This window comes from Budorcas taxicolor, chromosome X, assembly GCF_023091745.1.
Source record: "Budorcas taxicolor isolate Tak-1 chromosome X, Takin1.1, whole genome shotgun sequence".
Classification (NCBI taxonomy): domain Eukaryota; kingdom Metazoa; phylum Chordata; class Mammalia; order Artiodactyla; family Bovidae; genus Budorcas; species Budorcas taxicolor.
Genome location: NC_068935.1, coordinates 75,898,063 through 75,970,151, shown reverse-complemented (window position 1 = coordinate 75,970,151; position 72,089 = coordinate 75,898,063). Strand labels below are relative to the sequence as shown.

At 40.1% G+C, this 72,089-nt stretch overlaps 1 non-coding gene and 1 pseudogene across 1 annotated transcript; one reads left to right on the top strand and one right to left on the bottom strand.

Moving 5' to 3' along the window:
• Positions 1 to 6,258: 6,258 nt before the first annotated feature.
• Positions 6,259 to 6,772, top strand: LOC128070562 (EP300-interacting inhibitor of differentiation 1-like; annotated as a pseudogene).
• Positions 6,773 to 50,614: 43,842 nt separating this feature from the next.
• Positions 50,615 to 50,686, bottom strand: TRNAC-GCA (transfer RNA cysteine (anticodon GCA)). Its single transcript has one exon. It is a non-coding gene; the product is annotated as a tRNA-Cys (tRNA).
• Positions 50,687 to 72,089: the final 21,403 nt, after the last annotated feature.

Sequence of the window (72,089 nt, the reverse complement as noted above, 5' to 3'; positions counted from 1 at the left end):
GTTCTTTAGTTCCTCTATGTCTTTTGGCAAACGTTTCTTGCATCTTCTCAACGTTTGCCTCCATTCTTTTTCTGAGACCTTGGATCATCTTCACTATCATTATTATGAATTCTTTTTCTGGAAGGTTGCCTATCTCCACTTCATTTGGTTGTTTTTCTAGAGTTCTATCTTGTCCCTTCATCTGGGACAAAACCCTAGGCTTTTTCATTCTGATTAACTTTGTGTGATGTGGGTTTCATTCTAGCTGCTGTTGGATTATGTTTCTTCTTGCTTCCTCTGTCTGCTCTCTAGTTCAGGAGGCTAAGGGGCTTCTATAAGCTTCCTAATTGGAGGGACGGATAGTGGGAAAAACTGGGTCTTGCTCTGGTGGGCAGGGTCATGTTCAATAAAACTTTAATCCAATTATTTGCTGATGGATGGGGTTGTGCTCTCTCCCTGTTAGTTGTTTGGACTGAAGTGTCCCCACCCTGGGGTCTACAGGCTCTATCAGTTCAGTTCAGTTCAGTCACTCAGTCGAGTCCAACTCTTTGTGACCCCATGACTCACAGCATGCCAGGCCTCCCTGTTCATCACCATCTCCAGGAGTTCACTCAGACTCACGTGCATCGAGTCCGTGACACCATCCAGCCATCTCATCCTCTGTCATCCCCTTCTCCTCCTGCCCCCAATCCCTCCCAGCATCAGAGTCTTTTCCAATGAGTCAACTCCTCTCATGAGGTGGCCAAAGTACTGGAGTTTCAGCTTTAGCATCATTCCTTCCAAAGAAATCCCAGGGTTGATCTCCTTCAGAATGGACTGGTTGGGTCTCCTTGCAGTCCAAGGGACTCTCAAGAGTCTTCTCCAACACCACAGTTCAAAAGCATCAATTCTTTGGTGCTCAGCCTTCTTCACAGTCCAACTCTCACATCCATACATGACCACTGGAAAAACCATAGCCTTGACTAGACGGACCTTAGTCGGCAAAGTAATGTCTCTGCTTTTGAATATGCTGTCTAGGTTGGTCATAACTTTTCTTCCAAGGAGTAAGCGTCTTTTAAATTCATGGCTGCAATCACCATCTGCAGTGATTTTGGAGCCCCAAAAATAAAGTCTGACACTGTTTCCACTGTTTCCGCATCTATTTGCCATGAAGTGATGGGACCGGATGCCATGATCTTCGTTTTCTGAATGTTGAGATTTAAGCCAACTTTTTCACTCTCCTCTTTCACTTTCATCAAGAGACTTTTTAGTTCCTCTTCACTTTCTGCCATAAGGGTGGTGTCATCTACATATCTGAGGTTATTGATGTTTCTCCCAGAAATCTTGATTCCGCTTGTGTTTCTTCCAGTCCAGCACTTCTCATGATGTACTCTGCATAGAAGTTAAATAAGCAGGGTGACAATATACAGCCTTGACACACTCCTTTTCCTATTTGGAACCAGTCTGTTGTTTCATGTTCAGTTCTAACTGTTGCTTCCTGACCTGCATACAGATTTCTCAAGAGGCAGGTTAGGTGGTCTGGTATTCCCAACTCTTTCAGAATTTTCCACAGTTTATTGTGATCCACACAGTCAAAGGCTTTGGCACAGGCAATAAAGCAGAAATAGATGTTTTTCTGGAACTCTCTTGCTTTTTCCATGATCCAGCGGATGTTGGCAATTTGATTTCTGGTTCCTCTGCTTTTTCTAAAACCAGCTTGAACATCAGGGAGTTCACAGTTCCTGTATTGCTGAAGCCTGGCTTGGAGAATTTTGAGCATTACTTTACTAGCATGTGAGATGAGTGTAATTGTGTGGTAGTTTGAGCATTCTTTGGCATTGCCTTTCTTTGGGATTGGAATGAAAACTGACCTTTTCCAGTCCTGTGGCCACTGCTGAGTTTTCCAAATTTGCTGGCATATTGAGTGCAGCACTTTCTCAGCATCATCTTTCAGGATTTGAAACAGCTCCACTGGAATTCAATCACCTCCATTAGCTTTGTTCATAGTGATGCTTTCCAAGGCCCACCTGACTTCACTTTCCAAGATGTCTGGCTCTAGATTAGTGATCACATCATCATGATTATCTGGGTCGTGAAGATCTTTCGTGTACAGTTCTTCTGGGTATTCTTGCCACCTCTTCTTAATATCTTCTGCTTCTGTTAGGTCCAGACCATTTCTGTCCTTTATCCAGCCCATCTTTGCATGAAATGTTCCCTTGGTATCTCTAATTTTCTTGAAGAGATCTCTAGTCTTTCCCATTCTGTTGTTTTCCTCTATTTCTTTGCATTGATCACTGAAGAAGGCTTTCTTATCTCTTCTTGCTATTCTTTGGAACTCTGCATTCAGATGCTTATGTCTTTCCTTTTCTCCTTTGATTTTTGCCTCTCTTCTTTTCACAGCTATTTGTAAGGCCTCCCCAGACAGCCATTTTGCTTTTTTGCATTTCTTTTCCATGGGGATGGTCTTGATCTCTGTCTCCTGTCCAATGTCATGAACCTCATCCCATAGTTCATCAGGCACTCTATCTATCAGATCTAGGCCCTTAAATCTATTTCTCACTTCCACTGTATAATCATAAGGGATTTGATTTAGGTCATACCTGAATGGTCTAGCAGTTTTCCCTACTTTCTTCAATTTAAGTCTGAATTTGGCAATAAGGAGTTCATGATCTGAGCCAGTCAGCTCCTGGTCTTGTTTTTGTTGACTGTATAGAGCTTCTCCATCTTTGGCTGCAAAGAATAGAATCAATCTGATTTCGGTGTTGACCATCTGGTGATGTCCATGTGCAGAGTCTTCTCTTGTGTTGTTGGAAGAGGGTGTTTGCTATGACCAGTGCATTTTCTTGGCAAAACTCTATTAGTCTTTGCCCTGCTTCATTCCGCATTCCAAGGCCAAATTTGCCTGTTACTCCAGGTGTTGCTTGACTTCCTACTTTTGCATTTCAGTCCCCTATAATGAAAAGGACATCTTTTTTGGGTGTTCTAAAAGGTCTTGTAGGTCTTCATAAAACCGTTCAACTTCAGCTTCTTCAGCGTTGCTGGTTGGGGCATAGACTTGGATAACTGTGATATTGAATGGTTTGCCTTGGAGACAAACAGAGATCATTCTGTCGTTTTTGAGATTGCATCTAAGTACTGCATTTCAGACTCTTTTGTTGACCGTGATGGCTACTCCATTTTGGTTCTATAGTAGGGTTAATGCTGACCTCCAAGGGGACTTAGGCTAGGGGCCCCTTCCAGGACTGCTGCTTCCAGGGCCTCCATCCCTGTGTGGAGCCACTGCCAACCCACACCTCCACAGGTGACTCTCCAAAACTAGCAGGTATGTCTCTTTCAGTCTCCTGTGGGATCACTGCTCCTTTCTCCTACATATTGGTGCACACAAGGTTTTGTTTGTGCCCTCCTAGAGTGGAATCTCTGTTTCCCCCAGTCCTGTGGAAGTTCTGAAATTAAATCCCACTGGCTTGCAAAGTCAGATTCTCTGGGGATTCCCAGTCCCCTTGCCAGATCCTCAGGCTGGGAAGCCTGATGTGAGGCCCAGAATCTTCACAACAGTGGGGGAGTGGGGGAACTTCTTTGGTATTATTGTTCTCCAGATTATGGGTCGCTCACTTGGTAGGTATGGGATTTGATTTTATCGTGTTTGCACCTCTCCAACCATCTTGTTGCAGATTCTTCTTTGTTTTTGGACATGGGCTATCCTTTTTTGGTGGGTTCCTGCATCCTCCTGTTGATGGTTGTTTCACAGCTAGTTGTGATTTTGGTGCTCTTGCAGGAGAAGATGAGTGCATGTCCTTCTACTCCACAAGGCAGATTCTTAACCACTGGATTACCAAGGAAGCCCCTTGATTACTGTATAATCACAACCCATATATCTTGTCTCTTGACCTCAATTACAAGTGCTTCTTGGCAAGGACACTTTTCAAGGTGGCAGTGTGCACAGTATGTTAACACCTTCTTCATAGATCTTAAAAGACATCCATGTGAACTGAAGGTTATGAGTTAAATAGTAACAATAATGATAGTAATAACACAATATAAAATTAAAATTAGAGTACATATTGTATAAGACACTTGCTGAGCATATATATTCATCCTATGCATTAAATGCCTCTTTAGTGAGCTGAATGGTCAGGCAACTCAGTTAGAGGCTTAACTAACACTTCCCCATTCCTCTACCTGAACTGCCTAGTTCTAAGGCTGAATTATTTCTTTGTCTTTAGTCGCTGATAACAGCTAATGTCAAGTCTGGACTGCTTATTTACCAATGTTATTCTGCATTCCCATAGACAGAAGCCTTCCCTTCTGAATAACATTCAAAGGTTAGGATTATTCTCTATGTCTTAATTTTCTCCTGTGGTTAAAAAAAAGTGTCATTATTTATTTAAAAATTGATAATTACCTTTAGGGAAACTACTGGTTGGGAATGTAATTAATACAAATGACCTACTCCCGCATGATAAACAAACCAAATCCAAGTCAGCAGACAAAGAAGTCAGATGTTTAATATTGGTCCCATTTCCTCAAAGTACCATGGACTTGAACCACATTAATAATTGTACTAGTTTAATGTAGCTGCTATAACAAATTACCACAAAAGGAGTGACATAAAACAACAGCAATTCATCCCCTCACAGTTCAAGAAGTGTAAAATCAAGTTGTCACCAGGGCACACTCTCCTTTGGAGGCTCCAGGGGAGAGTCCCTCCTTGCAGATTCTGGTGGCTGATGCCATTCCTTGGCTTATGATTGCATCTTTCTCTGCTCCATCTTCACATTAACTTCTCCACGTGTCTCTTTTCTTCTGTGTGCTTATGCTATCTTCCCTTGCTTCTTTCTTGTAAGGACACATATGATGGCATTTAGGGCCCACCCAGATAATCCAAGGTGATTGCCTCATTTTGAGATCCTTAATTGCATCTACAAAGACTCTCTTTTTTCAAATAAGGTAACTTTAACAGATTCTGGGGATTAAGGGTATTAATAAATTATCTTCTTGAGGGCTACCATTTAACTCACTATAATGATCAATAATTAAAAAATAAAGACACTAGCATCTCATAAAATTTTCAAAATAGCTAAAAAAACTAATAAGGAAGATTTTGTTAGAAAAACTGAATATGTAAAAAATAGTAGTGGTTGTTAATATGCTTACCAAGACAATAGAGATACTAGTTGAATATACAAATAGGCACAAATTGTATCTTTTTCAGTTATATCTGCCTATAAAGATAGTACAACTAGGAGTGTCACCATTTCAAAACAATAAAGATAAGCCTATAAAACATAGACTTTCAATGAGATATTATCCTGAGAATAAAAGATGCTAGGCGTAAGTATGGAAAGCAGGAAGAAGGCAAGGCATCTTTGATCCGGAGATATCTTTAAAAACAAATGATACTTTCATCCTGGAGAAGGCAATGGCAACACACTCCAGTACTCTTGCCTGGAAAATCCCATGGACGGAGACGCCTAGTAGGCTGCCATCCATGGGGTCGCAGAGTCGGACACGACTGAAGCGACTTAGCAGCAGCAGCAGCAGCAGCAGATACTTTCATCCACTTGGGGTTAAGGTGGGGTACCTTCGACCCACCTTGATGATTATGACTCACTAGTACTAATACTTCCATTCCACAGTTCTAATTAGTGTTGCCACTCATTTACTTTTTTTTTTTTTTTGACTATTCAGAAAACACAGGAATGTGCTAAATGCTATAGAGCAGTGGTCTTAAAACTGTAGCCTGTATCATGAAGATTTTTCAGTGAATAAGGAAGTAATGATAGTTTCAAGGGAATCCACTGGAAGATCTTAAACATCCATCTGTATTCTTTCATAAATCTGAACTGCCTGAGAATCCAAAAAAAAGGTCTCTAACTATGGGCCCTTCCCCAGCTTTACTAAAGAAATACATACTTCTTACCTGTGCACAAAGTCCCATGGTATAAAAATCTCCAAGGCACTAAATAAAGGAATAATTCCAAATATTGGTGTAGATGCTAAAAAAGTCAATTATTCTATTAACTGGGCAAAACATAGTTTTACAAGGCAGATAGCATCTAATTCTTTGAGCAAAATTAAAGGAGAATGTTCAGCTTATAAATCATTAAAATAATTTTTGATAATAGACCATTGTAATTTGTGGCAAATAACTTGAAAGGAGATCAAAGAATTGGGTAACAATGATAAACAAAATTTCCATTCCCATTCCATTACAAAAGCAAGATTATGAGCATTTATACCTAAAAAAACATAAAGAGGTGGAAAACAAACGCCTTACAGGGAGGTTGAGCTGCTTGCACTATGTCTGAAATGAATGAGCTGTTTGAGCTCTGTGAGGAGAGCAACGACCTGCAGATGGATGTGGTGCCTGGCGAGAGCGACCTTCCACATATGGAGGTAAGCAGAGGGAGCTGGAAGCTATCCCGGAACCCCTCCCACGCCGGGGCCCCGTTGGAGGAAGGCCCAATGCAGGAGGAGGCGGCCCAGCCAATGCGGCCCTGAGGCCTAGCTAGCTGGCCCAGCCCTGGGGAGCAGCCAGGCGAGATCACAGGCACTGATTTCCAGAGCAATGACTATCAGGAAGAGAAGCCGCTCAGTGGTGCAGGCTACAGTATCAGCGGCCCTTGAAGAAGCCAACAAGATGTTTCTGAGAACCTCCAGAGCCAGAGAAGCAGCTCTGGATGGCAGGTTTCAGATGCATAATGAGAAGACCCCGTTTGATCAATTGGGTTTTATCAAAGAGCTTATTTCACTTATGGTTGTCAATCGCCTGACGAAAGAACTCGGTTGTAGTGAGATTATTGACAGAGAATAGTTAAATGCTGTTAAGAAAGGACGCTGCTTGAGGAGAGACCCAGCATTCCATTGTCTTTTGGGTTCATTCCAAGTAGTTCCGTGACAATGAAAAACTCGATTTTTTTTTTTTTTTTGCAGAGTAGAATAAGGTAGTGACTGCACAGTTAAGAAAAAGGAAGGAAATTGTTAAAGAAAAGTATCTTAGTACTGTTGAATCCTGTTTTGAAGAATGTCCTGAGACACTTATGGCTTTGACGTTGTTGTTTATTCAGATTAATTTCTTTGCATTGGGGGAAATATCTTTCATGTTTCACTGTAAGGAATAGCTTTGCAAGAATGTTATGACCAAGACAGACTTCCAGTACAAGAAGCCCACTGATATTAATTATATCAAATTAATATATTAATATATCATATATTAATTATATGGGAAAAAGTAACTGATTTGTCCACCTTAGGACATGATGTCTTTGAGTTATTTGGACTGAAAGAATATTGAGAAAACTTTAAAGATTCAACTTTGTGATCTATCCAAGCTGTGGTTATCAAAGGGTAAATTTTTAGTGTAAAATAAATCTACCGAGTATTCTTCAGTATCCCAAAGAATAATAAAGTCTCAAAAGAAGTGTGTGTCATGTGTGCTATATCTTGAAATGTGTTTCCAAGTACAACTGAGATTTTGTTTGTACATGTATCTTGATCATTTTTAAAGTTACTGTAATCTTTAATTCAAGAAAAATCATTGCCTTGAACATTTTTAAAAGTCAAAACTTAAGACACCGTTAATAAAGTTTCAAATTTAGATAGTAAAATGTACATGAAAGTATAAAGAACACAAACTATTTCAAACATCAGTATATACTAGAGAATTTTCTGTTTCACTTGCTCTTTTTTTCATTTAACTTTACAGGCAAAAGACTCTGGTTGAACTTCATAATGTAAAAACTGTTAAGTGAAAATTGTCCAGTAAAAGAAAAGCCCTACATCTAAAAAAAGACACTATGAACAACACTTAAAACTTTTTAATCTGCCCAGAAATCCACCTCAGTATCTGAAGTTTCTCTCTGTCTCCTCCTCTAATTAAGTTTGTTTTTTGGTTATGCACCAGCATTCAAGATGCTAAAAGTTTCTTTTTCTGTGTAAAAAAGAAAGAAAGAAAGAAAGAAAACTGATGCTAAGCCTGTCATACTCTGGCAATAATTAATACTGATCTATAGGCATGTGAACTAATTAAAAAGGTACTGTCCATTTCATTTATATATATTTGCTATAAAAGTTTTATAACTTTAATGAAGACTCATTCCAGATGACTTTTAACCTTATGGATTTAGGGTTTCAGGAAAATAATTCAAGTATATACATGTATACATATAGTTCAAAACAGCTTGTGATATAGTACCTTGAGAGGTAAAAGGGAAATAGACATTTAGACAAACAAGGACATCATTGTTCACATTACCAAGGAAAGCTTCATGGAAGTATAGTTCAGTTTTTCAATACAATTCAGGTAATATCTAGGCATGTATCATTTAGCACCTACAGTAAGTATCAAGGCACCATTGCTTAGTGTCATGTAAGATTTCAAAAGAAACAAAACAAGGTCTCTATCTTCTCAGCATGTATAATTTGGTTAACGAGGATAAGAATGGTAAAGATTTCATTTGTCAGAGGTGAAAGATGAGTAGTTCACAGGTGGATAGAATAGTATGGACCTGGGGGGAGGGGAAGAGGCAGAAAAAGGCAAGAACATAACAAATGAAGAAAGAGTCATCCAAAAGCAGGATATGTGACATTTAACCATTAGAAGTGTTATAAAACTGAACAGCTTCAAACTGAAACACCTAATCTGTTAGATCTCTAAAGTACAATGGATATAGTGCTGAAAAACACTAAGTTAAAGCTACAGAAAAAAAAGCTACAGAATTCTGTTAGATAGCAAATTTATATTGAATAAACTAAAATTAGATAAGGATTAAAATTAGTTTTAAAAGGCATTTTTACACAAATAAAAAATGGACCAATTATAACCAGATTTTTACTGGTTAAGATAATTTACAAAGGGACAGGTAGGTTATGGTACCATAGGTAAGTAGATTATGGAAGACTCCATACCCAAGGCAGTCATAAGCTTCAGGCCATAAATGTGTGTGCATACTGGGGGGAGGCAGGTAAGACAATGAAGGGTGCAAAAAACATTGGGAGGGCTAGGTTACAACACTGGCAAATGGTCTGATGTGCTAGAAAATAACCACTTCAAATTAATATTTGGGGAGTGGAATATTCAAGAAGATAACTGAGGGCCAAAGGAATGAAAGTAGAAAGATCTCTCTCACAGACTTTGCCATCAAGACAGATTTTTGTTTTAGGAAAGTTATCAGACATTCATAACACTAATTGATTTTCACAAAGAAGTAGATAGATGAGGTCTCTTTGGGAAATGTCTGCTACATTTTGGCTTGGAAAGAAAAGATCTTTGCTAGTGCACCTGGGCTCCTTTATACAAAATTTAATTAATATCTCTTAGAAGGAAAGCTCACTGTGGTCCCCAGCTATGTTGTGAAGCTCCTCACTCAGGTATGCTGTGACAAATTAAACCTGAGCAAATGGTATCTGTCATGTGTTTAGTACCAAAGGGATAGCAGTCAGAAGAGGAAGGAGATAGGTTTGAGATATTAAACTAAAAGAGAGAAACAGAAGAATGCCATTGACTAGGAAGATTCTCCAAATATACCTGAATCCTGAGGGCTACATATCTCTCTTTTTGCTAACCTGATGACTTTTTTGGATCTGGGGTGGGAGGTTTCAGAATGAAGAAATAGAGAGTTTTCTAGGCTACCATTTAAGTCAATCTTTTGAAACATTATTCCTAGAAAAATTACTATGGCTCTTCTTTCTTATGAACTTGCAAGCAAATAGGGGGATCCATTTAAGAGACAAAAGAGATATCAAAACTGAATGTAGTAAATGAACCTAGAATGGATCCTGAATTAGCAAAAAAAAGTAATGGATATTATTGGGTCAATTGACAAAAAAGAAATACAGAAGATGAAGTATTATCTCAATGTTAAGTTTACTGGACTGTGATTATTTAAGAGAAATTTTTTATTCTTTGGAAACATACACTAAAGTAGCTAGGTTAAGGAGACATGATGTATGCAAGCTATTTTAAAATGGAAAAAGATTATGCACATACATGAGAAAAAGTGATAAAAAAGTGAGGCAAAATATTAACAATAACTGAATCTAGATAAAGGGTATACAGGTATTCCTTGTATTATTTTTTGCAAAATTTCTATAAACTTGAAATTATTTAAAAGGACTATTCACTTCTCCATCAACAACAGAAAAGTCATATATTGAGGAATTCAGAGTGACATCAGCAGGAATGATAAAATCTCAGAAAAATCCCTTCCTTCATCCAACCAATGAGATCACTGGCAAATACTGTTATTAATTAAGATTTTTGGAACTTGGAAAATTAACCAAAGGTTTGCAGCAATCCAGGAAGTGTTATTTAAAAAACTAAAAATAGAGTTACCATGCGATCCTTAAATCCCACTCCTGGGTATATATCCAGAGAAAACTATAATTTGAAAATAAACATGCACCTCAATGTTCACTGCAGCACTGTTTACAATAGCCAAAACATGGAAGCAAACTAAACGTTCATCAACAGACGAACAGGCAAAAATGTGGTGTATATATATATACACATATACATACATATACATACACACACAAACACACACATATACATAAAAAAGAATGAAATAAGATCATCTGCAGTAACATGGATGATCTAGAGATTATCATACTAAGTGAAGAAAGCCACACATTAGAAAGACAAATATCTTTTTTTATTACATTTATCATTTTGTGTTGGAGTATAGCTGATTAACAGTGTTGTGATAGTTTCAGGTGGACAGCAAAGGGAGACAAATATGATATTGCTTATACGTGGAACCTAAGAAAAAGATACAAATGAACTTATTTACAAAACAGAAATAGACACACAGGCATAGAAAGCAATCTTCTGGCTACCAAAGGGGAAAAGGGGAAGGGATAAATTAGGAGGTTGGGATTAACATATATATAGTACTATATATAAAATAGATAAGGAACAAGGACAGGGAACCAGACTTAACATTTTGTAATAACCTATAAGGGAAAAGAATCTGAAAAATAGTTATATATGTATATATCACTGTGCTGTATACCCGAAACTAACATAACATTGTAAATCAACTATACTTCAATTTTTTTAAAAAAGAGGTAGAAATGAAAATCCAGCAAACATTTATTCAGGAAAAATGGCTGTATCTCAGTAAGACTGAGATTTGGTAGTTTTTAAATTTTCCCTATTCCCCTCCCCACCCCCAACTCCAAACTAGTCTTAAAAACTAAGAGCCCACAATTACAGTGAAAACCAGCAGTCACAGGAGAGTGTAGAATGGGATTGGAGCTTTTTCAAAGCCCCATTTTCAGATAATTACCATTATTTGACTTATTGGTTCCCTGGAATATCCCACTCACAAGCCTTATTTTTATTTAAGCTTGCTGAGATCTCTCCCAGTACAAATGTCCTGTTCCCCAGGGGCATTTGTTGAAAACAATCTGTGGCAGTTGTTTAACATCATAGTTATCTAAGGCAGTGGATAACAGATGGGGCAAACAATAGGCTAATGAAAAAGCTTAAAAGGAAACTCTGGGGAAATATCTATGGGGGTTTGAACAACTCTGACATATTCCTGGGAATCTCAACGGCCATGTTCATGTATAGAGCTGTGATCATGCCCAGGGCTATGTGCATGCTCAGGAAATACCTGAGAAGGGTCTCAGCTCTCACATCTGGCTGACCTTGAGCCTCTATACAAGCAGGGAGTGAAAGCTAAAGTAAAGATGTTAACTACCTGCTTAAGTGTTAAAGACATGCCCCCAACATACACAAAGAGCCCTTTAGCAAAGACTGGGAGATTTACTGGTTCCAAGTAGCAACCTAGACATCCATCAACAGATGAATGGATAAAGAAGTGGTGGTACATATATACAATGGAATATTACCCAGTAATAAAAAAGGGATGAAATTGAGTCAGTTATAGTGATGTGGATGAACCTAGAGCCTGTCATACAGAGTGAAGTATGTCAGAAAGAGAAAAACAAATGTCATATATTAATGCATATATATGGAATCTAGAAAAATGGTACTGATGAACCTATTTGCAGGGGAATAATAGAGACATGAACCGTGAACTTCCTGATGTTCAAGCTGGTTTTAGAAAAGGCAGAGGAACCAGAGATCAAATTGCCAACATCCGCTGGATCATGGAAAAAGCAAGAGAGTTCCAGAAAAACATCTATTTCTGCTTTATTGATTATGCCAAAGCCTTTGACTGTGTGCATCACAAAAAACTGTGGAAAATTCTGAGAGAGTTGGGAATACCAGACCACCTAACCTGCCTCTTGAGAAATCTGTATGCAGGTCAGGAAGCAACAGTTAGAACTGAACATGAAACAACAGACTGGTTCCAAATAGGAAAAGGAGTGTGTCAAGGCTGTATATTGTCACCCTGCTTATTTAACTTCTATGCAGAGTACATCATGAGAAACGCTGGACTGGAAGAAACACAAGCTGGAATCAAGATTGCTGGGAGAAATATCAATCACCTCAGATATGCAGATGACACCACCCTTATGGCAGAAAGTGAAGAGGAGCTAAAAAGCCTCTTGATGAAAGTGAAAGAGGAGAGTGAAAAAGTTGGCTTAAATCTCAACATTCAGAAAACTAAGATCATGGCATCCGGTCCCATCACTTCATGGCAAATAGATGCGGAAACAGTGGAAACAGTGTCAGACTTTATTTTTTAGGGGGCTCCAAAATCACTGCAGATGGTGATTGCAGCCATGAAATTAAAAGACACTTATTCCTTGGAAGGAAAGTTATGACCAACCTAGACAGCATATTCAAAACCAGAGATATTACTTTGCCGACTAAGGTCCATCTAGTCAAGGCTGTGGTTTTTCCAGTAGTCATGTATGGATGTGAGAGTTGGACTGTGAAGAAGGCTGAGCACCGAAGAATTGATGCTTTTGAAGTGTGGTGTTGGAGAAGACTCTTGAGAGTCCCTTGGACTGCAAGGAGATCCAACCAGTCCATTCTGAAGGAGATCAACCCTGGGATTTCTTTAGAAGGAATGATGCTAAAGCTGAAACTACAGTACTTTGGCCACCTCATGAGAAGAGTTGACTCATTGGAAAAGACTGTGATGCTGGGAGGGATTGGGGGCAGGAGGAAAAGGGGACAACAGAGGATGAGATGGCTGGATGGCAGAATTCCGTGAGTTGGTGATGGACAGGGAGGCCTGGTGTGCTGCGATTCATGGGGTTGCAAAGAGTTGGACACAACTGAGCGACTGAACTGAAGTGAACTGAATAGAGACACAGATATAGAGAATGAACTTGTGGACACACTGGGGTAAAAAGAGGGTGGGGCAAACTGAAAAAGCAGCATTGACATATGTATACTACAATGTGTAAAATAGATAGCTAGTGGGAAGCTGCAGGAAAGCACAGGGAGCTCAGCTCAGGGCTCTGTGATGACCTAGAGGGGTGGAATGGCAGGGATGGGAGGGACACTCAAGATAGACAGGATATGTGTATACATATGGCTGGTTCTCACTGTTGTACAGCAGAAATTAACACAACATTGTAAAGCAATTTTATTCCAATAAAAATATTTTAAAAAGGAAATCTCAGTCCAATCATTAGCTTAGCATTAAGCTAGCCAATCAGAGACTTATGTGGCCAAGTACAAAAAAGAGTACAGACTCTACAGATTAATTCAGAAAATAAACAACTACAACAGACCCTGAGAAGGTAATAGAGGATCTGATTTCCAAATACGCACTGTATTACTTAAAACATCCAGTTTCAACAACAACAATAACAACAACAAAAAAAAAATCATTACCAAAAGCCAAGAAAGTATGACCCATACACAGGATAAAAAGTAAAGCAATCAATAGAAACTGTTCCTGAGGCAGCTCAAATGTTGAATTTAATAGACTTTAAATTGGTTATTAAAAGTATTTTTCATGAGCTAAAGTAAATAATATCTAAACTAAAGGAAAGTATAAGAACAATATCTCACCAAATAGAGAATGTCAATATGACATAAAAATTATGAAATGAACCAAACAGAAATTCTGAAACTAGAACTAAAAATGAAGTGTAAAGTTCACTAGAAGAGCAAGATTGCACATTTGAGCAAGAAGAAGAAAGAATCAATTAACTTACTGCTGCTGCTGCTAAGTTGCTTCAGTCGTGTCCAACTCTGTGCGACCCCATAGATGGCAGCCCACCAGGCTCTCCCATCCCTGGGATTCTCCAGGCAAGAACACTAGAGTAGGTTACCATTTCCTTCTCCAATGCATGAAAGTGAAAAGTGAAAGTGAAGTTGCTCAGTCATGTCCAACTCTTAGCAACCCCATGGACTACAGCCTACCAGGCGTCTCTGTCCATGGGATTTTCCAGGCAAGAGTACTAGAGTGGGGTGCCATTGCCTTCTCCGCAATGAACTTGAAAATAGGTTAATTTTGGATTAACATGTCTAAGGAAAAGAAAGATCAAAAAATGAAAAAAAATGAACAGAGCCTTACAGATCTGAGAGACACCAACATACACATGATGGGAGCCCAAGAAGAAAAGACAGTACAAAGGGGGCAGAGAGAATATTTGAAGAAATACTGGCCAAAATCTTTCCAAATTTGATGAGAAACGTTAATCAACACATCCAAAAAGCTCACAAATTCCAAGTAGGATAGACTCAAAGAGCTCTGCAGCTAGACATATTATAACCTATGAAAAATTCATCAGGATTATTTTGTTTAGATGTTGGCATAGAAATGGGAGGGAAAAGGCTAGTGAGAAGAAAGGGAAGAGAAAATTCAGGGGGAAAAGTTAGAATTTTAGATGATTGTTTATCACTCAAGGATCAGGGCTGTAGTATTTAGTATGTGAAAAAATCAGGGAAGTAAATTTCAGGAAAGCCATATAAAGAATATACAGTAAAGAACACTCCCATTTCAAGAATGTAGTGCCATTTAGAATAGTGGCCTGATAATACGCCATTGCTCAACATTGGTCATAATATCTAGAGACTACATAATTGAACTATTGGTCATCCATAGTTGCTTCCCTTGCACATATTGGATATTTTATCTTCTTTTTAATCCCACTTTGACTTCCCATAATCTAATGACATGTAGGTGAAGCTCATTTTTTTAAAAATCACAATAATATACTATAAAACTCAACAGAAAAAACATGTAAATCTTTTGATACTTGGGATTATTTGTACCATCACTTTTCTCCATTGTCATAGAAATAGAGAAACAACCATATATTGATATTCAAATGGATTCTCTTTTATCAAACCAAGAAAATATCTTCAACATTATGCATCACTGTTGAACTGTATCATATATGTTAATAGCTGAAGGCTCAACTACAACTCCTGACCTTCAGGAACTTAAGTGCCCTCCCAATGCAGAAACCCCACACAAACTCAGAGGGGCAGCAAAGGAGGAGGAATGGAAATCAAACATTACTTCCCAAGGAAGTCCACAGACTAAACTCCCACTTCCATCAGCAGAACTCAGAATTCAGCATTGTGACATCCATGAATCTCATCTGACATAATGAGGATGGCCTAAGAGAAGAGGAAAGGAGGGAAACTGAAAAGGGCCAGGTTTCCAGGACTTTACCAACACTTGCTCTTGGTAGAATATTTGGTCATTCCCAGAGCCCCACCCCTGTGTTACAAACCTTAGCCTTTTGCACACTGTAGGTAGAGGTTTTACAAGAATTTGCAATCCCTTCAGGGCTACACCAAAGGAATTCTTACTCCAGTCTTTGTTTCTACTCAAACACCAGCACTGTGATAAAGCCTAAAAGGATGAGCTTCATACATTACCTATAATGTCAAAATCGAAAAGGTTAATCACCATTAGTCAATGGAAATAAGGAGCAGATAGGAACTTATCTATCACACAAATGAAAGGGCTCTGAACTGAAGCCCACATACAAAATGACAAACACATACCCAGATGCTCTGGCATCCCTTCTGTACACCAAATGGCTGCACTCCTTCCTCCAATGTACACTGCTCTCTCCTTGGATCCTGCATGTGCACAACTGCAGTGCCTGGGTTCATCACAGTATCTTTTTATGTGTAAGACTGTTGGGGGAAAGCCTAGGCAATCATCACAAGTGCCTCCCCCCACTTTTCCTCTCAGTTCAATCTAAGAGAAAGAATCCAATCTGTCCTAAAATCCCAGGAGCACCTCTTAAGACAGCTTCTAGGCACTTCCAGCCAGATTTGTATCCTAAAACTGACAGCAGCCCCTGATGCCTGCTCTACAAGTAGGAATTAAGGCATATGAAGTCCGGGAATCACGAGTCAGAAGTGAGACAGAGACAAAGAGACATATCCAGGCAAGCGTTGGCAGGTAATTCTGGTCCTCAGATATGCACTGTATCTACAAACCCAGAGGAACCCAGTACCTCGAGTGAATGTCCCTTTAAGTTCAACATGATGCACACTCATTTCTTCACAGTATAGTGATACTATTCAGGTGCTCTGAGAGTCTTTCCTATATTTACTTCCATGGATAACCCCCAACATACACACATGTATAGTACATGAGTGTCCACATGCACATACACAAAGAGAAAGAAAGACAGCAAATACGGGGAGGAAAAGCAGAGACCAAATCAAAACAACTTCTATCAGACCCAGGCTCTTCACCTAGATTAGAGTTTCTCAAGATGGCCACTGCTAATATCATGAGCTAGATAATCTTTTGTCATGGGCAAGGGGAGTGGGTGGCAATGGCAAGGCTCTCTCATCAATTGTATAAGGTTTAGAAGCATCCCTGCCCTGTTCCCATGAGATGCCAGTAGCAATCCCTCCACCAAGTTATGACCAGAAATGTCTTGAGACATTGCTAAATGTCTGAAATGGCAAATTTTTCCTCTTTCCTCTTGAAGATCACCAACTTAGACCAAAAGGGTTTGCCCAGCATGGCTCCAACCAGTGCGCAAATTGCCACATTACAAAAATATATGCAAGATTAACTAGTCAATCCTTTTAGCAGAGAGTCAGGGAGGTTAGAGATTTTCATAACCAGAAGTCCCTTTCAACAAAAAGAAAGTATCCCTGCCACCTAGTAATGAGCCTCCCCTATGACAGCCTATTCTAAGATTGTCTTGGCTTTCTTCTGACAACTTCCCACATGGTGTTCAAACACCAAGTGACCCAGTGGGCCTCTCCACATGTGATTTCCTGCCAAATAATTTTCCACAATTGCTCTGTCAGCAAATTTTCATATTTGTCAAGAAAATTCATATAGATGTGAATATATATATATTTCCATTTCCAAAAATAACAGGAAAGGAATTAGACTAGAGAACTGATGGGCTTCTGGTTCAAGATGGTGGAGAAGAAAGACGCGGTCCTCCTGTGAGAACAACCAAAATCACAACTAGCTATTGAATAACCATAAACAGGAGGACACTGGAACCCACCAAAAAAATATATCCCGTGTCCAAAGACAAAAAAGCTGCAACGAGATGGTATGAGGGGTGCAATCATAATAAATCATATCCCATACACCAGGTGGGTGATGCACAAGCTAGAGAACAATAATATCAAGAAAGTTCTCCCACTATTGTGAAGGTTCTGAGCTTCCCAGCCTGGGGAACCAGCAAAGGGACTGAGAACTCTCCAGGGAATCTGACTTTGCAGGCCAGTGGGATTTGATTTCAGGACTTCTACAGGACTTGGGGACACAGAAACTTCACTCTAGGAGGGCATGAACAAAATCATGAGTGGACAAAGACCAGGAGAAAGGAGCAGTGACCCACAGGACAGTGAACCAGACCTACTTGCTAGTTTTGAAGGGTCTCTGTGGAGGCATGGGTCAGCAGTGGCTCCCCATGGGATGGAGGAACTGGCATCAGCAGTCCTGGAAGGGGCCCCTTGATGTAAGTCTTCCTGCAGGTCACCATTAACCTTTCTATAGATCTGGCAGACTCCAGGGTTGAGTTACCTCAGGCCAAACAACTAACAGGGAGGGAGCACAACCCCACCCATCAGCAGATAATTGGATTAGAGCTCTGACCATGAAATTAAAAGAAGCTTACTCCTTGGAAGAAAAGTTATGACCAACCTAGATAGCATATTGAAAAGCAGAGACATTACTTTGCCAACAAAGGTCCGTCTAGTCAAGGCTATGGTTTTTCCAGTGGTCATGTATGGATGTGAGAGTTGGACTGTGAAGAAAGCTGAGCACCAAAGAATTGATGCTTTTGAACTGTAGTGTTGGGGAAGACTCTTGGGAGTCCCTTGGACTGCAAGGAGATCCAACCAGTCCATTCTGAAGGAGATCAGCCCTGGGATTACTTTGGAAGGAATGATGCTAAAGCTGAAACTCCAGTACTTTGGTCACCTCATGCGAAGAGATGACTCATTGGAAAAGACCCTGATGTTGGGAGGGATTGGGGGCAGGAGGAAAAGAGGACGACAGAGGATGAGATGGCTGGATGGCATCACTGACTCGATGCACGTGAGTCTGAGTGAACTCCAGGAGATGGTGATGGACAGGGAGGCCTGGTGTGCTGCGATTCATGGGGTTGCAAAGAGTTGGACATGACTGAGCGACTGATCTGATCTGATCTGATCTTAGCCCTGCCCACTAGAACAAGACCCAGTTTTTCCCACCATCAGCCCCTCCCATCAGAAAGCTTACAGAAGGCTCTTAGCTTCATCCACCAGAAGGCAGACAGAAGCAAGAAGAAACACAATCCAACAGCAGCTAGAATGAAAACCACATCACAGAAAGTTAATTAGAATGAAAAAGCAGAGAGTTATATCCAGATGAAAGGACAAGATAAAACCCCAGAAAAACAACCAAGTGAAGTGGAGATAGGCAACGTTCCAGAAAAAGAATTCATAATAATGATAATGAAGATGATCTAGGGTCTCAGAAAAAGAATGGAGGCAAACATTGAGAGGATGCAAGAATTATTTGCCAAAGACCTACAGGAACTAAAGAACAAACAAACAGAGATGAACAATACACTGGAAGGAATCAGTAGCAAAATAATTGAGGCAGAAGAATCGACAAATACCTGGGAGGAGAGAATGGTGGAAATCATTGCTGCAAAACAGAATATAGACAAAAGAATGAAAAAAAAATGAAGACAGTCTAAGAGACCTCTGGGACAACATTAAATGCACCAACATTCGCATTATAGGGGTCCCAGAAGGAGAAGAGAGAGAAAAAGGATCCAAGAAAATGTTTGAAGAGATAATAGCTGAAAACTTACCTAACATGGGAAAAGAAATAGTCTACTAAGTCCAGGAAGCACAGAGAGTCCCAGGCAGGATAAACCCAAGGAGGAACACACCAAGACACATAATAATCAAACTGACAAAAATTAAAGACAGAGGTAAAATACTAAAGCAACAAGGGAAAAATGACAAATAACATACAAGAGAACTCCCATAATGTTATCAGCTGATTTTTCAACAGAAACTCTACAAGCCAGAGGGAATGAATGGCAGGATATATTTAAAGTGATGAAAGGGAAGAACCTACAACCAAGAATACTCTACCCAGCAAAACTCTTGTTCAGATTTGACAGAGAAATCAAAAGCTTTCCAGGCAAGCAAAAGTTAAGAGAATTCAGCACAACTAAACCAGCTTTACAACAAATGGTAAAAGAACTTCTCTAGGCAGGAATCAAGACAAGGAAATGATCTTACCCAAAATAAACCCCAAACAATTAAAAAGATGGTAATAGGATCATATATATGGATAATTACCTTAACTGTATATACATTAAATACACCAACCAAAAGACATAAATTGGCTGGGTGGATGAGAATGGTTGTATGTATGCACTTCCACTTACCACATCACTCTACTTAAGCCCCCAAATTGTATGTAATTATTTTATACCATTAGGTTAAATATGTTTCCATTATGGCTTGCAATTATAATATCTATTTTTTTTTGGTCTAGCTATTGATTGTGAAAACTGATAAACATCTCTTACTATTGTGATTATGTAACTCTTATTCACTTAATACTGTTGTATCAGGATTGGTCAACAGAAGATAATAGAATTCTATATCACTAAAAAACAATTACTGACTCAATGGACGTGAGTCTGAGTGAACTCCGGGACTTGGTGACAGACAGGGAGGCCTGGAGTGCTGCAGTTCATGGGGTCACAAAGAGTCGGACATGACTGAGCGACTGAACTGACCTGAACTGAAAAAACAATTATTTAATAGAAAAACTTGTAATCACTTTTTAAAATCCAGATGCATAAGAGAATTATTTTGGAATTTTTTGAATAATGCAAATAAATACCCAAGTATTGCTTTTTTTCTCCAAAGCTCCAGATATGTTTCTAATGAGCAATCATGTTTAAAAACAACTGGACTATATGATGATGTTTTACTTTCATCTAGTTTGTTTCACTTCTTCTATTTCATATTCAGTGTTCCCATTTCATCTAGTTTATGTTTTCCAATTTCTCTATCTCTTTTTTGTTGTTTTTGTTCTTTCTCAAGCCTTTATCAAGCATAATAGAAAAGCTTTTGCATACACATATGTATTATGTATAATATGCATATTTTAGAAAGTTATGAGTTTTTGCCTAGCAATAAAATTCATGACATTTTGATTCCACTTGTTTGACTTAGCATGAACAGAATGCTAGATTTCTAATTTATATTCACTCAAAACTTTGACATAGTTCTATGTATTTTGGCACTTAGTATTACTGCTAAAAGCCTAGAAAATTCATCTTAGTGATTTTTAAAAAATTGAATGAGGCTTGAAACTTCTAATTCTGAGAACATAAAAAAATACCATGCTGTAAAAACTAGGAAATTAACACGTGATACAGTATTATTAACTAAAGTACAGGTTTTGTTCAAATTTCATGAAAAAAGATTCTTTAAAAGAAATTTCTAGCTATTAAAATGGACTGAGCTGATAGTTGCACTTCTCTGTAAATATACTAACAGCCACTGTATACTTTAAATGACTGGTATGGTATGTGTTTTATATCTAAATGAAGCTTTTTTAAAAAAGAACTGATGATGAGTTAAGTGTAGTGGAGCTTATTTATCTAAAAAACCTTACTGGCTCTATCTTCAGCTAGCTGTTTGGTCATGAACTAGAATGGGCTAATAATCCACGCTCTGCTTATCTACTGAGGTGTGGAGAGGATCAAATGAGATAATGAATGTGAAAGTACCTTGAAAATACAAAGCCCCATACAATTATGTTTATTATTTCCACTAATTTCCAGGTTTGCAAAACTGAGAGGAAGAAATAAGCTCTCATGAGGCAGGGTTGTATATTCTAATTCCCAGGGCCATAGTGGAAAGGTAGAAAAGAATGGGATGGGAAAACAACTTATTGGGCTTTTTGAAAATGAAATCCACAGTGAGATGGATGGATGCCAAGTACTAACATCAGATGGTAAAAGATTTCCTGTAGTTAGGGCACAGAAATGTTAAATATCAAATGGGCATGGGAAGCAAAATTATAAAGGAAACATCATTTTACTTAAAACTTTAAGTCCTCTAAATTTCAAAAATCATTCTCTCTCAAACTGTGTGCCTTGAAACACAAGTATTTCTCAAAATATGAATACTAATAGATGTTTTCAGAAAATGAGTTTAGGAGAAGTTTCAACTATAGAGTCACAGTATACATAAACAGAAAGACTGGGAAGATATGTAGTAAAGAAATTATTCTATTTTGTTTAACCCATTATATCCTTTAACATATCTGATCTGAGAACCCTATCTCTAAATCTATCTATCTTTCTTTCTGTTTCTGTCAAGATCAGACTGAGAAATGTAACACTCAAAGGATTTCAGAATCAAAATGGACTATGAGTCAGTAAGGTGATTGCTGAGCATAAACGCGATAGCATGTGTAAAAATACAAGCCAGAATGATGAATCCATCTTCCCAGAGCACTGATCAAGTTTTTCCTAAGGTAGCACATCTAGTTCTGGGCTCCCAAAGGCCGTGAAACAGACAGAGCTAAAAAAGACAATGCAATACAATATTGTAAAGTAATTAACCTCCAATTAAAATAAATAAATTTATATTAAAAAAGAAAAAAAGACAATGAATGTGATGAAATTCATTAAAAGAATGAGTTGAATGATCTATGTTATGTACAAATCAGAGACAGCAGAAGGATAATTTAATAAGAAACGAGGGAGCAACAAGGAATGTTCAGTGTACAGCTATAACCAAAGGCACACTGCTCTTGAGTCTGCTTCAGTTTCCTTCTCACTGTCTGCCTGCTGCAGGTCCTTTCTGACTCAATTTTTCTCTTTTTCTACCAAAGGTGTACTCAGTTTCCTCCTCTGTTCCTCAGCTCACTAAACTACACATTCCAGTTCTTGTCCCACAGCTGTCTGCCCCCATCTAGTTGCATGCCAGATGACTTGATCCAATCCTAGGTCTCAGATCCTAGACCTACATATCTCTCCTGTACTTCACAGGAGAGGTATATGTTGCATGTGAGGAAGATATTCCTAACAGAGTGGGTGTAGGATATAGGGTTTCATGAACAGTATTAAAAGTGAATACCCATCTTCCTTTTTAATTAGGTACAATTTTATTTTGAGGAAAGAACACAAACTATAGAAGAATAGAAGCCAAGCAAGACCAAGAAAATTCAGAATCTACCTTTTACAGCAGTTGGAAATTGACAACTAGCTTGAAAAAAACATGAGTGGAGTCAAATACAGGAACTCTAAAGAGTCCTAGACAAAAATTAAAAAGGGAAACCCCAATATTAAATAATGTAGCTGTTCCCAAAAACACATCAGTTGAATTATGTACATGTTCACAAACTTATTCTTGATTAGTAGGTTAGAAAGACATTTTATTCCTTTTCCAAAAATTCTCAACAGAACCTCCAGCCACAAGGACAAACTCATCTTCCACTGCAACATTTGAGGATTTCCAAATTTGGAAACTAAATGTTCAACTCTTTCAGGCCATATGGCATAGGGACAGTGACTGAATACTCAGTGGCTAACTGTGAAGCCACAAGAGATGGTGAGAAATGTGACCATAGCCAGCTTTTTAAGCTTTGACCCTGCTTGCCAAACCAAAGAGCAGCACAGGGTAGGGGAACAAGCCAAACAGTGGCACATCTACACACCGAAACTGAATCTTGCAGTATCCTTTCTGCCAGAGCCACAAAGTAAATAAGGAGAGAGAAAAAAAATCCCTTTCTCAAAACAGACCTAGAGTGGGTGTGTGGCTTCAATCCGACAGTCTCATTTTACTTCAGTGCTTTTGGGCAGAGTGGGGAGGAAGAAAGGAGAGAGAGGAGGAGGTGAGAGAAAAAACACAGCCATTTTTGTAAATTAAATTTCAGAATCTTTTCATTATGCAGCTTCGACTCATTGAGTTTTTTTCCTTCCAGCCCCCTCCTCCTCCTTCCTTAAAACTCTTGCTCCATTCACTACCCACTCCTTCATGAACACACACACACACACACACACACACACACACACACGTACACACACACATAGTGTTGCCCTTGATATGAATCAAAGCAGACAGAGCAGCTCTGCCTCAGTACTTGCCTCTAACCAGGGATGTAAACAATATTCAGGAGGTGTTTTGGCCTTTAGAAGGGTTTTAACAATAATGGTGCATTTCCACTTTCACTTAGAAAAAGCTGAAAGGAAACTGAAAGTTTTAATAGGTACAAATATTGTACTTCTTCTACATCAGTAAATAATGCCAACGTGGAAGAATGGCAGTGTGTGGCAACATACTGAATGATGCTGTTTCTGGTAATCCTCCAGCAAAAGCCTTTGTGAAGTTTTATGCCATTAATCACATTAAATTGACCTCTGAGGGCCAGGACATAATGTTCTATTATTGTTGTGTGTTTGTTTGTTTTTACCATTTAATAGCTCTCATTTTAAAGCTTAAGCTTAACTTAAACAGGGGATGATGCAGGAAAAAAGCAAGCAATTTGAAGTTTGACTTGATGAATCTGTCCAGGAAACAGTATGACATTTGGACACAGATGCTTAGGTCTCTGGCCAAAAAGAAATTATTGATGTGACGCATAAGACTGGGGAGTCTAGGGAGTCTAGGGCTTCCATTTTGAATTAATCAAGCTGTGGTCTTTAGACATTTGATTGATTTATTCTAATTCTCAAAAATGGCTGCTGTTCCCCTCACCTTCCAAAGCCCAACCTAGAGTGACATGGTGAAAAATAGCACAGAAACCTGCATGTTCACAAGCTGGGCTAGTACAAAACATTTCCCCACTTGCATGTACAAGGAGCTATTTTGAGGGAAGTTTTACTAAGTCCTAAATGTGTTTTTTTTTTTCTCAGAAATTCTATGAAGCAAAATTAGTTGACTGGGCCATAGGCCATAAAACCTAATTAGTTCTGTAAGGTTGTTTAATGTTTAAGCCTAACCAAAGAGGTTTTCAGATTTCAAAGCCTCAATGCAGAGGGACAAAAGCTAAATATAAGATAGAACGGAATCAATTTTTCTTTTAACTTGGGCACCGGGGAAAACAAAATCCTGAGGAGGAAAAAGAGAAATTGGTTACAAGGCTTTCAGGATTCTACAGGGCTCTGCAGAATTAACCAAAGATCTTACACAGGACTAACAAAACATCTACATTTTTCTTTCTAGGCACTCAGGTTACTGTGCGCATAGTATATTCTTCATCTTCTTCATAGCCTATTAAAATAGGAGAAGTAGGTATTCTCCACCGCCCTAATATACCTTAGAGGCTTTGTCCTCCTGTCAGAGTCTCCAGTTTTACTATTGAGTGATACAGATGCATACTGCATAAGCAGAATTGAAGTGCTGCCTCTAATTCAGTTTCATCAAAGCTTAAATCCACAGAACAATGATCAACTTTGCATTTATTTTCCAACATCAGCCACCTCATTTGAATGACACTACTTTAATGATAATAAATGTTGCATGGGCACCATGAAGTGAGAAACATCACCCTGAATTAATACCCCATCTGCCTGCCATCTCACTAAGATCCTGAGGCATGTTTCAAAGCAAGCATAGGAGAATTTACACCTAACCAAAATCATAGGGGAAATGGAATGTCAGAGACAGAATTTAGTTTCTTTTTTAGAATTAGAGTATTTGTGAGGTGTCAGACTACTCTGTCCACCAGATTTGCTGAGGAGGGAGGGTAGAAGAGGAGAGGGAAGAGGAGAGAATATATAAATAGTTTTTATTTTATTATAAAATAATTTTTTATATATGGTGATTTAGAAAGTGGACTGATTTTTGCCTCTACATTTTTCTGTTTTTCTCCTACATGTCTAAGCCTGACACAGCTCTTCTGTTGGAATCAGAAATATATATATATACAGCTTTCCTGGTGGCTCAGCCAGTAAAGAATCTGCCTGCAATGCAGGTGACCCAGGTTCAATCCCTGGGTTGGGAAGATCTCCTGGAGAAGGGAATGTCAACCCATTCCAGTATTCTTGCCTGGAAAATTACATGGACAGAGGAGCCTGGCAGGTTACAGTTCATGGGGTCACAGAGTCAGATATGGCTGAGTGACTAACAACAACATTAATACACATGTATCTATATTTTGGGAGAAGTGACAGTGAACAGTGGAAGGATGAAGAAACAAGAGTCCAAATAAAAGGACTTGGCTTTTTTTAAAAGTTTAGTATCTATCTTTGTCATTGAGTTCTAAATCCTCAGGCTGCAAAACAAATGGAAGAATAATAATCTAAAAGTTTTCTTGTTCTCACTCTCACATTTTTTTAAAATATAAATTTATTTGTTTTAATTGGAGGTTAATTACTTTACAATATTGTATTGGTTTTGCCATACATCAACATGAATCCACCACAGGTATACTGATGCACATTTTTTTTTTAAAGACTTCAAGCACTCATCTAATGAGGGAGCTAAGACTTACACGGACTATCTTATGTGTGGCCTTAAAGTCACAGCTAAGCAAGCCATTTTGTTCTATGTAACAACATTATTATACTTAATCTTGTGCATACAACAAACGTGGGAGAGAGAAGAGATGAGAGAATGAGGAGATATGGCACCCAAGATGGAAATGGGAACACTGGGTTCAGATAAGTTGGAAGATTTTAAATGCATCCAGCACCCATGTACACATAATCAGATAACATCTATGGATGGTGTGGAAGCTTTTCCTTGAAGTCTTAACTTAGGTTCATCAGACCCTTTGCAAAAATTCATATCTCCCACATTTATTCAAAGTTGCCCAGCCACCAGGGTCAGTCAGGGCCATGTGGACCTGGAGTCATTACCTGGCTCTGTCATTAACTTAGATACCCTTATCTAGGGAAGGAGCATATTGATTGCATTTACATTGACTAATACTTTGGGTGGAAAAGGAGAATTTTAAAGTTCAAGTTTCCAAAAGACTTAGCTTTTCTTTAAGTAAAAGGAATCAGCAGAATTCATAATCCTCACTCAATTCACCTCAGAACCTCTTGCAGATAGCAAATAAGTAAAGTTCATAGGTTCAAATAATTAAAAGCCAGTCCCATCTCCCCTTTTACTATAACTGATTCAACGACTCAGTCATGCTTCCAGGTTCCTCCATCATCCCTCCATCTCAGAGATCCATAAAATATTAAAGCTAAGAGAACTTTCTCACCAACCTCTCTACACTTGGAGTAGGTATTTGTGTCTAAGCCCACTTACTCCCTGCCCCATCCTTTATCACCAGGGTTGAAAAGTCTAGTTCTCAGTCCCTTTGCTACCCTCTTCCTTCTCTGGGTACTCACCCTCCCTCAGTCCTGAAACTCAGCCTTTCCCATTTGCCAGCCAAACCTAAAACCACCTCCTTTCAAATACTCCTTACTGCAAAATTCAGGCTTAAATTAAGAAAGTAGGGAAAACTACTAGAGCATTTGGGTATGTTTAGGTGTTAAGTTGTGTCTAACTCTTTGTGACTCCATAGATTTTAGCCTGCCAGGCCCCTCTGTCCATGGGATTTCCCAGGCAAGAATACTGGAGCAGGTTGCCATTTCCTTCTGCAGGGGATCTTCCTGACCCAAGAATCAAAACCACGTCTCCTACATCTCCTGCATTGGCAGGCAGGTTCTTTACAACTAGCACCACCTGGGAAGCCCAAATCAAATTTTTTATGATTATACAGTGGAGGTGATGAATAGATTCAATGGATTAGATCTGGTAGACAGAGTGCCTGAAGAATTATGGATAGAGGTTCATAACATTGTACAGGAGGCAGTGACCAAAATCATCTCAAAGAAAAAGAAAAGCAAGAAGGCAAACAGGTTGTCTGAGGAGGCTTTACAAATAGTTGAGGAAAGAAGAGAAGCAAAAAGCAAGGGAGAAAGGGAAAGATACACCCAACTGACTGCAGAGTTTCAGAGAATAGCAGGAAGAGAAAAGAAGACCTTCTTAAATGAACAATGCAAACAAGTAGAGGAAAACAACAGAAGGAAAATACTAGAGATCTCTTCAATAAAATTGGAGATACCAAGGGAATATTTCATGCAAGGATGGTCATGATAAGGGACAGAAACAGTAAGGACCTAACAGAAACAGAAAAGATTAAGAAGAGGTGGCAAGAATACACAGAACTATTCAAGAAACATCTTAATGACCTGGATAACCATGATGTCACCTACGGCCAAACATCTTAGAGTGTGAAGTCAAGTGGGCCTTGAAAGTGAAAGTGAAAGTTATTCAGTCATGTCTGACTCTTTGCAACACCATGGACTATACAGTCCATGGAATTCTCCAGGCCAGAATACTGGAGTGGGTAGCCTTTCCCTTTTCCAGGGGATCTTCCCAACCCAGGGATCTAACCCAGGTCTCCTGCATTGTGGGTGGATTCTTTACCAGCTGAGCCACAAGGTAAGCCCAAGATTACTGGAGTGGGTAGCCTATCCCTTCTCCAGCAGATTTTCCCAAACCAGAAATCGAACTGGGGTCTCCGGCATTGCAAGCAGATTCTTTATCAACGGAGCTATTAGGGAAGCTCTTAGGAAGCATTACTATGAAAAAAGTGAGTGGAGGTGATAGAATCCCAGCTGAGCTATTTCAAATCCTAAAAGATGATGCTGTTAAAGTGTTTCACTCAATATGCCAGCCAATTTGGAAAACTCAGCAGTGGCCACAGGACTGGAAAGATCAGTTTTAATTCCAATCCCAAAGAAAGGCAGTGCCAAAGAATGTTCAAACTACTGCATAATTGTGCTCATTTCACATGCTAGCAAGGTTATGCTTGAAATCCTTCAAGCTAGGCTTCAGCAGTATATGAACCAAGAATCAGATGTACAAGCTAGGTTTAGAAAAGGCAGAGGAACCAGAGATCAAATTGCCAACATTCGAGAAAGCAAGGGAGTTTTAGAAAATCATCTACTTCTGCTTCACTGACTACACTAAAGCCTTGGACTGTGTGGATCACAACAAACTGTGGAAAATTCTTAAAGAGATGGGAAAACCAGACCACCTTACCTGTCTCCTGAAAAAAACCTATATGCAGGTCAAAAAGCAACAGTTAGAACTGGACATGGAACAACTGACTGGTTCAAAATTGAGAAAGGAGTACATCAAGGCTGTATATTGTCACCCTGTTTATTTAACTTCTACACAGAATACATCATGTGAAATGCTGGGCTGGATCAATCACAAGCTGGAAACAATATTGCCGGGAGAAATATCAACAACCTCAGATATTAGATACCACTTTAATGGCAGAAAGTGAAGAGACATTGAAGAGTCTCTAGATGAAGGTGAAAGAGAATGAAAGAGGAGGCTTAAAATTCAACATTCAAAAACCTAGGATGATGGCATCCGATCCCATCATTTCATGGCAAATAGAAGGGGAAAAGTGGAAGCAGTGACAGATTTTCTTTCCTCAGGCTCCAAAATAACTGAGGATGGTGACTTGCAGCCATGAAATTAAAAGACACTTGCTCCTTGGAAGGAAAGCTATGACAAAGCTAGATAGTGTCTTAAAAAGCCAAGACATCACTTTGCTGACAAATGTCCATATAGTCAAAAGTTATGGTTTTTCCAGTATTCATGTATGGATGTGAGAGTTGGACCATGAGGAAATGATGCTTTCAAATTGTGGTGCTGGAGAACTCTTGAGAGTCTCCTGGATTGCAAGGAGATCAAACCAGTCAATCCTAACCTTGAATTGATTTCAGCCTGAGAAGGACTGATGCTGAAGCTGAAGCTCCAATACCACCTGATGTGAAGAACTGACTCATTGAAAAAGACCCTGATGATGGGAAAGACTAAAGGCAAAAGAAGGGGTGGCAGAGGATAAAATGGTTAGATAGCATCACTGACTCAGTGGACATGAATTTGAGCAAACTATGGGAGATAGTGGAGGACACAGGAGTCTGGTGTGCTACATTTCACAGGATAGCAGTTTGACAACTTAGTGACGGAACAACTTTCTTCAGCCCATAATGGCCATTAGGTGGCGCTGCAGACAGTTAGCTCACTCTTCAACTCCTTGGCAGCAGGCTCTTTGAGTATGGCAAGTTGATTCTGGAGAGGTGTGATCTGAAATACTCTGTAAAAAGCACAATTTCTGGTTTGTACAAACGATTTTAAGATTAAGGGAGTGATCAGGTAGAAACATATAAAAAGGTTGCTTTCTTTTTTCTCCACATCAGTTCTAGCCTGCATGACAAGACTTACTATTAATATCTTCTTGCCTTGTTCATGAATGAACAGAGATATCCTAGGAATAAAAGTTGGTGCCTTTTGCCAAGTCTCCCAGAACAATCTCTGAAACCCTCAAAAGAGAAGAACAGGAACTGGGCACTGGAGTGTGCATGTGTGACAAAATATCGCTGTATAAATTATTCGGGGGTTATATACTATTTGGGATTAGCTGCACCTCAGCACCTTTCCATTAGAATTTGATAGTTGGTGAAAAAGAGACAAAGCTAGCTGCCTAATATCTGCAGCAAGCAAGGACAATTAGAAAACATTCATTTTTGTTCTGTTCACACTTCTATTAAACTAACCATATGTTTTCTAGGTTTTGGCTTGAGCACCTAATTGACATGTACTAGCAGACAAAAATGATTTTTTAAAAAAGTATTTAATAAACATTCACCTTTCAGACTTAGTTTTCATATTTCATTTTATATCAAGAAGCTAAGTTCAGCCCATATGAAAATGTACAGACAATTCTGATTAAGGATGAAGGTCTGACAAGCAACTGTTAGCCTACACAGTCAAAATTTAAACAAAACATAAAGGTTACTGGAGTAAGAGTCAAGAGAACTGGGTCTAACTCATATGGCAACTTTGGACAAGGCTCCCTCTCTTTGAGACTTTCTTTTCTGGGTATACCACTACATGCCCTAACTGCTTCACAAAGGGATTAGAAGGGTCAAAGAAACTACTTTCTAAATGACTTTGAAAAATATTAAGCTGTGCTCAAAGCAGAAGCATTATATTTCCCCTAAGGGTCTTCATTCTTATACAGGGTCATTTATTCATTCAGTGATAAAGTCTGTGTACTATGTAGTATCACAAATAGATTCCAGAAGTGGAACTACTTTCGATTTCTCTAAAAGTTTTTTTTCTTATACAAATATATATATATATATATACATATTTTTTTTTTTTTTTGGCCAAGCTGAAATCTCAGTTTCCTGACAAGGGATTGAACCTGTGGCCATGGAAGTGAAAGCATGGAGTCCTAACCACTGGACCTCCAGGGAACTCCCTCTCTCAAATTTTATAATGCAAAGTTTTGAAGGGTAAGAAGAGTGGGAGGAGGTAGTTCAAGTAACTGACAAAATGGAATGTTTCCAGAAGAAAGCAACTAGGAGAGAAAGGAGTCAATAAATCTGCCACATGAAGAATGTCTGAAGGAATGCGTGGGAAATGTTTAGTCTGGAGCAGACTACAGGAGCTAATGATGACTGTTTTAAAAAATCTAAAGGCCTATCACACACAAGAGAGATTAAGTTTTTTCATAGCGAAAGGCAGACCAAAAATCAACCAGGCTCAAAATTTAAAAAATTAACCCACATGATGGAAATATGTCAAAGGGGCACAGGAGTCAACTGAAAAAGCTCCCAATGGCCAAAGTTGGAACAATTTGAGAAACAAATAAAGTAGTATTGGATTATAACCCAAAGTTTAAAATAAATATTCATGAGCCAATACTGATACAAATAAGTGACTGAATAAATAAATTAATAAATAAATGAGAGAGAATAGCACATCTCCAGTGCATAAAAATTTCAAATAATTTATGCAGACACTCCATCCTCATGGAAGTGGTGCATAATGCCCTAGTCTTAAAGTGTAGACTGCCCAAAGCAATTCCTTCTAAACAGTACATAATGGAAATAAGGAAAAAGTAAATTGACTCTGGAGAAACCTAACAAACACTGCCTCGGCCAGGTAATCATGGTCAGCATCAGCAGTGATAAATCATGTTGATAGTATGTTGATATGATGTGATGAGAACAGTATTTTACCTCTGTGGTCTTCCTCTCAAAAACTCAGTATCCCAATCTAACCATGATAAAAACATCAGACAAATCCCAACTGAGGGACATTCTACAGAATACATAACCACAAATCTTCAAAACTGTTAAGGGAGCACCAGCTTTGGCTTCCCTGCATCATACATCAAACTCGCACTGTTCATCTGTTTTACATATGGTAATGTATATGTTTCAGTGCTATTCTCTCAAATAATCCCATGCTTTCCTTCTCCTACTGAGACCAAAAGGGGTGAGGAGGGAAGTGTGAGGGGGGTTCAGGATGGAGGGGACAATGTATACCTATGGCAGATTCATACTGATGCATGGCAAAAACCATCACAGTACTGTAATTATCCTCCAACTAAAATAAATAAATAATTTTTTAAAAACTGTTAAGGGAAAGTGTGAGAAGTTGTCACAGTCAAGAGGAACAAAGGAGACATGATGACTAAATGTAATGTGGTATCCTGAATGGGATACTGGAACAGAAAAAGGATATGAGGATACTAAGAAAATACAAATATTGACTTTAGTTAATAATAATGTAGTAACATTGGTTTGTTAATTATGACAAATGTGCCATAGTCATGGAAGATATTAATAACAGGTGAAACTGGGTGTTCACTATATGGGGACTCTCTACTCTCATCAAAATTATTCCGTAGCTCTAAAGCTGTTGTAAAGAAAAACAGGGAAAGCTACAAGAAAACATATTTCAGTTCAATTTAAGAACAGGCTTTCTGAAAAAATAAAAGGCATCCAAATTGGAAAGGAAGAAATAAATTTATCTCCATACACAGATGATGTGATTATATATATAGAAAAACCTAAAATGAAAGTGAAAATGAAGTCGTGTCCGACTCTTGCGACCCCAAGGACTGTAGCCTACCAGGCTTCTCCGTCCATAGGATTTTCCAGGCAAGAATACTGGAGTGGGTTGCCATTTCCTTCTCCAGGAGATCTTCCTGTCCCAAGGATTGAACCTGGGTCTCCTGCATTGTAGGCAGACGCTTTACCGTCTGAGCCACCAGGGAAGTCCTAAAGAAAAACCTAAAGATTCCACAAAAAACCTGCTAGAACTAATAAATGAATTCAGCAAAGTTTCAAGACACAAAACCAACATGCAAAACTCAGTTGCATTTCTATATACTAAAAATGAACAAGCCAGTCAGAATGGCTGCGATCCAAAAGTCTACAAGCAATAAATGCTGGAGAGGGAGTGGAGAAAAGGGAACCCTCCTACACTGTTGGTGGGAATGCAAACTAGTACAGCCTCTATGGAGAACAGTGTGGAGATTCCTTAAAAAACTGGAAATAGAACTGCCTTATGACCCAGCAATTCCACTGCTGGGCATACACACTGAGGAAACCAGAATTGAAAGAGACACGTGTACCCCAATGTTCATCACAGCACTGTTTATAATAACCAGGACATGGAAGCAACCTAGATGTCCATCAGCAGATGAACGGATAACAAAGCTGTGGTATATATACACAATGGAGTATTACTCAGCCATCAAAAAGAATACATTTGAATCAGTTCTAATGAGGTGGATGAAACTGGAGCTGATTATACAGAGTGAAGTAAGCCAGAAAAAAAAAAAACACCAATACAGTATACTAACACATATATATGGAATTTAGAAAGATGGTAATGATGACCCTGTATGTGAGACAACAAAAGAGACACAGATGTATAGAACAGACTTTTTGACTCTGTGGGAGAGGGAGAGAGTGGGATGATTTGGGAGAATGGCATTGAAACATGTATAATACCATATACGAAATGAATCGCCAGTCTAGGTTCGATGCAGGATATAGGATGCCTGGGGCTGGTGCACTGGGATAACCCAGAGGGATGGTATGGGGAGGGAAGAGGGAGGGGGAGTTCAGGAGTGGGAACTTATGTACACCTGTGGCGGATTCATGTTGATGTATGGCAAAACCAATGCAGTATTGTAAAGTAAAAAAAATAAATAAATAAACACATTTACATCGATAGAAAAAAAAATAAAAATAAAAATGAACAAGCCAAAAAACAAATTAATAAAATTATCCCATTTATACTAGCATCAAGAAGAATAAAATATTTATGAATAAACTTAACCAAGAAGGTGAAAAACTTGCACACTGAAAAGAATAAAATGTTGCTGAAGGTAACTTAAAACACTAATAAACAGAATGACATTCATGTTCAAGGATTATAAGACTTAATATTGTCAACATATCAAAACCACTCAAAGCAATCTATAGATTCAATTCAATCTATATTTTTTAAAAACCCAATAATGCTTTTGCAGAAACACAAAAATTCATCCTAGAATTCATGTGGAATTTCAAATAGCCAAAACAATCTTGAAAAGAATAATAAAGCTGGCAGCATCACACTTACTGGTTTCAAAACTTACTATGAAGCTACAGTAATTTAAAAAAAAACAAAACATGGTACTGGGATGAGGACAGACATATAGACCAATGGAATAGAACAGAGAGCCCAGAAATAAGCTTTCACTATATGGTTAAAAGATTTTCAAGAAGGGTGCCAAGACCATTCAATGGGAAAGGGCAGTCTTTACAACAGATCGTGTTGGAAAACTGGATATCCACATAGAAAGGAAGTTGCACCTTATCTTATACCATATACAAAAACTAACTCAATGGATCATTGTAAGAGCTAAAACTATAAAATACTTAGAAGAAAACATAGGAGGAAAGTGTCATAATGTTTGATCGGGCAATGATTTCTTGGATATGATATCAAAAGCAGGCAAGAAAAGGAAAAAAAAATAAATTAGACTATATTAAAAACTTTTGTGGATCAAAGGAAACTACCAACAAAGTAAAAAGAAAATTCATAGAATGGGCAAAAATATTTGCTAATCATATAATCTGAAGAAGTATTCATATCCAGAATAAATTAAGAACCCTTATAATTTAGCCAATAAGCCCATGAAAAGATGTTCAATGTAACTAATCATCAGAAAAATGCTCATTAAAACCATGAGATACCACCTCACAAACATTAGGATGGCTATTATAAAAAAAATTGAGAATAATAAATGTTGACAAAGATACAGAAAATTTGGAACTCTCACTGTTTGTGGGAATGTAAAATGATTCAGCTGCTATGGAAAACAGTATTGCAGTTCTTAAAAAAATTAAAAATAGAATTACCATATAATCTAGCAAGTTCATTTCTGGGTATATACTGAAGAAAATTGAAAGCAGGGTCTCAAAGGAGTATTCACAGCAACATTATTCAAAATAGCCAAAAAGTGAAGCAAGTCAAATGTCCATTGACAGATGAATGGATAAACAAAATGTGATATAAACATACAATGGAATATTATTCAACGTTTAAAAGGAAGTAAATTCTGACACATGGTACAACATGAATCAATGTCGAGGACTTCATGCTAAGTGAAATAAGCCAGTTACAAAAGAACAAATGAATACTACAGGACTCCACTTCCATGAGAAACCTTGAATAGTCTAATTCCTAGAGACAAAAAGTACAATGGTGATTGCCAGGGTCTGGGGAGAGGGTAGAAACGGAGAGCTATTGTTTAATGGATACAGAGTTTTAGTTTACAAGATGAAAAGAGGTCTAGAGATGGATGGTGGTAATGGTTGTATATGTGAATGTACTTAACTCCACAGAACTGTATACTTTAAAATGGTTAAGATGGCACATTTTTGTAATGCGTATTTTGCCACAATTAAAAATAATAAAATAAAAAGAATGAGCATCTGGAATGGACTGCCTTTGGGAGCAGTTACCTGCCTGTAGATACATCTAGGCAAGGTAATCTAGAAAAAATAATTAATGTAGCAAGTAAAAATTATTTAGATGACTTCCTAGTTATTTCCAAGAGGCAAAAAAACATTTGTGGCCAAGATGTCAATGTAAGGTTTAATGAGTAAACATACAAATGTCCAGGGTGGTAGTGCTTCTAAATGTTGTGATTTGCTGCACAAAGCACCAGTGAGGCACAACTTATACTTGTCTTCTGTTAGCAGGTAGTTAGAAATTATGCAATTGTTGGTTTACCTGATTCCATTATACACCTTTCAGTCCCAGGGAATCCTGCTGAAGAAAGTATTACATATGCAATTTATAACCCCCAGAGTACAACTATCTTACACCCAGTCTTAGAAATAGTCCTGTACACATAGCTCGGCCCTAGTAAAACACAATTTCCCTGAAATATGGGGATATTTTACTCACCTACCACTCCATTATTACTCCTACCACTTCCCTTGTCCCAGCTACAGTATCCTATACTTAGTAGGTATTCTTTAAGTATATAATATCTATGAATGACTTTGAACTTCAAATAAATGGAATGAGAAAGCCCCTTTAATACCCCTCCCAGAAATTAAGGGCCTGTCTCAAATATCAAGGCAGTTCCAAACCGCCATAAGTGCCTTTAATGTATATTAAGGTCTCTCTCTGCCTGACTGTTGAGTTTGGATATTAGTCTTCTCAAGTCCTAGGACTGGAACTTACACAATTGGCTTTCTTGGTTCTTAGGCCTTTGAATTCAGGCTGGAAGTACACTGTTGGCTTTACTGGGTCTCCAGTTTGCAGACAGAATTTTGTGGGACTTCTCAGCCTCTATAATCACATGAGCCAATTACTTATTTTGTGTACACACACACACACACACACACACACACACACACGCACGCACACACTATTGATTCTTTCTCTCCGGAGAATCCTGACTAATACAGATTTTGACCAAAAGTCCCCTTCATGACATTTAAAATATTTAATCATAAATGATTCAAAGTTACAGGCCAGAAGACTCATAAGGGAAGCCAAGTATACAGATACAAACCTATGCCCTATTGGGTGAGTTTTAACTTCAGGTCAAAGATTAACCTTCTATTTGGCCAAAGCCTTACTTGCTAACTCAAAAATGGGAAGGTAGTAATTAACTAGATCAGTGGTTCCCAACCTGAGGTCCCTGGTCTTAACAGACCACAACGGTAATCATCGGGATCCTCAAGTCATTTTTAATATTTCAAACCTTTAAAGAAAACAGTACTTAACTGTCATACAGCTGTCCCAGTTATCTAAACGTCAAATTTCTTTGCTTTTCCCTCGAATTACAGCAACCAAGCACAATAATATTGCTTATTTATGCTGATTAGAAGCTCTGACATACACATATGTGTTGTATATGAACACAGAGAACTATTATTTAATAAATGTAACTTTTTCAGAAGAAATAACAACCTCTTCAAAGCACTAGGCCTTATGAAAAATGATTAGAAAAGGGTTTGGGAGGGCTTGAAAATATTGGGAAGTACTGATCTCACTGATCTGTGGCTGAGGTCCCTTGCAGTTCTGCCAGGTCCCATATCTACTTGCCTTTCTTGTCTTTTCTAGTGAAGACTACAGTCTTCACCTAACTGAGACACTGGAAACAGACTAATAATGGACTTCTTGGTCTGCCACCCTCTTTGGGTCTGAGGACAGCTGTGACATTTCTGCAACCTCCTATGTCCCCTACACCCACACATTCAGACCTGATTGTTTAAGTGGGGGGCTTTACATAGGCAATAAAAAGCAAGATTTCCCATGGCCAAGCTGGCCAGCATACAGGCAAGTTCGCTGCAGTTTAGATGCTGTAAGTGCCACTTCACATTTCCCAAAGCCTTTGATAGGTGTAGCAGGTTCAGACTCCCACAGAGAAGTTGTCTGCCCAGTTTGAAGGAGAAAAGCTTCTCAGTGCCTAAAACCACTCCTTGTTATAAAGGCAGCTTTAGCTCTGCAGCTTTTGCTGGGGGGAGGGGAAAGAGGTGTGGAAAGAAGCTCCCTTGAATTGAAACTTGAATCTGGGGGTAAACACAGCTGGGACGTGGTCCAACACTGGCTTCTATAACCTGGAAACAAGAGCACCCTATGTCCTAGCAAAATACACATTTGCTGAGTCTCGTCCTGCCTATTTCTAAACCTCAATCAACTGCAGAAATAAGTATCTTTAAAAAGAAAATCTTTTGGCAGGGGAAAGGGCTCTTTTTAGAGGAATTTGCTTAATTATTTCAATTTAAAATCTTGAACATGTTTAATCCCGCAGTCCTCACTAATTTGCAAGCACACACTCACTCATGAACACACACAGACACTTACACACACACACACACACACCAGCCCTGCACGAGATTGAGGCAGAAATGCAGTTAGCCACTAGCGTGACTCCTGCCTTTCCAGCCCTGTGTGAAAGAATAGAGCCTGGAACTGAAAAATTGAACCTGTCAAGTGCTTCTGAACAACTACTGTGAATTGACATTTGGCCCACCTAAAGAAAATCACAGGCAGCGAGGGCAAGTTAGCAATGAACTAAACTGATTAAAGCAGAAGCATGGTGAGCTTCAGTGAGCTAAGGTCTGACTTTCTAAGACCCAAGACGACCAGGAATAACTGTGCTTCCATTTAACATTATTTTATTTTGTAATCTCAGCATTCTGCCTTTTTTTTTTTTTTTTTTTTTTTGCTGTGTAACCTTGAGTGAGTAGCTTAATCTTTTGGTGCTTCATTGGTTCAAACACACTGAACTGTCTAGAGTGACAAACCATCACCTCTCTTCCTGCAGGTCTTGATAGTTGAATGTAGTTTTGCATGTACAACAATGAGTGCAACCAAAATTGTACTCAACAATTCTAATCATGTATGTGCATGTGTGTAGAAGTGATGTGGCTTAGTCAGGGATGGAGCCCCCTCTCACATAAATGCTGAAGAAGTTTTAAACACTATTGTCCTGTACGTTCCGCAGCTTGGAAAAATTGAACACCTGACCTCACCCTCATAGAACAGGGAAAACAATCACTATCTCTTCCTTGAGGTGGCTTCTCTGAGCCTGGAAGCCTGAGAATTCACTCCTCATGCACCTGAGGGTCACTGCCTACGCTTGGAGGTGGAGGGGTGTGTCAGGGTATCTCTTGGTCACACTCCAAATTTCTGACCACAATCTAACTGTTATGTATGAATAATTCAGGATCAGGAGTCCTGAAAATGTCAGTCTAGATTTTGTTGTTGTTGTTGTATAGAAGAACAAGATCTAGTCAAAGGACAGGAACCATCTTGCTGGGGAATATAGCATGGTCCTTGTTTCTTCTCTGCATAAGTCCCTCCCTATGCTATCGATATTTTAATGGTTATATAGCAAAAGTGTGCCTTAAAAATTATTCATTGACAAGATTTCAATGTACAAATCTCTTTTGAAACTGTGCATTATGACATTATAATGTTAAGTGGGGAAAAAGCAAGGTACAACCACAGAAACATTAAAAACATACAGGAAAAAAGTTCAGAAGATAAAAATATTAAATTGAGCAGTCCTTGATTTCTTCATTTTTACACTCTTCCATATTTCCCACACTTTATTAAAATGGAATTTTTATAACCATTGACTTCTGTTTTAGGTTTCTTTTTTCTCTTTTTTCACCATGGAAAGATTTCATGTACAGGATATGGAGTCAGGGGTCTCAAATAAATTAAATGGACATGTGGCCTTGTTAAGTAATTTTCCTTCTCTGGGCTTCTATTACTCCTTCAAAATATGAGGTAGGAGACTGACAAGGCAGTATCCTTAGAGACCCTTCCAATTTTGCTCTTCAATGTTTTATAGCCAAAATCACTGAGCTGGCTGAGCTGCCTAAAGCTTTTGCAAATTGTTCTCTGGTCCTGCTGCTAAGTCACTTCAGTCGTGTCCGACTCTGTGCGACCCCATTGATGGTAGCCCACCAGGGTCCCCCATCCCTGAGATTCTCCAGGCAAGAACACTGGAGTGGGTTGCCATTTCCTTCTCCAATGCATGAAAGTGAAAAGTGAAAGTGAAGTCGCTCAGTCGTGTCCAACCCTCAGTGACCCCATGGACTGCAGCCTTCCAGGCTCCTCCATCCATGGGATTTTCCAGGCAAGAGTACTGGAGTGGAGTGCCATTGCCTTCTCCCATTCTCTGGTCCTAAGAGCTATCAATTAGTTGGATTCTCCAATTTTCCTGTAATGTAATTAGGTATCACTTTATAATGAAAAATATCATGAAAAAGTAAGGTACATGTAATTGACTCTACAATACAGCTAGAATAGGAAAAGAAATGTAAAAAAGAAAATGGAATACATCCCTAAACAAGATGTTGAGTGAAGGAAAAGAAAGCTAGCTGCAGAATAACACATACATTAGGATATTATTATTTATGTAAATTAAGAAAGGCACACAGGACAATTCTATATATTGCTTCTCACTCTCTTTCTTTAGTCCCTCAGTCATGTCTGACTCCTTGTCACCCCATGGACTGTAGCCCACCAGGCTCCCCTATCCATGGAATTCTCCAGGCAAGAATACTGGAGTAAGTAGCCATTCTTTTCTCCCAAGTGATCTTCCCAACTCAGGGATTGAACCTGGGTCTCTTGCATTGCAGGCAGATTCTTTATCATCTGAGCCACCAGGGAAGCCCATATGGATATATAAACTATATGGAAGAATACATACCAAATTAATCTTTGCCTCTGGGAATGAATGGAGAGGAATAGGGGATTGAATTTGACTTGTCTATAATGTGTTATAATGTGTTTCCCACTGGGAAAAGATCTAAAGCAAACTTTATGTTGAAAATGTTAACAGTTGTTGTGCAACATGAATAAGGTTTGGAGATCAGCTATATAACACAGTGCTTAGAATTAACAATACTGTACACTTAAAGATTTGTTAAGTGGGTAGACATGTTAAGTGTTCTTACCACACACACACAAAAATGTTAAGTTTGTCAATTCTGAGTCAAGATCCAGGTGTGTTTGTTATATTATTGATTCTCAATGTTTTTCGGTATTTTTCTAATCACTCAAAATAAAACATGCCATTTTTAAAAGCAAAAGGTTGATTATTTCTTTTCCGTATTTTTCAAAATCTGTTAAATGTTCATGGATTATTTTGATACATGGTAAACAAATTTAATCTCAAAACTAGGGAAATGGAAAAGAGAAAAAAGTAATGAGACAAAGAAAAATAAAAGAAGGGGGTCACCAGAATGAGATACAGAGAAGCCCTGGGAGCCTCAGGAACTTTTGGCCCAAAAGTAACCAACAAACTCAAAGATTTAACAAACAGATTTAGCCAAAGATTTAACAAACAGAGCTATTGCAAGATGGGGTCTTTTGGGTGTTCCATCCCCCATCCCTTACCATACGTATTTAAAACCCCACTCTGTCTCATTGATTTTCTGCAGACAGAAACTTCCAGTGAGTCTCCTCCAATTACCTAGCCTTTCAGGGACAAAATTTCCATCTTGCCTTCCAAGGCGGCTGCTACAACACCACAAATCACCTTCTGCCATCCTTTCTTGAGCCAAACTCCTACTGATTTCCAGAAATCATATGGGGAATATGACTTTCTAAATTTATTCCCTCACAGTACTCAGCTCACAATATTTTTTAAACTAAATGTCTTACTGTAAAAGTTGAACCTGCTGAAGATAAAAGCTTTTCCTTTTTCCTCTATTGTCCTTCCGCAAGCTAAATCCCCCTCATAGTCAGAAATGCCATTTTATCCTACAACTGTGAAGAAATTTCAGTCATCTTGGTTCTTTGCTGCATTATGATTGACAATTTGATCCATTTGCTTTTATCAGTTCACAGTCTCTTGATTTCTCCCATGGCCCCTTTGTCAGCTCTTTTCCCCTAGCCCTCCTTGCTTTCTGTGGGCACCTCACAATATGATATTTTTGAATGGCTCTTCCTACCCTGAACTTCTGCTACACATAGGAGCTATAGTTGATATAACTGAAGTGCTGGTTCCAGACTTAACTCTCGAAGGGTAGCAGTGACCTTGTATCCAGCCACACAACATGCCAGGAAAGCAGCTATAGTCAAAGGAGATATGGATCATGGGCAACATCAAGTGGAAGGTTGAAGGCCCTGCTGATAAGAGGGTAGGCTATGAAGGCGAGGAAGAGTTAAGTGGAATGGATGAACACAGCCTTCATGTGTTCAGAAGTGATAGTCCCTCTTACCTCACAATTCAGAGACCACTGACAGGGCAATCTAAGGGAAGGGATCAGGGCTTGGTCTATAGTAATCACTCTGTCCCTGATTTACAGTATGGCTTTGTGAAATTCACTTTAAAGTACCAGAGACTCAATTCCCTCATCTGGAACATGTTACCATCATGGAAATTGTTGCTGTGGGAAAAGACCTTAGAGATTAGCTCTAGACCAAGCCCTCATTTCACAGTTTGAAAACTCAGGCCCAGGAAAGGGAAGCAACTTGTCCTATGTGGTCTTCAATATTTACCTTTCTTAACTCCATGAGGTTGTTTGTGAGGTCACATGAAATAAAACATAGGAGCCCTTTTAATCCTCTAGAAGAGAGGGGCTATAGAATTCTAAGGTGTTATTTTTGGCAGCCTTAGTGCCTTTGGCCCCTTAACAACTGTATCCTGAATGAAGATACACCAATCTTAGTTTTAACTTCCTCAGGACCACTGAACACACAGCTGTCTCTCTCAGCTGGCCATCTCAGCAACAAGCGCAAAAAACAGCTCTCTACCCTATTATCCACTGCTGCTTCTCCCACCTTAAACTATCCCAGCTGCTTGAGCATTCCTTCTATCTGACAGTCTGGAAACAACTGGTAGCCCCAGAGTCCTCCTCTGAACTCACTGTAGCCAATACTGCCTTACATTGTGTGACATCCAGCATTTCCGTGCCATAAGTAGGACATATGGAGAAGGGAGAAGCTCATTATAAAGGGCCTTCTAGAGGGATCTTGGGAGTGAGAACAGAGCCATGCAAATCAGAGAAAGGCTGAAGAAAACCAAAAGGACAGAGGGCAAAATAAAAAGCATACCTAGGATCACACTTTTTCTTTCAGTGCATACCTAGGATCACACTTTTTCTTTCAGAGTCAAAATGGCTCTTCATCTAAAAGAGTAATTTGAGGGTGTTCCTCTCTAGTACATGGTCTGGCTGTATGACGCAGAATTCTGGATTCTTAAGTATAATAAGATGATTTTTCAGAAAATAAAAGAACCCCATTCTTGGCATTAGCTGCATCCACTTTAAGCCTCTATTAACCAACGGTACTCAGTACTGGAAGATATAAAAGTCATATCTGAGGGTCGAATGGCAGAGGTGAGAATCAGAAAGGAGAGATTAGTCCACCTACCTGCTTTTCAGCATCTTTCAGTAGTTGGCTAAAAGTGACTTGTCCCTTACGAATCATGAGTTATCAGGGTCAGCAGTATCATGACATTACCAACTTATGTGGACAATAAACAAATGGGTTTTTCCATTTATTCAAGTGCTAAATATATGTACATGTAGCAACCAAAGCATTATTGAAATAGAGCAAAAAAGCAGTGGCTTATAGGAAAGGGTGAGATAAATGACAAGGAAGGCTAACTCTAGGTTCTCTTCCCAGATTTATATAGCAATATCCTGATCCTGGCCCCTCTGCTTAACCAGTGACCACTGTCTTCAAAATTAACTGGTGTATTTGCAGCCTCCTTGAGACACAAAGTGACAAATTTGGATTCTGGTTGCTCCTACTGTATTATTTCCATATGTCTGAGTAACAGACCTGGAATACTCACCTCTTCCCCACAAATGCACATATGGAAGGATCTAGGTGAGCCATGGTCCTGGATTTACAACCTACACCTTGATCTTATGTTATCAAGTATGTCTACCTCTCTGTCTCCACAGTGTAACTTTCAAACTGTTTCTTCTTCAGATGACTGTCGATGACTTTCTTTTTGTTTAGCTTTAAGTCAAACCACATAAATCTGAAAAAACTCATTGTAGCACTGCATAATTCCTTTTTCTTTCACTTATTTAGCCAAATGAATTTGACTATGTCATTTATGAAACATCTTAACATACCAAGGCCACAACTTTACACATATAGGATTTGTTACCAGAAAATGCAATGTGACTTATAGACTATACATATGACATACATTAAATAGACAATGGGTGCACCTCTTCTCTTACTGAGATGTAAAGTACATAGGCAGCCCTACGCAAACACCTGAAGATGTACTCACAAATATAGATATCCAAGAAGGGAAAATGTTACTGAACTACCTCAAGAGGAAATTGAGAACACTGACTCTACATTAAGGAAACTCCTACAAATCTAAGCAAAGAGAGATTTGAGAAGGCAACAGTTATGCCAGTGTACAAAGAATCTGTGTAACAGGATCTACTGACTCCCTGGGCCTTGGACAAAAAAGTGCCAACAAGTCAACACAGCTCTGTAAAGGACAGAGCTCTGTCACAAATGCCACCCCCACGCAAACTGAGTAAGCATGCTGGAGATAAATGACATAACAGGGGGCCACCAAGATGCCAAATAAACCCTAGATTCTACAAATCAACAGAATGCCCTATTCATAACTTAATCTTTTCTGTTAATATTTCCTCAATCAACAGTTACTTCAGCCATAGATGCGAAGTTTGTTGCTATGAATAAACAAACTTCTCCCCAATAGGAGAGAATTTCCCTTTAACAAAATGAAGTATGACAGGAATCTGCAACATGTTACTCCACTTCTCTTACAAAGATTGAGAGAAAGAAACATATTTAATACTTGGTATAGTTTCTATCAACTCTCAGTTCAGTTCAGTTCAGTCGCTCAGTCCTGTCTGACTCTTTGCGACCCCATGAACCGCAGCACGCCAGGTCTCCCTGTCCATCACCAACTCCCAGAGTTTACCCAGACTCATGTACATTGAGTCGGTGATGCCATCCAACCATCTCATCCTCTGTCGTCCCCTTCTCCTCCCACCCTCAATCTTTCCCAACATCAGGGTCTTTTCAAATGAGTCAGTTCTTCGCATCAGGTGGCCAAAGTATTGGAGTTTCAGCTTCAAAATCAGTCCTACCAATGAACACCCAGGACTGATCTCCTTGCAGCCCAAGGGACTCTCAAGAGTCTTCTCCAATACCACAGTTCAAAAGCATCAATTCTTCGGCACTCAGCTTTCTTTATAGTCCAACTCTCACATTCATACATGACCACTGGAAAAACCATAGCCTTGACTAGATGGACTTTTGTTGACACAGTAACGTCTCTGCTTTTCAATATGTTGTCTAGGTTGATCATAACTTTCCTTCCAAGGAGTAAGTGTCTTTTAATTTCATGGCTGTAATCACCATCTGCAGTGATTTTGGAGCCCAAAAAAGTAAAGTCAGCCACTGTTTCCACTGTTTCCCCATCCATCAACTCTACTATATTGATAATGTCCAGTTGAGTTCCTTGTACACATATCCTTGTAGTATTCATAGCACCACAGGCTTTGGAAACAAAACCCCAGCCACAGATCTCAAATCCAATAACTAGGTCCTTGTTGTATTCTACCTATGCCACAGTATCTCACACCAAACCTCAATTGTTATAGAACCAACCTTCCTTTCTCACTTCTGGTCTTCCTATGACAGCTATCTATGTATGTACTGTTCAGTATGGTAGCCACTAACCACATATGCTTATTAAGCACTTGAAATGTGACTGAATTCCAACCCCTCGCCAGAAGTATAAGAAGCCCTGCCCTCCAAGTGTCTACAGAGGCTGAGCGGGGAACCTGAACTTCCACTTCCACCTAGCAGTAACAAAGGCATCACACTCCCTTCCCCTGCTGAAGCAATGTCGGAAAGAGCTAGCTAAACAGAAGGTTTGAATAAGATCCTGAGTCTCATAATGTAATACAAAAATGTCCAGGTTTCTATTAAAAATCACTCGTCATACCAAGAACCAGAAATATTTTAAGCTGAATGAAAACAGGAAATAAATAGATGTCAAAGCTAAGATGACAGATATTAGAATTAACTAGCAATGATTTTTAAATAGCCATGATAAAAATGCTTCAGTAATAAATTACAAATACTCTTAAAACAAATGAAAAATACAAAGTCTCAGCAAAGAAATATAAGATACATGTTTAAGGACCAATTAGAATTTTTAGAAATTAAAAATACAATAACTAAAATTCTAAAAAATATCAATATATGGGCTCTAAAATATAATGAAAGGGACTAAGGAAAGAATTAGCTAACTTGAAGACCAAACGATAGAAATTATGCAATCTGAACAAAGAAACTCAAATTGAAAAATAATGAACAGGATCTCTGTGGGGCTATAAAGAAATATCTAACTTTCCTGTCATTAGAGGAGGCCTGGAACAACAGGATAAAGAAGGCAGGACAGAAAAAGTCTTCAAAGAAATAATGGCTGAAAACTTCCCAAACTTGGCAAAAGACATAAACCTACAGATTCAGGTAGCTAAGAGTATAGGCAGTGAAAATATCCTTCAGGAACACAGGGGAAATCAAGAAATCTAAGATGAAGGAAAACCAAGAGACTGTGTTGCTAACAAACCGGCACTAAAACAATGACTAAAGGAAGGTCTCTAAACAGAAAGAAAAATATAAAAGAAGGAATCTTGAAACCTCAAGAAGGAAGATAGGACAATAGAAAGTAAAAGTAAGAGTAAATACAATTGACTTTGCTTCTTCTGTTGAGTTCTCACAATTATGTTTGACAGTTGAAGCAAAAATCACGACACTGTCTGATGTAGTTCTAAATATATACAAAGGAAATATCTAGGACTATAATATTATCAGTGAGGGAGCATACAAGGACTTAAAGAGAGGTAAGGTTTATTTAAGCAGGTAAAATGTTGATACTAGTAGACCGTGATAAGTTAGGTACAGGAATTCTGGAAAACAGTTCTGCAGTTTCTTAAAAAACTAAACATACACTTACCATATGACCTAGTAATCACACCCTTGGGCATTTTCCCTAGAGAAATGAAAACATGTTCATACAAAAAACTTTACACTAAACTGTACAGCTTTCTTTGTAATAGCCCAGAACTGGACACAACCAAAATGTTCCTCAGGTAAATGATTAAACAAAAGGTTTCAAGGTAGCTCAGTGGTAAAGAATCCACCTGCCAATACAGGAAACAAAGGAGACCCAGATTTGATCCCTGGGTCGGGAAGATCCCTTGGAGAAAGAAATGGCAACCCACTCCAGTATTTACCAGAATTTATGCATGAAGAATTGATGCTTTTGAAGTGTGGTGTTGGAGAAGACTCTTGAGAGTCCCTTGGACTGCAAGGAGATCCAACCAGTCCATTCTGAAGGAGATCAGCCCTGGGATTTCTTTGGAAGGAATGATGCTAAAGCTGAAACTCCAGTACTTTGGCCACCTCATGCAAAAAGTTGACTCATTGGAAAAGACTCTGATGCTGGGAGGGATTGGGGGCAGGAGGAGAAAGGGATGACAGAGGATGAGATGGCTGGATGGCATCACTGACTCGATGGACGTGAGTCTGGGTAAACTCCGGGAGTTGGTGATAGACAGGGAGGTTTGGCATGTTTCAATTCATGGGGTCGCAAAGAGTTGGACACGACTGAGCGACTGAACTGAACTGAATGCATGAAGAATCCCACGGATGGAGAGACTGGTGGGCTGTAGTCTACGGGGTAACAAAGAGTTGGACACAACTGAGTGACTGAGTACACATACATGCAACCTGTACCGCTTTCTTTGCAATAGCCAAACACTGGACACAACCAAAATGTTCCTAACAGGTAAATGGTTAAACAAACAACAATATATACATACCATGGAATACTGCTCAACAGCATAAAGAAATGTACCATTTATACGCAAGACAGTTTAGATCTCAAGGGCATTATACTGAGTGAAAAAAGAGAACCTGAAAAGGTCACATACTCCATGACTCTATCATTTTTGAAATGACAAAACTATAGATTCATTTTTTAAAAAGTATTAGTGACTGCCAGGGTTTGGGGATAAAGGGCGCAAGGGGGTGAATGTGACTGTAAAAAATAATAATAATAGGTAGCACAAGACAGATCTTTGTGCTTCCCTGGTGGCTCAGAGGTTAGTCTGCCTCCGATGCGGGAGACCCAGGTTTGATCCCTGGGTCAGGAAGATCCTCTGGAGAATGAAATGGCAATCCACTACAGTATTCTTGCCTGGAGAATCCCAAGGACAGAGAAGCCTAGTAGGTTACAGCCCACGGGGTCGCAAAGAGTCAGACACGACTGAGCGACTTCACCTTAATAGTACTTTATATTGATGGTGTTAGTGGTACACAAATCTACACATGTGATAAAATGACATAGAACTAAACAAACCTATTGTTCTAACACCAAGTTCAAGGTTTTGGTCTTATACTATAGTTAGGTAAGCTTTAACTATTGGTGGAACTAGGTGAAAGGTACATAGGACCTCTCTGTCCTTGAAACTTCCTGTGAATCTATTATTTCAAGATGGAAAGAAAAAAAATCAAGTCACTGTCACTACTATAACCTGTGAATATGTCAGGTTATATGGCACAGGGGAATTAAGGTTGCAGATGGAATTAAGTTTGCAAATCAACTAACCCTGAGATGGGGAAATAATTCTGTCCTGTTCATCCAAGTCGGAGAAGGCAATGGCAACGCACTCCAGTACTCTTGCCTGGAAAATCCCATGGATGGAGGAGCCTGGTAGGCTGCAGTCCAGGGGGTTGCACAGAGTTGCACACGACTGAGCGACTTCACTTTCACTTTTCACTTTCATGCACTGGAGAAGGAAATGGCAACCCACTCCAGTATTCTTGCCTGGAGAATCCCAGGGACAGGGGAGCCTGGTGGGCTGCTGTCTTTGGGGTCACACAGAGTCGGACATGACTGAAGTGACTTAGCAGCAGCAGCAGCAGCATTCATCCAAGTAGACTCAATGTAATTACCAACTTCTTTAAAAGTAGAAGAGGGAGGCAGGAGAGTGAGCTATCAGAGAAGGAGACATGACAATGGAAGCAGGATTGAAGTGATGCAATGTAAGGAATCAATCCATTATTGCTGATTTTGAGAATGTAGGGAAGCCATGAAACAAGAAATGTAGGCAGAATCTAGAAGCTGGAAAAGAAAAGGAAATGGAGTCTCCCCTACAGCCTCCAGAAAGGAATACAGCGCTGCTCATACCTTAATTTTACCCCAGTGAGACCTATTTCAGATTCTTCACCTCTAGAATTGTAAGATAATAAATTTATGTTGTTTTAAACCACTGAGCTTTTGGTAATTTGTTACAGTAGCTACAGAAAACTAATACAATCACCAACTAGGAGTTAAAAACTAACCCACTCAAAGATGGCTTTTTGCAGAGTACATTCAATTCATTAGTCAGAAGTGAATAACTAAGGACTGTAATCTTGAGTTATATATATTGTAATCTTGAGTTGTATATATTATATATATTGACCATGGCTATATACCATGGCTAATGCAATCTGCAATTCCATATCACCAATGATATCAATAATAGAAATCTTGCCTCATAATCGCAGGGAAAAGAAATATGTTACTCCTTATTAAGTGGGGCCTGCTAAGGCAATGCAAACATAAGAATAGAAGCATTTGTGCCATGGAGGCTGGAAATCTTGTTTCAGTTTCAGTTCAGTTCAGTTCAGTCGCTCAGTCGTGTCTGACTCTTTGTGACCTCATGAATCACAGCACGCCAGGCCTCCCTGTCCATCACCAACTCCCGGAGTTCACTCAAACTTGTGTCCATAGCGTTGGTGATGCCATCCAACCATCTCATTCTCTGTCGTCCCCTTCTCCTCCTGCCCTCAATCCCTCTCAGCATCAGGGTCTTTTCCAATGAGTCAACTCTTCGCATGAGGTGGCCAAAATACTCTTTCCAATGAACACCCAGGACTGATTTCCTTTAGGATGGACTGGTTGGACCTCCTTGCAGTCCAAGGGACTCTCAAGAGTCTTCTCCAACACCACAGTTCAAAAGCATCAATTCTTCGGCACTCAGCTTTCTTCACAGTCCAACTCTCACATCCATACATGACCACTGGAAAATTCATAGCCTTGACTAGACGGACCTTTGTTGACAAAGTAATATCTCTGCTTTTCAATATGCTATCTAGGTTGGTCATAACTTTCCTTCCAAGGAGTAAGCATCTTTTAATTTCATGGCTGCAATCACCATCTGCAGTGATTTTGGAGCCCCCCAAAATAAAGTCTGACACTGTTTCCACTGTTTCCCCATCTATTTCCCATGAAGTGATGGGACCAGATGTCATGATCTTAGTTTTCTGAATGTGGAGCTTTAAGCCAACTTTTTCACTCTCCTCTTGTCACTTTCAACAAGAGGCTTTTTAGTTCCTCTTCACTTTCTGCCATAAGGGTGGTGTCATCTGCATATCTGAGGTTATTGATATTTCTCCAGGCAATCTTGATTCCAGCTTGTGCTTCTTCCAGCCCAGCGTTTCTCATGATGTACTCTGCATATAAGTTAAATAAGCAGGGTGACAATATACAACCTTGACGTACTCCTTTTCCTATTTGGAACCAGTCTGTTGTATCATGTCCAGTTCTAACTGTTGCTTCCTGACCTACGTATAGGTTTCTCAAGAGGCAGATCAGGTGGTCTGGCACTCCCATCTCTTTCAGAATTTTCCACAGTTATTGTGATCCACACAGTCAAAGGCTTTGGCATAGTCAGTGAAGCAGAAATAGATGTTTTTCTGAACTTTCTTGCTTTTCGATGATCCAGCAGATGTTGGCAATTAGCTAGAGAGAATTTTCTCCTGTGTTAGTAAAGAGGGCATTTATACTTATTTTCTAACAGGGGGTATGTAGAAATCATAGGAAAAAATGCATTAAATTAGAAAAAGGATGGGGTTAATAAACTTGGTAAAAAAAAAACTCAGCAGAAACAAAGCTAATTTTTTATAATGCAGGAGAATCTGTTTTATTCTTTTCTCTTCCTCAGTATCCTAGTGCTTAGCATGTAGTAGATGCTCAATAAATGTTTGCTGAATCGAGTTAGAAATGATCAATAATGGATCCTTTCAGATTTAGAATTCCATTAGTCCTCATACTCTGCCATACTCCAAACTGCTAAGAATAGAAACAAAGGGACAGGCAAGAAACACTTATTCATAGATAGGAATACTACGTATTTTTACCATTGCATTTGCATTGCAAATTCTTACCATTGCATTTGCATAGCACATATGTGGCATGCTTGCAGAGGTTAAGGAGCATTGCCTTTAATATATAATGTTGAAGTGTGAAGTGAAGTCACTCAGTCATACCCGACTCTTTGCGACCCAGTGGATTGTAGCCCACTCAGGCTCCTCTGTCCATGGGATTCTCCAGGCAAGAATACTGGAGTGGGTTGCCATTTCCTTCTCCAGGGGATCTTCCCAACCCAGGGATCGAACCTGGGTCTCCTGCATTGCAGGCAGACGCTTTATCCTCTGAGCCACCAGGGAAGCTCCAGAATGGCTAACATTGCAAAAGGCCCATGAGTCCCAACGGTCCTTATGAAGATATCTGGACACCACCTCCCTCTCTGGCTCCATCAACATACTTAACAGTCAGTGCTAGCAAGAGTTTCCTATTTTTGTCAAGATAAAATTTCTCTTTGGCTAAGAGAAATATATAGAAATAGAAAACTGAAGAGAGAGCAATGGAGGCAAGTAAGTGTGAGTGAGCTTTTATGTAATGTATTTTATATATTAATAATGAACTTGCAGAGGTTGAGTGTTGAACAAAATCTGAAAGTTAACAAGTCAAAGATTTAGAGAAACTAGCCCTGACTTGGCTTTGGTGAGAACAGTAATGGCAGAATGAGTAATAAGTGACTCTTTTTCATAATAAAAAGAATGCCTGTGAAGGCTAATCAGAAAAATGCTTATAACAGTAGCTGAGAGCTGTGAACCACAAGTATACTAATACCAGGCTTTTTTGAAAGAGTCGTCTTCATGTCTCCCCTTTCAAGTTACCTTGACGATGACAGTCATGCAACAGGAATTCGTGTAACAACTGGGCAAAGGCTAGTGCAGACGTTTTTAACTCACAATGCATGGCTGTACTCCCTGAAAATGCATGAAAGTGTCATATCTTTAAATTAGCACAATTCTGAAAAGAGTATCCTTGACATTCATCAAATTTTCAAAAGGGTTCATGCCAAAAAAAAGGTTAGGAACCACTGAGCTAGACAGTAATGGTCCATTTTTTCTACTCCCCTACTTAGTAAAACTCTTCTTCAGAATGTGTTCTAGTAACTTAGTAAATAAAGAGACAGAGGGTCTCTGTTCAAGCAAGTTGCAGAGACCTGGTCTCTGGGTTAATAAATCACATGGATGCCTAGAATGACGTGGAAAATATTGGAAAGGAAGATGGGAAGAATTCATTAGCACCACAAAATTTAAGTTACTGCAATAGGCAGGAAAGAAAAGATCATTATTGACATTTCAACTCAAATTCACATGTAGATTTCACCTATGGGATCATCCTCCTGCCACCTCACCAGGTTCTGGACAGTCTCCTAACCCCTAGATATCAGCTGATAGGTATGTGTTCAGGAAATGCGGACTCATTTGACAGTGGCCTAAGTAAAGCTCAATTATGAAGAGGAAGCTTGTAAACATTTGCAAAAGCAACTCTAAATGGCTTCACATTTTCTTCTTGTCTACATTATTTCTTTTTCCATAGCAAGCCAGATTTGGCCTGTGGGCTATAGTCTGTTTTGACTCTGGCCCTAGATCAATGAAAACCAATCATAGATACTTAAGACTGGAAGGCAGTTTAAAAAGTTGTCTTGTCCATTACAGAAAAAACAAATGGAAATATACATAATATATGTAATATATATATATATATATATATATATATATATATATATATATATTCCATTCATATATTTGTATATTTGGCAAGACCAATATCTGGCAAACTATTCTGGACACAGAAGTACCTGTGAACTTCTCAAAACATGTTCTAAAAAGAAATTAACACAACACTGCAAATCAACTATACTCCAATTCAAAAAATTTTTTTAAAAAAGAAAAGAAGAATTTTTCTTGATTTCACTTCAGGACCCTGGTTTCGATCCCTGGTCAGGGAACTAAGATGCTACATGCTACAGGGAGGGCTAAATAAATATTTAGAAAAAAAGAAATCACACCTCAGTTGCTACCACCCTTTTTTGTCTTACAACAGTTTATACTATGGTCAGGATGATCTTTCTAAACCTAAATGCCTTCTGATATGCTTTAAGCCTATAAACTATTACCAGTCTTTCATGAAAGAACAGCCACTCTCCAGCAAGCAGACCACAGCCATTTGTGTGTGCATGTGTGTGTATGTGCATGCACAAATGCATTTTGGAGGGATATCTTTAGACCCGATAATCTAATTCCATCAAGCCCAAAGCTTGAATTATTTCTTGTATTCTTATCCTCCAGAAAGACTTCTTAGCTAGGAAAAAGACAGACTGAACTAGTTAAGGGATTATGACATTTTCAAAGCTCATTCAGATTTTACAAATATAACCATCTCCCTAAATCAAGAAGCATATTTGACTTAAAAGTGACCATAGAAACTTTTTGTCCAAAATGGGACACTTGAGAGTAAAATAAGTATGCTGGGACAACCAGGTATAATCAACAACATATGGCCACCCTACTTACAGTCTTCCATAGAAGAAACACTTTAACTTACTCTCAACAAAATGAATCTCTATTCCTTGTTGTCAATGGAGGATGGCTTAACACTACTCTAGTAGTCATGCCCACAGTATAATCTTGTTCTCTAACCACTAAACCTCCCCAAGTTAAACATTAGGAGCAACTTCTTGCTTAGGCTAGCCATATAAAACTTAAGATAGGCTATTGAGGGAGAGAGGTATAACTTTTAAATGGGATTTGGGGGTTTTTGAGAAAATCGTAAATGATTAATTATATCAAAATCACCCTACTGAAGATGGAGAAATGACTTATTGAAGCTCCTTTTAGAAAAATTAAAATTATGTTCATAGTAGGATCCTGAAGACATCAGTCCTTTTTCTACCGGAGAACAAGAGAGGGAAAGATATTGAGCCACAGTGCTTATCTATAGAAAATGAGACCAAAAGGAACACATTCCTTAGCAGAGGCCTGCAAATCACAGTAGGCAATGAGGGACTGGCCCCACCCTCAACTATAGCTGGCCCAGAAAAGGCCTTACCATCAGTAAAAGGCAGCTTCCTCCCACACTCCACTTTCCTGGTTGACCCCACCCCAGATCACATTCCCCAACATTTAATGCGCTACTGTGGCACAAGGACAGTGTTGTTTGAGAAAAGAAGAAAGTTCACCTCTGCCTAAAATGAAATTTTCTGGGAGAGAGAAAAGGTCTGAGGTTAAAGGTAGCCTCGAGTGACACTGTTTTGTCTAGTCCCCTTTGTTTTGTTTCCAAGCAGCCCTGGAGAAGTGGCATGAAGAGCCCAACCAAGTTCTTTGTGTCTAACCATATGACATTGGGTTTGAAAAGGTGTTTTCTGGTTGAGAAACTGTCAATTAGGGAGCTAGCTGATGGGCTACTTTTCAGAGGAGGCAATGGGGAAAAAAAAAGAAAATGTCCAACTCTGAAGTTTTTATGATAGGAAAAGTAGGAAAGCCAGATGACCTATTCCTTAGTATATCATTTCCCTTCCCTATCATCTACTTTAGTTCTTCTTTCCTTTTGCTTACTGCAAGAAGGAACACCTAAACCATACATGTGCCACCAGATAAATAAGTTTAAAGATAATATAACAGAATCAAAGGCCAATTAGAATCTCCTTTTATCCCTTTACTAAGGGTTTGGAGAAAAACAAAGTATTCACTAGAACTGGACTTAGGAACACAGAAACTGCAATCAATGGTTCTTTGGTTAGGCTGGTACCTCTCCTAAGCAAATTCTTCTGTGTAACTGGGATCTCTACCAGTGATTGTGTCAGAAAGTCATGAGCATGTATGTTTAAAACCGAGCCCTTATCACTTTTTTCATCTCTCTTCTCTCACCTCCTAAACACAGGCAACACCGCCACATCTTTAGCTGTCTCTGTTCACTGAGTAGTTTACAGGTAATCAGACAATTGTGAAAAAAAGAAAAAGGGAAGAGAGTCGGACTGAATAAAACGGAGAGAAAGCAGCAGTGTGCTGTACTTGTTTGACTTTGGCAACAGGGTGTAATAGGTTTGCTTGTGTGTGTGTGTTTCAAAAAGCATTGATGCATCGAATATTTATTCACTGAACAGGTTGATTTATTTAACAGACTTGATATATGTCAGATTCTACCATGTGCTTACATAATTGTTACCCATTTATCAGAGCTGTTATTTAGCCAAATATTTGTTTTAAAGGCATTTTCCTTTAAATGACTTTCTCTAGCCCACTGCACAAGCAATCCATGGTTCATTTTAATTATGTAATGTTATGTTACATTATGTTAACAACAGCTATTTGGTGGAGGTCTCTGAAATCTCATCTTCCAGGGCCATTTCCATCTCCACCCAAAATCTATTTCTTTTTCCCCTTGTAATAAATTTCTGGTTAAAATCACATCATAGGGAACATTTAAAAACTATGTACAATGCTTTTTCATGTTATGTTATTTTACACTTTTGATTTCCAGAAAAAAAATGCAGTTTCTCAACATTCTGCTAAAATCACAGATCTGAATATTAATAACCTAAAAAACTGGCTATAAGGACAAAAGTATGATTGTGTGTGTGTTGAGGGTGTGTGTCTGTGGGGTGTGGAAAAGCAGTTGGAACAGCAATGGGAGAGCTAGGTGGATAATTAAAATAAGAGAAAGTAAATGGAATCAAATTTCAAAACAAATTTTGTTGAATCACCCTTCTCCATCTGAATACATGTGCAGAAAGAATTATATTTTTTCAACTCAAATGCATTCAGTTTATCTAGATTCTGTGGGAGGTAAAATATTAGAAGGTATTTCCAAGAAACAAAAATGTTTAATCACTAGCTGCCATGCCTAGTTTGAGTTCCTCTACTGTAAATATGCCATCTGCAAAGGCAAGAGGCTTGTTTTGACCTCCCAGGTCAAGAAGTGTGGGGACTAGTAAAGATGAGGTGTGGGAGGGAGGAAGGGAAATCCCACCATCACACAAGTGAATCTCTGACCTAGTAAGCAAATACGTTTGTGTTGTTACTGTTGGGTAAAATGTACAAGTCTTCCAGAAATTAGACACTGTAATAAAAATGTACCAGCCCAAATTTAAATTGCTCACTAGACAGATGGTTAATTATATTCACAGCCACATATTTCACTGGGATAGAGTTTCAGACACTCAGCCAGTTTTATTTGATTAGCCGGTTTCCCAGTTAATATGTAAAATGACAGTTACTTAGGGCTTTTTTGTTACCTTCTAAAAATATATTTTAAATAAGTATAAATTCTCAGCCATGAGAATTTCATGGCTGTAAGTAAAACGTTTGGTCATGTTAACCTATGTGTAAAAGATGTAAGAGAGATTCATCCCTCGAAACCCGAATGGTCTCTATAGTTCAGAGAAGACCATTGGAGCACATTTTCTCACCAAGCAAAATATCTCCGCAACTATCAGCACACTCTTCTCCACGATCAAAAACAACAGAAGAGATATTCAAATCCCAGGGTAAAGTGTTTTAGATGCTTTTTAAAAACAGCCCTGAGAGGCCTACACACAAATCATGTCTTTGCAGATAACAGTGCAGAAAATGGAACGCTAGGAAAAGGCCACAGAGCTAAGTATATTGCTGTGCACAGAATTCAACAATATGCTGGGAGCTGAAACCCAGAAGCAAAATACCAAGCCCACTTATTCCAAAATGCAAACAGAAGCTTGAAGAAAATCAAATGTGTTGGTGTCGAAATGGGGATGCCATTTTTTTTCTCTCTCTCTCTCTTAGAAAAAAAGAAAACCTTGGGCGGGTTATTCGATCCCTCATGGATCAGACAGAAGCAGTCATGCTGAAACCATTGGATTCCTCAGCAGAACGGCGCCAACTCAGCGGCGCGTTTTCCACACTTTCCCAGAGCCTGGCCCGACTCCCCGTGTGGGCTCGAGGCCTCCCCGCCCCACCGGGTGTGAGAGAGCGGAGCGGCGGTGTGCTGCCGGGAGCGGCAGAGTGAAACGCCAGAAGCCACGCAGGAAAGCGTCGATTCGACTGCCACCGAGAGCGGGAAGGGGCAATGGGCCAATTACGCAAAGGTGACATGCCGCGTGGGGCTCTTTAGGGCTCCCAACTTAGACCTGCCCACGGCCCTGGTCCGGTGGCGAGTGTTCAGTGGCGCTCTGTGGTCGCCAGTGCAGCCCAGCGGACACGGAAGGTGTCGGCAACGGCGCTTCTCACCTTTGGCCCTGACTCCTGGTCGCGGCCGCCTCGTGGGTTTGCCCGCTGACACCGGAGAGTGCAGTGTTAGTGCCCGTTCCCCAGCCAGGATCTTCCTGGCGCCGGCCCGCAAGGAGGCGGCACTCAGCTGGTCCCCGCCGCCCCGCTCTGAGCGCTGTGGCTCCGGCCCGCTCGCTTCCCCTCCCCCTCGCCGCCACCCCCTCCCCCGGCGCAAGCACACAGGCCTTTCCTAGATTACAGTGCCTGTCGGGGCTAACCGGGATCTCTCGCCCTCGCGGCCTCACTCCCTCATATACAGACAGACACACGCACGCCATTCTCACACAGACGTCCTCCCTTCTGTTTCCCCTTCTTCCTCTTCTCGCTCGGGTTCCCCCAACGCGTTCCACCCCCTGCAGCCGCCACCCCGCGTCAACCGGGAAGCCGGCGAGAAAGGCCGGGGGCTGGATGGCAGCGCTTGTACTCACCTCCCAGGCCGACTCCGGAGACACGCGTCGCCGGCGGACTCAGGCAGCTGGCGCTGGAGCTAGCGCGGCCGCAGTCAAGGCTGGGCTGCTCCCGTCGCCGCAGCTGCTCAAGCTGTCCCCTCCGCCGCTGTTGCTACTGCTGCCGCCGCCGCCGCCGCCTCTGCCTCAGCTCCATGCGCCGGGCCCGCCAGGTGGACGCGCCTCTCTCCCTCAGGCGCCGCCGCCGCGGCGGTGCTGGATGGTTTCAGAGCTGTCTGGTTATGGCCCTAAAACTCAGCGTCTCAGTGGCCGCCGGCTGCTCCTGAGGTCCGCTCTTCTAGTGCCCCGCCGCCTGCTCCGGCCGGGGCTATCTCACCAGTGGGCTGCGCGCACGGCGCTGGAGCCTGCTGAGTGCCGTGGCTGCGGCCGTCCGCAGGAGGGAGAGAGGAGGGCGGCTGCTACTGCCGCTATCGCTGTTAAAGCTATTGCTAAATGCTGCTACTGTCGCTACTGCCACTGCTGTGGCGGCGGCTGCTGCTGCTGCTGCTGCTGATGCTACTGGTTTTCCTGCCCGGGTTCTCCCCCTGCCTCTTCCCCACTCCTCCTCCCCCCCTCACCCCGCTCACTTTCTCCACCTCCTCCTCCTCCCCCTTCTCCTCCCTCGCCGCTTTTCTCAGAGCCTCTGCGGGCGCTGCCTGGTCTCCTCTTCTCCGTGAGCTGCCTCTGCCCATTCAGAAAGGTGCCCAGAGTGGGATTGCCTCGGCTGCCACCATCGCTATTGCCCCTGCCATTGTTTCCTCCAACACCGCTGTTCTTGCTGGACCCGTTCCCCCCTCTACCTCCCTTGCCTACCACAGCCCTCCTTTTTCCTCACGCGCTCTTTACCCTCTCTACAGTCCCTTCCCATGTGCCCCCTCCCACTTTGTCCGTCTGTCCCTCCCTCCCCTCAGGCACCCGGGAGCGCGCACTGCGCGGCCACCTGTCATAAAGGGCGCGCACCCCCTTCCCCACCCCCACCCCGCCCCCACTTTTATTCTCGCAGCCAGTCCAGTCCACCGCGCCAGTGGCGCGTTCTTCCCTGGCAGACACACAGCTGGACATCACTCTTCCACGCCTTTTAGGGTAGTTATGTGTACAGAGAGGGCGCTCTGAAGTTTGGGGAAGAATATTTCAATGTTCAAAGGAGACGCTTCTCCCACCAAGCGTCTAACCATTCAACCTCCACCTACCCTTAACTTCAGAGTCTAGGCCCTCAGGAGGGTGGGTTGTGTTGGAAGAGCTGGATGGAGGGCCATTTTCCAGAGAACTGGAGATGGCTGGGGTTTTTTTTTGTTGTTTTCTGTTTTTGTGTTTTGTAATAAAGAAGAGAAGGAGGGAACATGAATATGCCTGGAAGGAAATGGGATGTACCTGACTGCTGTCCTAGAGAAATCTCTTAGGTGGTCATTTACCATCAGAATTCATGGGAACCCAACAGGAAAAGCCAGCGATTCGAGAGCAACTTGGAAGGGACCATTCAGCACTCCTGGAACCCTGAGTGTAAGGTTGGGGCCTAAGCCCCTGAGTCATCACCACTAAGAACCAGGGCAAATGATGGAAAGGTGAAGTGCTAGAACAGAAGGTACAAAACTAAGCTACTTTCTGTGCACTTGTTCCAGCAAGCCTTTACCAAAGCACAGTTTCTCCTATCTGGCAAGGCCCAATTTCAGATGTATTTGCTGCCACAGCTGCAACTTCATTTTGCTGCCAAGGTTCAGGCTTTGAGACCTTATATATGCAACTCTCACCATCACCCTCAGTAGAACCTCTATGACCTGTCACACAACCCTTCTGCACAGATTGGGAGGGTCTGTTTCCCTTTCCCTGGCAAAGCAGGAAAGACAAATGTTCTAGATATCCCATTGCCAACAAGGTCTGTGTTACCTTTTCTAGTCTAGAGCACTCTCCATTGAGTCTTTCTTCACTGAGAAGTAAAGAGTCTGAGCACAGGGAGTCCTTTTACAATTCCTCATCTCCATGCCTTGGGTTCTGCCATTCCACCTGCTTGGAACACTCTTGTCCTTTCTCCCTATCATTTTATATCTGTTAAACTCATCCATAAATAATAGCTCATCTACAAGTAATTGATAATTATTGAGCTCCTAATATGTGCCAGATTCTATGCTAAGCAATTTACATGAATTATTTTATTTAAGCCTCACCAGTCCCTGGTGGCTCAGAGGTTAAAACGTCTGCCTGCAATGCAGGAGACCTGGGTTCAATCCCTGGGTCGGGAAGATGCCCTGGAGAAGGAAATGGCAACCCACTCTAGTATTCTTGCCTGGAGAATCCCATGGACGGAGGAGCCTGGTGGGCTACAGTCCATGGGGTCGCAAAGAGTCGGACACGACTGAGCGACTTCACTTTTCTCATTTCTTTTCAAGCTTCACAACAAACAATTTTATTATTCCCATTTTACAGATGAGAAAATTGAGTCACAAAGAAAGTACATATATGTACTTGAGAATAAAAAGAATATCTTCTTTATCTTGCATTTGCCAGGCACTGTGAGAATATATTTGCATCTTTCAGGTACCTTGGTAAATGTGAAAAAAAAAAAATATTTGGCCTTTTCCCTCAAAAACAAACAAAAAGGTTAAACATGTGAAATGCCATCTCTCTCTTGGCTGGATCTCAGTGGCCACAATGGATTGCTATTTTCCCATTGTTGGAAAGCATGTTGTTTTCACCTGTATTAACCGCATATGCTAGTTTTCCTTTTAGAATTAGTCACTTTTTAGTTACCAGTTCTAATTTGTGTCAATGACTTTCACCTAGAGAGTACCAGGAACACACCCAAAGTTGAACAAGTTAGGTTTATTACTTGTTATGGTGAGGGAGAATGCACACCATAGATGTTATGGGCTGAAGTGTTTCCCCTTCCAAATTCATATGTTGAGCCCTAACTCCTAAATACCTCAGAATGTATTTGGAGCTGGATCTTCAAAGAGGTGATTAAGTTAAAATGAAGTGGCTAGGGTGAGCCCAAATCCAATATGACTGGTGCCCTTATAAGAGGAGAGAATTTGAACATACAAAGAGACACTAGGGGCACATGAGTACAGAGAAAAGATCATGTGCAGACAAAACAAGAAGGTAGCCATCTGCAAGGCAAAGAAAGAAGTCTCAGGAAAAACCAAATATGCCAGCACCTTGATCTTGGACTTCTAGCCACCATAGAACTGTGATAAAAATTTTAAACCACTCTGTCTGTGGTATTTTGTTATGGCTGCCCTAGCAGACTAATACAATATGAAACTACGAGATGTCTTAGTAAAGCAGTGGTAGAAAGGACTTATTACAGGATTTGGGCTTTGGTTGGGTGATTTGGGAGAGAATCTAAGAAAGTAGGGGTTCATTCTATATTGAATGCTATAAGAAAGCAAGGGCAATTCTATGATTGTGTATCTTAATATATCTTATCTATAGGGAAAGTGATTATAGTGAGATTAAAGTGAGAATTAATCTTTTGTGGGTGGCACAGTGACCTTGTCTTTGTCTGTTCTTAGACTAAGTTATGAGGCAGATTTGCTTTCTCTCACTGTTTCATGTTCTCAAGGTAACACTGTCTGATGTGGATATTTTGTGAAATTGTTTACATCCAGCAGGAGAAAAATATGGCCTACCTGTGCCTATCTGTGAGCGCTAGGTCAGCTTTCAGATGTCAAGAGCTGCTTTTTTACCTTTCTCATATGTGACTACTTAACACCATTCATTAGTTGTAACTAACTTGGCCTTAGGCAAGTTACTTCTCTGTGCCTCAGTTGTCTTACCTATACTTGAGGGAAATTAAACATAGAATAGTTGTGGGAACTATAAACAGAGGAATATATATAATGTTCTTAGAACAGGGCTTGCAACACAGGCAGCATTCATTGAATATGGGCTATTATCCATTTATCTCTTCTCCAACATACCATTTAGCATGAATTACATGTAGTTAGATGTTGATACCTGAGAAGGCAATGGCAACCCACTCCAGTACTCTTGCCTGGAAAAACCCAGGGACGGCGGAGCCTGGGGGTCTATGGGGTCGCACAGAGTCAGACACGACTGAACCAACTTAGCAGCAGCAGGTGTTGATACACTCTCTCTTACTGGACTATAACTTCCCTGAGGACAGGAATACTGTCTATTGCCATAGTAATAACAGATAACTCTCATTGAGTGCTTTCAGTGGGCCTGGCACTATTGTTAGATGTAGTTACTCCAAAAAAAACTTCAGAGGCCCCATCCTTACCTGTAGGCTAGCCTAGGTGTCCTCCTCTATGCTCCTACAGCACCTATGTTTATCTTAATCACTATACTCAAAGTACGATACTGATGCTATCTGCTTATGTGTCTTCTTCCCTTTCTATACTATTCAGTTATAAAGGGGAGAGTAGGTACTTTTAAAATTTACAAATAAAAATTCTATATATTTAAGTGTACAATATGATATTTTGATAACATGTATACATTTTGAAATGATTACCACAATCGAGCTAATTAACACATCCATTAACCAGTCAATGATCATACCAGTCAATCCTAAAGGAAATCAGTCCTGAATATTCATTGGAAGGACTGATGCTGCAGCTGAAACTTCAATACTTTGGCCACCTGATGTGAAGAGCTGACTCATTGGAAAAGATCCTGATGCTGGGAAAGATTGAGGGCAGGAGGAGAAGGGGATGACAGAGGATGAGATGGTTGGATAGCATCACCTACTTGATGGACATGAGTTTGAGCACGCTCCAGGAGTTGGTGATGGACAGGGAAACCTGGCTTGCTGCAGTCTATTTGGGTTGCAAAGAGTCAGACATGACTGAGCGACTGAACTGAGTGAACACATCCATTACCTCACATAGTTATGATTTTTTTTTTGATATGGTGAGAACACAATATCAAATCTCTTAGCAAAGTTCAAGTATAAAATACAGTATTATTAACTACAGTTACTGTGCTGTACATTAGATTTTAAGAACTTATTCACCCTGCATAACTGAAACTTTATACCCTTTGATCAACAGCTCCCCATTTCCACCATACTCAGCCTCTACTAGACACATTTTTGAGTTCAATATTTTTAGATTCCACATATAAATGAGATCATGGAGTATTTGTCTTTCAGTTTCTGGCTTATTTCACTTAGGATAATGTCCTCTAGGTTTATCCATGTTGTCACAAGTGGCAGAATTTCTTTCTTTTGTAGGGTTAAATAATATTCCATTGTGAATGGGTGTGTGTGTGTGTAATATTTTATTTATCCAATCATCCATCGACAGATATTTAGGCTGTTTCTGGAAATGAACCTGGATATCTTCAAGATACTAATTTCACTTGAAATCAGATACTTGTAACTTTGGTGCCCATGTTTTATCACAGTGCCCAGCACAATAGAGGTTCTGCATATAAAGGTATTCATTGGATTTTCAGTGCATTCTTTGCTTTGTCTGGAGTGGAACTCAGGTCAAAGTAGCTATCTTGTCTTAGCTCACATTGCCCCTTTCTCTGGGGTTTTATTGACTGAAAAAAGTAACAAAAGATCTCTTACATAGTGTTCTCCCTGTATGGTAGATCTAAAAGAGAGAATCACCATAAGATTTCAACGCAGGAAGGTGCTATTTGGGAACAACTAGCCCCTGCTATTTAACAGTGAATTGTAACATGTCCATTGGGACAAAGTGGAGTAATGAAGGAAACTAGGACCTAGACCTTAGGTTTTGACCTTAATTTTGCTGTTGACAGACCGTGGTATTCAGCAAATCACTGAACCTCTCTGACCTTCAATTTCTCCATGGGGGAAATATATAGAGCATAATCTCTTTATTCACCGGCTAATAGAGCTTGATAACAAAAATTAAAGAGTATTTACTGGAGTTTCTCTTTAAGAAAAATATTTACTTCTTCCATTATTTCCATGTTGCATGCTTGGATGACTCTTAACCTCTGGAACTGGTGTTCCAAAATGGCCACAGCCCTTCCAATGCCAAGCAAGTGCCATGAGTATTAAGGTTTTTCAGCTTGCCATACTCCCTAACAGTTCCACAATTCAGCCTATTCCCAGTGAAGCAGTGAAGGGAACTATAGTGCCTGGACATTTTGGAGACATAAGAGGGGTTTCTATACTGGAGTTGGACTCAAAGTTTCTTTCCATCATGCTGAGGAAAGACATAAGATGTTTTTCAACTCAAATTTATGTTCTACCATAGGGATAAAATAAGGTGAATGACAGAATAACATTATCATAGTATCACATGCATATACAAGGGCAGAAACTACCTTATTACTTTTCATATAATGTATCACCATTGTGCCCAGAGACTATGTAACAATCATAATAACAGCCTCTGGCTGGGACTTTATGGCACCTTCCCCTGGGGAATTCCAAAGAATGGCCCAAAGGAACTCAGGGGGTCCAAATTTGAGAGAGCAGTGAGTTAAAACCAACATTAGCTGTTCCTCTTATTTGAGGGGCAGCACCCAGCACATTGAGCGCTCCCATTAAATATAATGGAACTGACAAATTTCCTCAGTACCTCCTTCCTTTGTCCTAAACAGCATTAAGAAACTATAGCTTTCTCCATCCTGACAATAGACAACTGTGTCCTTTTTTACTTTCCCTAGAAGGGATCTTGAGAGTCCCTTGGACTGCAAGGAGATCAAACCAGTCAATCCTAAAGGAAATCAATCATGAATATTCATTAGAAAGACTGATGCTGAAGCTGAAGCTCCAATACTTTGGCCACCTGATGCGAAGAACTGACTCATTGCCCTGATGCTGGGAAAGATTGAAGGCAGGAGGAGAAAGCAACAACAGAAGACAAGATGGTTAGATGGCATCACTGACTCAAAGGACATGAGTTTGAGCAAGCTCCGGGAAATGGTGAAGGACAAGAAAGCCTGGCATGCTGCAGTCCATGGGGTCGCAAAGGGTCGGACACTACTGAGCGACTGAACAACAAAGGTTTGTCATAACTTTCCTCCCAAGGAGCAAGCATCTTTTAGTTTCATGGCTGCGGTCACTGTCCACAGTGATTTTGGAGCCGAAGAAAATAAAATCTGCCACTGCTGCCACTTTTTCCCCTTCTGTTTGCCCTGAAGTGATGGGATTGAATCCCATGATCTTAGATTTTTAAATGTTGAGTTTCAAGCCAGCTCTTTCACTCTCGTCTTTCACCTTCATTAAGCGGTTCTTTAACTCCTCTTCACTTTCTGCCATTAGAGTGGTATCATCTACATATCTGAGGTTGTTATCTCTCTGGGCAATCTTAATTCCAGCTTGTGCTTCATCCAACCCAGACAATGCAGAATGAGGGCTGAGAGAGAGAGATGAGAATAAGTCAGAGCCTTTTTGGTCAGGAGACCAAATGGGTTTGAAGGTTCCTGGGCATGTGCCAGGTAGGGGTGGCCCTGAGAGAGAAGAAGGACTGTGCTAGGCAGTGAGGAGAAGAGCATGAGGAAGTGCCAAGGAGGAATGGTCAACAGCGTATTTGGGAGCCAGTGACACGTCCATCATGGACAGGGATTGCTCTAAGGAGGAAGCCAAATTTGGATGTGTTGAATGGGTCCAAATCGGGGAAGCTTTGGAATTGTACAGCATTTTACCCTTGAATTATTGTTCTCTACTTTATACTGAATAAATGTGGAAAATAAAGATCATGGTCACACATTAGGTAGCTAGACAAGGCACTGAACTTTAGTGTTCAGATTATAGCAATGATAAACATTTGTGATTTATGATGGACTTTCATCATAATGACATATATCATGTCATTCTTTCATGACAATCTATTAAAAAAACAGTGCCCCACTGTGGACATTCCCCTCTTTGAAGCCTTAAAATGAACAAACAAAACCTGTTGACTGAGTTCATTGTTCTTCGAAGGTAGAGCTGGGTTGTAACATCTGGGATCACAAATCAAAGCCAAATGAGCAAAGTACTGATTCCAATCAAGTGTATCTAGGATGTCCTGCCCCCATTTTCCCATCATGCTCAGATGCCTTGGCTGTTGTATTCAAAGCCAGCCTAAGCAATGACAACTTCTCCCACTGAGTGCTTTCTCAAGATAAGCCTTTGAAATATGCTAAGACAGGCTGAGTGACTTAAAGTTAGAGAACTGAGGTTTGTAGAAAACTTTTTCCATCTTCAGTCGCCATGGGCCATTGGAGAAGCCCTAGATGAAGCCATAGGCCCTAAGTAAGGTGGGGGCTTCCCAGGTGATGCTAGTGGTAAAGAACCCGCCTGTCAATGCAGGAGATGAAAGAGATGGGTCTAATCTCTGGGTTGAGAGGATCCCCTGGAGGAGGGCATGGCAACCCACTCCAGTATTCTCACCTGGAGAATCTCACAGACAGAGGAGCCTGGCAGGCTACTGTCCATAGCGTCACAAAGAGTCGGACACGACTGAAAAAACTTAGCACAGCACAGCAAAGCACAGCACAGCGGTATGGGTGAGTGGTGAGGAAGTGTCCAGACTTAGAACAGGACCATGGACAGAGATCAGCAGGCATCTTTAACCAGATCCCACAGTGAAATGCAGCCCTCCATCATGTGGCTGTACATTCTGTGTTCTGTGGATAATGTATGGAATGTGTGATGTGGGTTTTGGGCTTCCTTGGGTTGGGCACCATCAGAGTGCCCTATACAGTGTGATCTCCCTCTCAGGACAGGCTCACAGGCTTTATTTAGTGTGGGAGGTAGTAGTAGTGTCAACTGTACACTGTTGGAAACTTCCGTGTAGTCTTGTGGTTTGAACAGTAGTCTTAGAGTAAGGAGACGAGCCAGACTGAGCTCAACAAACCCTAGAAACATCTGATTCAGGGCTTCTTGGACATGATTCCCTCTTCTCCTTTAAAGAAAGGACACTGAAAGACTCTTCTTCATATAAAATCCAGTACTCCAGAGTTTGCCTCATTCCCCAACTGCCACCAACCCAGGCAGAAGAAAGCAAGCTGAGCTTTGTTGTAGTAGAAAAACACTAAACTTGAAACAAATGACCTCGAGTTCTGACCCTTACTAATATAATCCTGGACAGTTTACAGAATCTTCTCAAAGCCACCATCTCTTCATTTGTAAAAAGGAGATAACAATTATAATCTCTACCTCACAGAAAGAAGTTTATGACTAAGGCTTGGCATATACAAGGATAAAATAAATGTGTCTGCTTGTGTACGTATTCTAGAAGTTCCTGAAATCTCCCTTTCTGCAGTAAATCTTTCCTAAGTCATTGATGAAGTTATGAGTTTCTTTCTGTCTACACTAGTAGTTCCTATTGTATCTTCCTTTTACTCTGTTATTAGCTGATACTCTTGTTGTTGATGTTGATAATGGTGGTGATGATGGTGAGATGATGATGGTGATAGTACAATGTGGTAAATAATGACTGTCTCAGATCATGGGACAAATAATACAGATAAAGGGAGAGTGAGAGAAGCTAGGAAGGAAACTAGCTCTGGTTGAGATTGATCCCTGACCTTCCCTGAACTAACCTATCCAGGTCCATCCATATAGGCAATCATGTCAAATCCCCAAGGACATTGCACTGGGGATTATGCAGCAAAATGTGTTGTCTAAGTAGATCCTCCCCAGAATGGAAGATGTGTTTCAAAAGAGTAAGTGCAGAATAATGCAAGAAAAGAGATGTTCCCACCCATCTAACACAAATGCTCCCTGAGCACTCTTTTTGGCTAAATACAAACCAATCTATTGGCATCTAGGAAATATCGAGTCAATACGCACCCAGAGCAGTGAGTGAGTGTCCTCACCTTTGTTAAAAACAAAAACAAAAACAAAAACAGGGTATTATCTCTTGTTACTTCAAACCTTCAAAATCTTCAATTGCTTCCTTAAGTTTGAATAATAAAATGTCAAAATCCCTAGGCTGATAACCATGAAACAGCTCCAATATCTTTCCAGTTCGATGTAGCTGGTGCTGCAATCACAAGAATATCTTCCATTTAATATGTCCATATCTTTGTTCACGCTTTTCTCTCAGCCTGGAATGCCCTTTCTGCACTTCTGCACATCAAAATCCTTCTCTTCCTTTAGGGTCCTTGAAGTGTCATGTCCTATCTAATGTCTTTCTTAAATCCCCTTGTATTATTTTCCTAGGACTGCTGCAACACATTACCACAAACTTGGTGGTTTAAAATGACATAAATGCATCATTTCACAGTAGAGGCCAGAATTCCAAAATCAAGTTGTCAGCAGGGCCATGCTCCCTCCAAAGGTCTAAGGGAGTATCTTTTCTTGCTTCTTCCAATTTCTGACATTCCTGGTATTCCTTCATTTGTGGCAGCATGACCATAATTTCTGCCTTCATCTTCATGTGACCTTCTTGCTTGTATCTCTGTATTGCTCATCTTCTTATATGGACACCTGTCGTTGGATTTAGATCCTATCTAGTCAATCCAGGATGATGTCATTGAGAGATATGTCATCACTTAAGACCCTTTTCCACATAAATTCACATCTATAGGTTTGAGGGGGTTATGACTTGGGTATGTCTTTTTGAGGAGGTCGCCATTCAACCAACTACATCCTCCAAGACTAAATCAATATACCTTTCTTTTGACCTTATACAGCATATTCTGTAATATATATTAGAGGTTTGTGAATACAATTCTGTCTCTCTGACCTGGGGGCAAATTCTGCAATGCCAGGGACTATGTATTATTCATTTCTGTGTAAGTCATCACTTATCCCAATGCTTGACATACAGCTGATGTTCAGTTGGTTATTGTCAACATTTTTAAATGGTCAACAGTTTACTTCTGGAATAGAGGGAAGCAGCTGTGGAAGGCAGGCTGGAGCAATAAAGTACTATTTATCAGAGTTATGATGTAGACTAAGTGCCTCTAGAAAAGTATTGGCTCCTCCATCTCCAGGAAGCAGTTGTTACTCCTTGCAGTTTTATAATCCAAGCAGCAAGAATTTCTTTAGAATTACCAATTCAAAGTATACTTTCCCCTTTAGCATATTTAACTGACTGACTATGTGCCAACTGTTAGGCTAGGCATGACACAGAGATACATAAATCCACAAGATATAGATATTTCCCTTTATGAGCTTAGTGTCTATCCAGAAAGGAAACATACATATATGACATTTATGAGGTCAGATACAAGCATCTGCAGATAGGTGTGACTGAGGGACTACTGTCAAAGATAAGTGAGAGAGTCATTTTGTTGTTGTTGTTCATTTGCTCAGTTGTATCCAACTCCCTGCACTCCCATGGACTGCAGCATATCAGGGTTCCCTGTCCTTCACTATCCCCCAGAGTTTGCTCAAATTCATGTCTATTAAAAGCAAGAGATGTTCCAGAAAAACATCTATTTCTGCCTTATTGACTATGCCAAAGCCTTTGACTGTGTGGATCACAATAAACTGTGGAAAATTCTGAAAGAGATGGGAATAGCAGACCACCTGACCTGCCTCTTGAGAAACCTATATGCAGGTCAGGAAGCAACAGTTAGAATTGGACATAGAACAGACTGGTTCCCAATAGGAAAAGGAGTACATCAAGGCTGTATATTGTCATCCTGCTTATTTAACTTCTATGCAGAGTACATCATGAGAAAGGCTGGACTGGAAGAAGCATAAGCTGGAATCAAGATTGCCAGGAGAAATATCAATAACCTCAGATGTGCAGATGACACCACTCTTATAGAAGACAGTGAAGAAGAACTAAAGAGCCTCTTGATGAAAGTGAAAGTGGAGAGTTAAAAAGTTGGCTTAAACCTCAACATTCAGAAAATGAAGATCATAGCATCTGGTCCCATCACCTCATGGCAAATAGACGGGAAAACAGTGGAAACAGTGGCTGACTTTCTTTTGGGGGGGCTCCAAAATCACTGCAGATGGTGATTGCAGCCATGAAATTAAAAGATGCTTACTCCTTGGAAGGAAAATCATGACCAACCTAGACAGCATATTAAAAAGCAGAGACATTACTGTGTCAACAAAGGTCCATCTAGTCAAAGATATGATTTTTTCCAGTAGTCATGTATATATGTGAGAGTTGGACTATAAAGAAAGCTGAGCACTGAAGAATTGATGCTTTTGAAGTGTGGTGTTGGAGAAGACTCTTGAGAGTCCCTTGGACTGCAAGGAGGTCCAACCAGTCCATCCTAAAGGAGATCAGTCCTGAGTGTTCATTGGAAGGACTGATGCTGAAGCTGAAACCAATATTTTGGCCACTTGATGCGAACAGCTGACTCATTTGAAAAGACCCTGATGCTAGGAAAGATTGAGAGCAGGAGGAGAAGGGGACGACAGAGGATGAGATGGTTGGATGGCATCACCAACTCGTTGGACATGGGTTTGGGTGGACTCTGGGAGTTAGTGATGGACAGGGAGGCCTGGCGTGCTGCAGTTCATGGGATCGCAAAGGGTCAGACACAACTGAGCAACTGACCTGAACTGAATTCAGTGATGCCATCCAGCCGTCTCACTGTCTGTCCCTCTGTTCTCCCCATGCCCTCAATCTTTCCCAGCATCAGGGTCTTTTCCAGTGAGTTGGCTCTTTGCATCAGATGGCCAAAGTAGTGGAGCTTCAGCATGAGTCCTTCCAGTGAATATTCAGGGTCGATTTCCTTTAGGATTGACTGGTTTGATCTTGCTGTCCAAGGGACTCTTAAGAGTCTTCTCTAGCACCACAGTTTGAAGGCATCAATTCTTTGGATCTCAGTGGTCTTTATGACCCAAATCTCACATCTGTACGTGATCACTGGAAAAAACCATCACTTTGACTACACTGATCTTTGTCAGCAAAGTGATGTCTCTGCTTTTTAATATGCTGTCTAGGTTTGTCATAGCTTTTCTTCCAAGGAGCAAGTGTTTTTTAATTTCATGACTGCAGTCACCATCTGCAGTGATTTTGGAGTCCACAAAAATAAAATCTGTCACTGTTTCCACTTTTCTCCCATCTGTTTGCCATGAGTTGATGGGACTGAATGCCATATCTTCATTTTTTAATGTTGAGTTTCAAGCCAGCTTTTTCACTTTTCTCTTTCACCCTTATCAAGAGTATCTTTAGTTCCTCTTTGCTTTCTACCATTAAGGTGGTGTCATCTGCATATCTGAGATTGTTGATATTTCTCCCAGCAATCTTGATTCCAGCTTGTGATTCATCCAGCCTGGCATTCTGCATTATGTACTCTGCATATATGTTAAATTACCAGGGTGACAATATACAGCCTTGACATACACCTTTCCTGACTGTGAGCCAGTTCATTGTCCCATGTCCAGTTCTAACTGTTGCTTCTTGGCCTGCATATGGGTTTCTCAGGAGACAGGTCAGGTGGTCTGGTATTCCCATCTCTTTAAGAATTTTTCAGTTTGTTGTGATCCACACAGTCAAAGGCTTAGGTGTAGTCAATGAAGCAGAAGTAGATGTTTTTCTGGAATTTCTCTGCTTTTTCTATGATACAACAGATGTTGGCAATTTGATCTCTGGTTTCTCTGCCTTTTCTAAATCCAGCTTATACATCTGGAAGTTCTCGGTTCATGCACTGTTGAAGCCTAGCTTGAAGGATTTGGAGCATTACCTTGCTACCATGCAAAATGTGTATTACAAATATTTGGGCATGTGTCCACTCTCACACTGAACTGAGAATTCCTATCTACTTGAGGGCAGGAAACTTGGTTCCTTCTCTTTGTCTCTCCATTCTTCAGGCATATATTTGTGGAATAAAATGTTTAAATTAGTGAATGAGCTGAAGACTTTTTGCATACTTTTATATCAACCATGGCCACACAGATGAGTACTCCTAGTGGATTCTTCCAAAGAACAGTTGATTCTCTTTTGGGCCTAGTTTGGTCAACATGTGTATCAACAACCAGATGAGGCTGGGCTAATTGCCAGCTCCTCATTCAATATGAGGTCACCCTGACCAGGACCACTGTCTCTACAAGAGGTTCAGTTCCAGGACTGGTGTGACCCTAAAGATAACCCATCCCATAGAAGATGCCCTCATGTCTCCTTGCCTGAAGTCAAATGGCCATAGAGAGGGAGGGGAGGTTAGAAGAGGAAATAGGAAGAGCAAAAAGGACAGTAGGGAAGGAAAGAGAAAGAAGACAAGGAGGGAAAGATGGGGTGGGGGGAAAAAGAGCTAGGAAGGAGGGGTAACAGAAATAAGCAGATGTGCCACCTTAAATCAGATGATGGATGTTTTAGGTATTAGCTAATTGTGCCATCCTCATGTAAAATAATATCCATTGAATTCTAGTCATACCCTCTGACTAACAATAAGCACCTGTGCCCTTTACACTTTGCAAGAATAGTAGCAAGGTACAGTTGACATAGGCTCTTGGTGTAAGGCAAATATATATTCAAGCCCTGAGATGTGTGACTTTGGGCATAGAACAACTCTCTGAGGCTCATTTTCCTCATATTTAAGATGAGAATAATATCTACTTTGAAAGATTGTTTACCTTACAAAGATTAGTGGTGCTATACATAAAGTGTTTGGTAAATAGGAGGTCAACAAATGATAGCTACTATTATTATGTGCTTTCAGGAGGCTGCATAGTGAAAACACACAGACTTCAGAGACAAATCAAGGTTTGAATCCTATTTATGCCATTACCAGCTGGATTTCACATCCTCTTTCTGAGAATTAACTCTGTCACCCTTTGAAGTGCTACCTAGGAAGTACAATATAAGAGGTAGAAGCATGGTCTCTGGAGTTTTAAACCTGGTTTATTGTGTAACCTAACATTTCAGAGCCCTAGTTTCCCCATTTCAAAAGTGGGGGGAATAAAAATAGTACCAATTTCCTAGGGTTGTTGTGAGGATTAACTGAGTTAATTTATGTCAAATGCTTAAAATTGTTTCTGGTAGATACTAAGATTTCAAAAAAATTACCTATTGTTATCCTAAAATACTTTCTACACTTACCATCTCATTTATTTCTCATGGCATCCTGTGAAACGTGTATTCCATTCTCATTTTACAGTTAAGAAAACTGACACTCAGGCCTCTTCAGACTCCTATAGGTAGTAAATGACAGAGCCCAGACTAAAAGGTGTTTTCTCAGTA